Below are 57,905 nucleotides of genomic sequence, written 5' to 3' on the forward strand. Positions count from 1 at the left end.
GGGTTATTGAAAACCAAGCATGTTGTAACACCACTGTGTCAAGGAGAGGAAGAAGTGGGGTTTTATTTACAAAGGGATGCTTTTGTTGTTATTGTAGTGTGCTATGTACATAATATATTTATTATTTTGTCAGGCTGTTCTTTTCAGTAGCTTTCAGAATTTATTCTGTGTCCAACGTAGTAGTATGGTCTTATTGTGTAAGTTTGCTTGTTTTATCAGTTAATTAACTTCACTGTCTTTTGGGGAAAAATCCTTTCTTGATAATACTTTTGACAAATTCGGGGCCCAAGTACGCGGTGTAAGCAGCCCATTGACATACCACATGATGGCTTCAGAAATCCCTTATGCTAATAAAGTGCCTTTGACATGTGTTATGATTGACAGTTACGTGAATAAGTTTTTCAAATGTGTGTGAAAGTCTTATGCCATGACTCTGTGTGTGCTTTTTTCTCAATGCCAGTATTTTTTTAAAAGAGCATTGTCTCAGAATTTTATTACATCAATATTCAAATATCTGACAAAGACTGTTATGGGGCATCAGAACAACAATATGTGGGTGGCATCAAATATAATAATATGTACCATCTATAATGTATGTATACAATGTATAAGTCAACGGTTCAGTTCATGAAACATGTTTGCCATATTTTTCTATTGCAGCCACGAGAAAGAAAAGAAAAAAAATTAATAAATTTTAGAAAAATGTGGCGTCCGGTTTCTTGAACTGGACCATCGAAAGTATAATAAGTTTTGCAAGGTTAATGAACACACAGTTCAATGTGCAAGAGGAGCTCAGTCTTCCCAGGTTTAATTTTGGAAAGTTATACTTTTGAATCAGTTTCTTTTTCTTTGAGTTGTTGCAAAAGATTTAAGTCTGACTCTAGGTTCCAGACTACCATATTCTCTCATTGGTGTAGTCATAATTTATCAGATGAAATATCATTTACCATACCACTTGTGATATTGTAGTAAATTGTTTGACACAGAGCAGCTAGACATTTTGGCTCATTCATACTCGTAGTAGATCCCAAAACTTTTTCTTTTGGTACGCAGAACATTAAAATAAATGTTACGAAGTTGAAATGAATGACCAGAAAGACATGTGAATAGTTGTCACCATCACCAGGGAATGACTTTATGTTTACCTTGTACTTTGAATGAGGGCTCGTAGATGTAGTCTTTAACTTCACATACCTTATTAACCTTTACCGTACGCCGTGTACCAAAAATGGTACAGGACATTTTAAATTTCATTTCATTTTGTTATGGCTAGCTTCACGTCTATGAGCAGCTAAGAATGCCTCAAGTACTGAATTTCCAACATTGAAGCAATGGCCATTAGAAGTTTTGAAATTGATTACCGTTTTCTACCCTACCCCCGATTCGTACGTGGTGCACCAAAAATGACTCACATTGGAAAAAACTGCAGACCCTAAGTCAATACACACTGTCTTGGAAAAAATTTGGAATGCTCTCGATTACGAGTTACGATAACTGTTCCGAAATTGGCACACGGCATATGCACTGCATAGTAAATACCAACGCACGGTAAAGGTTAATAGAACTGTTAACACTGACTATTAAAACCTCAACTACTACTGAACCTGGTTCCCGCACTTATGTAAGCCGTGTGCTTTATGTTGTAGTGACGTGCTCAGGAAGTCTCAAATTTTGTTTGTAAGTATGGGAGGCAAATGAAAGTTTTTAAGCTTGAATAAATAGTTACATGCCCTGAAATGGAAATTTAAGTTCCAGTAAAATTTAGTGTCAGACATTATCATGTTATCATGTTGAAATTTTTAACACAACATATTTCAAAACAATCTCCGGCATGGGGCAAGGAAAATAGCTTAATGGGGAACAAATTAAACACATTTTGCATGTGCTTTGACACTGCACTCAGGCTTTAGTGAACTTTAGTGTAGTTTTTATTGGTTTGGGAACACTTTTCTTGTGGAAATCAGGTCCTTTGAAATAATGATGCAAGGCAAGATCTGTTTGTTTTCAAAATGTAAAAATTATGTTGCAAGTGACAGATCTAAACATCGTAATCAGTAGGGAGTCGGTATTTAGGGTTCTGCTAACAAGTTTCATAAGGGAGTACTTTGGGTGCCCAATTGTTTTTTGTTGTTTCTATCATGTTTACTAAATGGCTGTTATCTTGTCAATTTACTTTCTTTCCTCATCACGCTAAAGTTTTCATGAATTGTTTTTATTTTTAATCTTCATTAGAATGTAGGGTTCTCTAACCATGTGGCATAAACATATAGAGATGGAAGACTTACTAAGAGGATTTCTGAGATTGCTAAAAACTGATGGAAAAGTATGTGAAGAGTCGTACTCGTACCAACACTTTGAGATCTCAGCGCAATGCCAATAATTATACTAACATGTATAATGCGTATTGCTTTTTTTTTTTTTTAGTTAGGTAGAATAGTGGCTTCTTGCAAAGACTACTGTGCTTGATGTATTTTGTGACTTCATAATGAATTAGTTAAAATTAAAGAAAGTGCGTCTTTGAGTGAAACACTGGTATACAGAAGTTAAATACTGTTACACTGTCTTTGCCTTTTGTCTTGGGACGAAATAGACAGGCTTTGGAAATACCATCTGTAACTGTATTTGTTCCTTGAATAGGATACCTACCCACTCAAGAAATTTATATGTATTGATTTTTTTTATTTTTGTGTGTGCTTCCAATATGTCTTTCTAGTTGTTGACAGTGAGCAAGAACACGATGTGTTAACGAGATTCTTCTAGAGACTGTATGAATACAGTGGCTCTGGTTGTGGAGAGCGGTCAGTAGTAGAGAATGTCACAGTGTTGAATGAGTAGAGCAGTTCATCTTCTTCATTGCTCAATAATAATAATAAACATATTTTAATTGCATATATGTTTTTCTGCTTTTATTTTTGTATCCAGAAAGTAATTACTGAAAAGTTTCGCTCTCAGTCAGGAGTTGGTAGTTGATGTTCCCTTTCGTATAATTTTCTCCTTCTACTTTTTTTCTCTGTTACTGCAGTCAAACCCATTCGAGATAATCACCTATACAAACGACCACTACCCACTTCCACCCTTGCGTTTTTTTCTTGTATTGTAAAGACAATGCCCAAGAGGAAAACCTGTCTAAGATGACCACTTTTCTTATTGAAAATGGGTGGTCATTGGACAGTTTCAACTTTATTCTCAAAACGAAATGGAAGAACTGGTAAAATGAACAAAACTGAAACGAAATATGCAGCTGGTATGGACTATCTGTTTGTGCTTCTTTTTGTGTTGTTGGGGGTTTTTTTTTAATCTTATTCTGTTTCTCGATTGTTGTGAGCCTCTGTACTTACTTGACCATCACTGCTTGTTTCTTTTCTTTGATGTTAAACGAATCTTATCGGATTTGGAAAAGGAATGATAAATTCAGTGTATTAATTTTTCTTTGGTCTTGAGTCTTTCAATAGCCAAAGTCCTTATTAAGCAAAAAAAAGTGCTTTGAACGCCTTTGTGCCATACCATCTGCAGCAATTGTACATACATGTATGTCATTACGGGTACATTACATGTATTTAAGTTTTAAACCTCAGAATCTCAATTTAAGCCCATTAAACTTACTTCTACATTTGGTGGCAGGTGCCTTCTCTTCCCTCTCTTACATTGTGTCACAAGCTTTTCTTCTGTCGAGAAAATTATTTCACCATAATAAATGTGTTACTAATACTACTAATAGTAATACGTCTATGAACTCATGAGTGAAAATACTGTAAAGGAGAGGAGCGGCAGTTACGAGTTTTCAATAGTGCCTACTGGCATCATGATACTGGTACTTCGAACTTATCCCATAGTCATTGACCTTTGGGGCAACAATTACGATCTTCCAACCAGCTCCTTCCATCCCTTCCACTTCCAGTTTCCTGCCTCTCTCAGTTCCTGACCTGCCTATTCTGGGATGACGTTCTCTCACCTCTTGCTCTGCAGCAGTCTGCCTGCCTGTCCCTGTTCTGTGCCTTGCACGACTGTTTTGGCAATCTTATGATTGTGTACTGTGCCCATACTTATTAAGTACTCAACTTCGCTGGACTGGCCATATCCCACTGATTTCAGAATCCCAAAGGCAGTATTCAATTCTGCGCTGCTCCCAGGGAAACGTAAAGTTGGCACACCAAAAGAGTGCTACTACAACTACAAAGACACCCTCCTAAAACTGAAAATATGTCACTGAAGAACTTCAACATGAATCCATTGATGTGAGACAGTAGACAGCCTGGCTCCTGAATGATAGACCCAGCTGAGAGCAGCGACCTGAAAGGGCAGCAAATCATATGAGGGTTCACAAATTAGGAATACTGAAGCCTGCACGCATCCGCAAGTAGAAATGAAGTTTTTAAAATCTGAAAATTTGGCTAACTCTTCTTTGACAGAATTGATCTCATTGGCCATAACAAAAGCCACAAGTAATCTCAATCCTTATTTCTTCCATTTCACTTAAATTCACATTATAATAACAATAATTGCATATAGTGCATGTTCACAATCCACGCTCTACAGCATGCTCTATGCACATATCTATTAGTATTACTATTACCCCAGCAGACCCTAGATAGAGAACACTAGAAAAGATTCTCAGCTTCTCGCGCAACATAGTGCAAGCAGCCGATTAAGTGCTCAAACACTAATAAACGGATTAGATCTTTCGCTGTCTATAGCCAGGTACCCATTCCAACTTGGTTGAAGTATGTTTGGTTTTTTTTGGTAAGTATTTTACGGCACTAGCGGTCATATGAGCGCGGGGGACACATTAAACATTTTCAGTTAGTGGGAAACTGAACTTTGCCCGGGTGGCGGCCGAAGCCTACTCTTATCGATTTTAGAACACCAAGGGATCTTTAACGTGCACAACATGCACACTGGACCTCCGAGATTTTTCGCCCTTGTCCGAGAAGACCAAAAGCCCTGCCACTGCCAGGCAAGGTTGAAGCATGGCACCTTCCAAGATTGTTAAAGGGGGAGTAAAAGACTATTACAACACAATCACATGAGTTCGCTTGCCATGTAGGGGAGTCTTGTAATATTGAGAACTTGTCTTTCTGCTTAGTGACTGCATCTCTCCCTCTCTGCACAGGGTGGCCCTGCAGCCATGGTCAAAGCAGGCTGGCTCCTTTACAATCTAAATTGTGTCAGTAGGAGTGTGAAACAATTCATGATTTAGTACACCTAAAAACATACTCTTAATGCAGCTGTCGTTAACAACTTTGAACTTGAACCTTTATTCAAATTCTATTTTCAAGAATCTCATCATCATTTTGTTTAATTAAGCAATGAGAAGAACATCAACACTGTAAAGACTATTTAATGAGTTAAAATTCCTTCATCTTGCCCCAGCATGCTCATTCATTCCTTCCAGATTCTTAGTTTGAATATTGGTTCAGTTTCTTCAATCCTTTTCTGAAATGAAAAAAAACAAAAAAAACCCTCTCCGCAAGAAATTTTCTATTGTATTTACACCATCTTGACAATTTATTAATGTGAATCAACAGGGAAAAACAAGCTGTAGAGAAAAGTACCACTCAAAACTTTCAAGTGGTTTTGATTGTGTACAGTTCTTCACTCTCAGCCCAGTGAACAAAACTTCCTTCCGAATGACTAATGAGAGCAGTGCTTCCGTAAGCTGACAGTCTTTTTTCATTTTGGCACCACATTTTTTTATTTGTTAAATAAAAAGATTGATCATTTACCCTACTTGTGAGAAAAAAACAATTGAAACTGATTAGTTTTTTAATAAATTAGAATTCAAATTCCGTATTGACTATTTAAAAATGATTATGCTGACAAAAAACTTTTTCTTGAAACTGCTCTGAAGAAAAAAAGACATTTTGTCTGCTTAGAACTTGGCGCAGAGTAGGGTGTTATGTTAACAAAAAGAAGATGTAGGCTATATAAATAATTTTAAATATAAGTTTTGCGGCACTTGCAACACCAACAGGTCATGAGGTGTTACAAGGGAGTAACACAAAAAAAAACAGTAAAAGAGATAAGGACGATAGATGTTTGATAGGAAAAAAGGAGCAAACCACCAGCCACCCACTAACCAGGTTCTGCGCTTGTAATCCAACAAAGCTGATGCACTGATGATGTGCATGACTGTGAATGAAACTTACTAGCTAACCCTAATTACAAGTCATCATTGAAACCTTTGTCATTAATTTTTAATCTATTAACTCTTCTCCTACCAGGCCAAAATCCACCACTGGCCCAGGGCTTTTCCCTGACCTATTTTTACGCCCCTACCCCGCCAAAGGAAAATGTCAAAATACCCAATTAAACAAACACAAACCATATCTTATGGCCCATCAAACTGAAGGTTAAAAAATAATCTATCAGATGGCGATACAATACTGAAGATTTATTTAAATTACATTACTTTGGGGTTTCTAAAAGTGATTATGCAATATCGAAGGTGTCATGAAATCAACAATTTCCCAGCTTTGAAAGGTCAAATATCTAAAAAAAAAATGTACAAGAGCATCATTCAAACTTCCCAAGTAGGTAACCTCAAGTAATGCAAAGAAATGCTGAATTATGTATGTGTGTGCGCGTGTTTGAGCTGTGTTCTGACCGTCATTTCTGCATTTTAAAATATTTTTTTAACGGAACACTTCTCGAGTGGAAACATAGGCCTACCCTCTCACATCTAGTATCTAGGCCTATATATACATAAAGTAAAGGCGAGAACTTGGATTTTCTGATTAGGGAAAGAAAATTCAAGAAAACAGGACGTCTCGATCTAGATCTACCCATCCAGAGTTCATCCAGTTTCACACAGCCCGCATCGCGTTCCCACCAACCCCCTCCCATCCCTACCGTAGGCTAACCATCGCCCATCCTCTTGGCTTTGGCGCCCATACTAGGAGGCACACTAGATGTCTAGCAATACAATGTGTTAGGAATCGAGGATGGGCCTTGTGCTTTGCGTGAGATGGAGAGAAAGGACAAAAATTCTTCGCTTTTGGGGTCACTAATTGCATTTATTTGGTTATCGCGACCTCGTTGAAAGCGACTTCGGTCTGTTTGCAACCTCGTTGGAGCTGACGTACATTTACAAAGAGATACAGAGGGAAAAATCGGGGATTAACGATTGCCTCTTTGAAAGTGACCTCGTTGATTTAAATTTTAGTAGAGGCTTTACGGCGCTCGCAACTGCTTAAGGTCATAAGAGCGCCAGAAGTTTAGAGCAGGGTTCCTGCCATGAACTTCCCATCAAATTCAAGGAGTTTTCAAGGAGGTTTCAAGGAGAAATTTTTAAAATTCAAGGAGATTTGGTCAAAAATTAATGACGAAAGCCTATTTTCGATTGGCCTACACTTGTCCGAAAGGAATCATATCATATTCATAGTTTCGATTTTCCTAGAAAAACTGTTCTCATGGTGACTGCTAACCCGACTTCTCAATTTTCGAAAGAGGGGGGGGGGGGCTCTTCCATTCTCCTGGGGCATGTTACATAACAATGACAGTGCATGCTCCATTTATATATTATATATAATATATACACACACACGCATGTAGGTGTACATTATATCCAGTCAACAACATGATGTCAGTGTGGCACTGGGATACTGTGACTTAGGTATATCAGTCTGTTCTTACTTATTTATATTTTCCCATCTTCATATTCGCCTATACAAACTATATAAAAATGAATCTTGCTTTGAGCCTGAGAAAAAGCCTAGAACCAGAATATCCACTGTCAAGAACCAGTTTGGGTGTCAAGGTTTATATAATAAACGTGAAAGACAAATTATTACGCTAACTCAAAGTAGAGTAATAACATGAATGGCTCAAGTAGACCTATTCAGTGTGAGAGGTGTAAGAACTGGGGGAGGGGGGGGGGGGGGGGCAAGATGCAGTGACACTGAAAATCTGCGATTCTTGAACAGAAAGCTAAAATATATGCAATACATACAATTGACTAACACCTACGCAATGAAACGGGAACCCTTTAGTAAAAAGAACACGGCTTGAGTATGATGGATCCCGATTCCACACAAGGACTGCACCAACGCGCGCTTTGCAGAGAGATCTAGATCTAGATCTAGTAGTAATCAAAATTCTGAAAAGTAAAATCAGCTTCCAACTTCAGTTTTTTTTATCATCCGGTGTTGCCTTCAACCCCCCCCCCCCCCCCCCCCCCCCACCCGGGGGGGCGTGCGTCTTTTTAAAAAAATCAATAATCCTCCCATTCCCGAGTCCTATACTTTGCAGCGCTCAAACTTTGCATGAACTTTGGTGACCTCAACCATCGCCAATACTCACGATGTGACGAAAACGCACAGGTTCAATGACCGGTCACGATTGCGAGCCTGGCAAGAAGCTTGTATAACTTTCTTTTTCTTTCTTTTTTTTTTTCCACAAGTGACAGCACAGGACAAACGATTTATTTTCATGGCGACACAGCGTTTGTAATGCAGAGCCTGCATGTTACAAATGTGGCGTTATCAGACTACTACAGGTCCTACCGGCAAATGTCTGGGTGGTGACGAAAGCGAAAGTAGATCTTGATTTTCCCGATCGAGCTTCGGTATCGCACATACTTCCACTTGTTGCCGCCATTACCGCATGTGCGCGTGTAACGTACTCTCAGGCCGGGAAAGGCCGCATGAATATTATATCACAATCGCGACAGCAAAAATGAACTCGAGGACGTTATCGAATTTGGTTTTCAAATATTCGAGAACTTTTATGTATTTCCGCGGGTCTTTCACGGGGCAATTTACAGATTTCTTCATATTCCCATTGCATTCCGGGTCTCGGCGATTTTTTTTCTTCTAATTCCTGGGTAATTCCAGGGACACGTGTTCCTGTCCGATCTGGCAAAATTCAAGGAGTTTTCAAGGAGATTTTTCCTTGAATGCAAATTCAAGCAGTTTTCAAGGACTCCTTGAATTCAAGGAGGCCGCGGGAACCCTGTTAGAGGCGTTACAAGAGAGTAACAAACATAAAAAAGAAGGGGGAGATAAGGACGATAGATGTTTGATAGGAAAGAAGGAGCCTCGAATGCGACACCCACTGTATTATAAAATAGAAGTGAAAATATGAGACATACTGAAGTCAGGGGATCGCTTTTTTTTCTCACATTTAGGTTTCGAAGGGGACAAAAAAAGCGCTGAAACGACTAAAAGTCGTCTCTCAGTGCTATATTTTCTTTCGTATCTGCTAACAGGAAGTTTATTCTATTATTTTGAAAACTTGGATCAGCCAAGAACTTCGTGTCTTTTCATTACTGGATTGGGATAGATAGCGAGCCACTCGAGCCGTATTTTGCCGCTCTCGGTCCAGTGAGGCCAGGTCCACGAAGGGAAAGTGTTATAGCTCTTTTAAAAACTTATAAACAGGAAAAAAATTTTTTTAACCATCACAGCCATTTACATCACCTGTGCACCATAATCAAAGGACAAGAAATATTGCCAACACAGTCATAAACCAAAAAACATAACGATCTGATGGATGGAAAAATATTTTATTTGCTCACGTCGTAGCACAATGTCACCCAACCAAAGTGTTACAGTCAGCCAGGGTCTCACTTTTACCAAACAAGTTCAAATAATTGGTGTTTGCAATGCACAAGCTCATTCATTCAATTCTTTTTTTAAAAACTATTATTATGAGAAGATACCTTGCAATCATTGACAGCCTATGTAGGTTGGGTTGCTTTCCCTCCTCCACACTTCACCAACAGATGATTAAATGATGAAGAAAAAAATAAAACCAAAAACCTGAAAACACTGTACATTTAGTACCTAAAAAGATTCCAAAACCTTTTGTGTGAAATGCTTTGGGTATCTAACAATAGAACTTCAAATCTTAACAAAGCTTTGTCTATCCAAACATTCCCTTAGATCTTTCACTGTAATAAACATCCCGAAATAAAATGGAAGCCGTTTTCCAATCTGTGTCACATACAAATAAAATTTCAAATAAGCGTTATTTGAAGTATAATAAGTATAATAAGGCAAACATAACATGTGCTTAAGAATTTAAAAATAAAGTTGCGTCCCTAAGTTCACATTCTCGCAACCCAGAAATAAGCACTCGCACATGGGTAAACAAATACATATAATGTCATACTTGAAAGAACTCATTTCAATATGAAATCAGCACATTGATTTGCCACTAAGGTACCAGAAAATAACCTTGTTACCTCAATATGCATGAAAAAATCTATTTTTTGTCACTTCACAGGCACATTTTGATTCTCACGAATCATTCCAGGGACCAAGTTTTCAAACCACATTAAAAGATTAATCATACTTTTACACATGTACATAGTGCATGTATCTTTCTAAGTGTTCCCTTTCAAACAGGAAAAAATCCCTTTCAAACAGGAAAAAATCTAACATGTTTTAAGGATGCTCCAGGTGCAACACTACTTTTCGATCCAATCCTTTAAAAAAAATATTATTTTTAGCCATGTGAATGCCACTCTAAATAAATTTTGAGCTGATTTCATGTTGAAAGTGCATAACTTAATCTTTGGAAGTACCAAATAATTAGAAATCTCAGGGTGAAATACCAAACACCACTGACTTCCAGAGAAAGACATAGCGCGTTCAATTCAAAAAGAGGCAACATTTCCCAAACCAATTCCCAGCTTTCACTCCTTTGTACAGTTTTATCACACATTCATTATTTCCCAGATTTAAAAAAAAAAAAAAGAAAAAAAAACCCAACTTCAAACAACATTTCATCAGCGCATGGGATCAAACTTTTCGGTTTCAGCATAAAAATCCAACTTTCACGTTTTCACATGCAACCAACAAGAGAGACCTCTACACTCCATTGCATTTCTTGGCAGGAATGCAAAGAACTTGAAAATGCAGAACAGGGGTAAATCGGTCTAAGCTAGATCTGTTACAGATCAAATCCGGGCACAAGGTCAAAGAACAATCAGCAATCACACACAGCAGCCACACTTTTCTCCATAAATAAATCAATCAGTCTCATTTCAAAGCCACACATCTTTCTTAAACATGCTTTCTACTAATCCATCATTGTCTCAAGTAAAATGTACAACATTTGTTAATGCCAGTCCTTTATACAATGGTACAACTAATTTGAGGAAACAATTATCACCAAGTCCAAGCTTCCATTGGGTACAGTAAGGCTCATACAATAAGACGGCAACCAAACCAGCATAGAACTTCATTAGCAAAAGAAAGAAAACACTCAATTGGCAGAACACCAAGTAAAAACATCAAACCTCATTTCTCATCTATATTTTGCTTATTTCAGGAAGTATCAGCAGAGGACCATGACGGCACTACGGGTTATTTCCACATGCAGAAATAACCATAAGAATTCAGATTGAGCTTCACTTTGCTCCTGCTCAATCACCACTAAGAGGGTAATCAATAAAATGCAGTAGTCAGTAGATTTTTCAAAAACGCCTTTAAATTTCATATTTCATCAATACTTGTCAGTGCTACCAAAAACACTTTCTCAACATACTTCAGGCTGACATGCTAACTATTTCTAACTCTTCTAGGGAATCAGACGATGACATAAAATCACAACATAATTTTGTAGAATCATAACTTGGTTCCACACTAGCCGTACTCTCTACATTTAGAAAAAAAGATATAATAGCAGCTGTTGAAGTTAAATCCTCTGCCTGTCACTTGTTTTTATAAAATTTTATTCACATGGCAGCATGGGTAGTAAAATGTGCTTTTGACTAAAGATTACAACAATCCTAAACCCATACCTGCACATCTGGCTAAAGCAAAAAAAATGTCCTTGAATATTTAAGTCTCTACTGGGCATCCTGCTGAGTCTTTCATTGTGAAGGACTGGTGTCCTGCACCAAGGCAACGTAAGAACTGCGGTCACATCTATTCCTTGATCTTGAGCACCTTCCCAATGGCGATGGTCTTACCTGGAGGACAAAAAAAGAGGGGGGGAAATCATGAGCTAATGTACAAATATCAAAATTCAAGAAACTTCCCAAATTTTTACAATTTTGCATCCTGAAAACACCAACAAACACATTCATAGCACAATAACATTTGCATAAGTGCAGAATTTTTCATCATAAAAGCCCCACCCCAAAAATCTTATTTTAGACAGCATGTGTAGCATAACATTGAAATCAAGCGCCCGTCAAAATAATGAAATTGAAGAAACCGACATTATGCTGTCCTTTTGGCAATTTTTATCTATTTTGTATTGTTTTGGACTCAACCTTTTTTGTATATCTATTTAAAAACATTTCTGCTTGAATTTTACAGAAAAAATGTTAAACAACAGCACAAAAATTATGAATTTGCAGTTTCCAAGGAATCTACAACTTTTGAAGTCGCCTAACTTTAGCGGCCATTTTTCCGCTAATTTTACCTGACACTTGGCGACCCCAACCTCTTTCAATAGTAACCATCTTGACTTCTATTCAAGATCGATGGGGATTTTTTTTCATCAAAAGGCAAGCAAAGGGTCAGGTTATAAGATTGTACCAATAATGCCATATGCCAAAAAATTGACGACGGCCGGATTCCACCATATTGTGACACATAGTCAAAAACGATAATCACATGTAACAGAGAAGTGAAGAGGAGAAAAAATGAAATTACACGGTCTCTACCACAAACAACAAAACTTATGTAAGGAACTGCAAAGGAGATAAAGGTTTTTGAGCCATTGCCAAAACGGGAAAAACACATACATCTCTCATTAATATGCTTAAAATGTGATGCATTAGTATTTATTCCTCAAAAACTTATACACATGTCAAACATAGGATGTAGAACCAGCATTAGCAGTTTCAAACCCCACTTCAGCATTACAATCTTGAGTTGGTAAATTTTGGGCCAAAAATGTTTGTTTTTTAGAGATTCCTGGACTATCATTTTGAGCACACTAATCCAAACTTCCAAGAATATCCCGAATGTAGTATTTTGGGGTGGGTTTTTTTAATGTGTACTCTGATCTTATGCTATTTGTCATCGAGAAAGGTTCATTTGAATAGAAATCCGTTTACTTCTTTGCAAATAAACGAATAATTCGGATTACTTGTTGTCATGTCATCACAGACTAGGCTTTTCAAAAACAGCATTATTATTCAGTAGAATCACAATAGCTGGTTAAATCTTTTCAATTTTCATCAGTTTATTCAATACCTTAAAAGCCATGATGTGTGAAAAGAATATTGGAAGCCTAGATCGACGATTTTGATGGGCTGTTAAGATTCGCCATGATTGTAGTAATTTCGTGACGTACCAGAAATCAGAATTTTGACATGCTTTTGTTTGAACGAATCATCAACAGTGCCCAGATATAATTGTCTTCTAGAGTAACTTCTCCTCACCGTCTTCCCCAGAAAAGCGGAAGCAACGGCAGAAAAAAAACTAAAGTATTCATTGTTATCATCGAACGTGATGCACAAGTAATCTAATGTTGAATGTGACGTACATGACTGTTTTGTGTGTTTTTATGCTGCCCTGTTGAATATTTTGGTGAATTTGCGGTGTTTATATTGGATTCCTCGATAGTCTCATGTTTTGGCAATGGCTTAAAACATGAAATGTGCCATTAAATGACTGAGATGACAGTCAGCAGCAATAGTCTGTTGCATTACAATCAATAACAATGAGGCACTGTAAAATAAGACAACAGTAGAACCTGCCACGACGGCTACCTGTATAATACGGCCACTTTCCAATTCCCCCTTGCGTTTTTTCTGGATAATTTAACTGTAAAACGGTCACCCGTCCAATGCGGCCGCGGCCACCTTATTATATCCACCCAGAGCAAAATTTACCTGCCTCAGGCGGCCAGGCGTGCTCTTGAATCGCCCGATGCTTCGTCATAAATTCTAAATAGGCCTCTGACGCTGTGGACGGGCCATCATAATCCATTCATCTGTCTTTATTGTTAGTCCCTCCAATGAATGTTTACCCAAGTTGACCAATCATCATCAATGCCTTTCACCCCTGGCCACATACAAGCTCCTTCCATTTATATCTGTCCTTGGCCATCCTTTCAAGTTCATTCCAAGTGAGTTTCATCTCTCTCATGTCCCTGTCCACGCTATTTCTACTTCTAAAGTTGACCAATGGGTAACAATAATATTTCAACTGCTGGCGAGGGAAGCATGTGATACGTTATAACCTATAAGCCCTGCCCACAACTCATAAACAAATCATAATTGAAGTGACTTGGAGTACAACTTGACAGCAAGCTCAACCTGAAACAACACACCAACAACCTTAGGAGGAAAGCTATGAAGAGACTTAATCTCATCAAACGACTAGCCAGTACTAACTGGGAACCAGACAAGAACACCTTGAGAGGCCTCTGTTTAGGATATACCAGAGCTGTTTTTGATTATAATCTTGTTCTACAAAACATCTGCAGTAAAACTACAAACAACTCAATGGACATCATCCAAAACCAAGCTCTTCGTCTTATCTCTGGCGGAATGAGATCCTCACCGACTGCGGCCTGTGAAATCCCCACAAATATTGAACCATTAGAAACTCGAAGAAAACGGGCAGCTTTAAAAGTATATGAAAGATCTAAAAGGCTTGAAAATAACCACCCTAATAGAGTCCTTGTTGACAAGTGGAAACCTAATCAAAGACTAAAAAATACAAAATCTGTACTTGACACTGTTCTCAATCTCCAAGAAAAACACCTCCCTGAAAGACGAGAACCTCTGGAAAGAGTTCCTTCAACTCTCCCACCACATCTCACCATAGCAAAGCCAGAAATTAGGAAAACACTTTTGGACAAGAGCAATAAAAACATATACTGTAACACTAAAAATTCTGCCCTTGAAACAATTGATTCCTATCCACCAACATGGACCCACTCATACACTGAGGGATCTGCCTTTAAGGCAACAATCAACGCTGGATATGGGTAAGTGATCAACTTGCCCAGTGGGATAAAAAAAGAAGTCTTTAACTCCAGCGGGTCCTTCTGCTCCAATTTCATTGCCGAACAACAGGCTATCACCAACACAGCAAACTACATCAACTACTTGTTTGACACTAACCCACTTGCTACCACATACATCGTTGTCTTTACAGACAGCCTTTCAACACTAGAGACACTTGAGAGTGGGACTGATGTGAACAAAGATATATTGCACTTGATTTGGAGTCTACATAATTTGATAAGTAGGCACCATGTCAGAGTAGTCCTACAATGGATTCCTGCCCACACTGGGATACCGGGAAATGAAAGAGCTGATGCTCTGGCAAAGAAAGGAGCTAGCCTCCCTCAGCCTGAAATTCCTACGAATTACACCACTTGCTGCCAAATGATCAAGTCAAACCTCAAGGAAGAGTGGATGAATGATTGGGCCACAGGTACGACAGGAAGGAGGATGAATGGCCACATGAATAAACCACTGGTCAAAGATCCAATCAATGAGTTGAGGAGGGGATATCAATCCATAATCTTCCAACTTAGAACACAACATGTACCCCTCAACCAACATCTCAACCGAATTGGAGTAAAGCAGTCTGCTGCCTGCCCACTATGTGACTACCCCTCAGAGACAGAGGAACATCATCTGTTCTTCTGTAGAAAACTAACTGAATTCAGGGGATGTTTTCTTCCCAAGCTACCCCACACATCTAATTGCCTCTACTCCTCAAAACAACAATTAGAACAGACATGCAGCTATTATCGAATGGCATCATGCAGAAGAGTTAACGCTGAGATGCTACTGGATCGCTAACAACAACAACAAGTGACTGATCACCGTTTTGTTTACATAATCTGTAACAAAGTAACATTGGACGTTTACGTGAACTTGCAACAGAAGCATCGCTCGTTCTCCAAGGGGTGGCGACCCAAAAGTTTGTTTTACCATGGCCGTATTACACAGGTTCGACTGTACTTATCAGATTTAGGAAAGGATCATCACTACATTTCCTCAATCAATTCCAGAGTGGTAAACATAACATAATCAGTACCAAAAAGTTGAGTTACCACTATGACCTTCTCTCCGCTTGATCATATTAAATGGACACAGAAAGAAACAAATTTGTTATTTCCTGAAGTCCATGGTACTTATTCTAAAATAGACCTGACAAAAAAAATGCTGAAGAGTAGTAAAAAGCACTAATGTGGGCTACACCTGTCGAATTAAAATAATTCAGAAACAAAACTGGCAAAGCATACATTTGTATGGCAAATATAGAGCCAAAATGGAACGGCATTCCAAGTCAGCAACGAGATTGCCAAATATACTGTGAGCTGGTTTGTTGAGAATTCTAATAAAAGAAAGAATTCTGTTAAAGAAAGCCAGCTGTCATGTTGGAAATAAATTTCATGCATTAAACCTATTTCAACAACAAATGAGTCTTTGTGCCAAAACCCACATATAGTGTGAATAAAGAACAAAAAGTTTGATGTTCTTGTAGACCTACAACACAACACGATGCCAAAAACTGAGCTAATCGGGAGGACTGACAAGAGGAAGGAATAGAATGTCATAATCATTAATGTCTGCTTCAGACTTGACACCTGAAGAAGAAAAAGAAGACCTGTACCTTCAGCCTAATTACAGCCTTAAAAATACTAACCTTCATCTCTCAGTGTGAACCTTCCCATTTGAGGGAAATCCTTGAATGTCTCAAGGCAGATCAGCCCACCATTCACTTCGAGTCTTGCAATGCCAGCTTGGTCAGGTTTGATGAATCTTGGTCTCACTTGAGATTTCTCCCCAGTCTTCTTGTCTATTAAACAAATCAAGGCCTGTGGGAGGACAAGCACAAGAATAAATAAAGACTCCGTACCATGTACATCCAAGGAAAATATACATTTTTCTGACTTGACATACATCATAAACACTTCTACAACATAAGAGCTTGGCCTCAGAAAATGCAATTGGGGAGACAAAGAGCCCTTCATCTTATCCAACCATCAGAAATAGAAAGACAAAACTTATGCAAGGGACTGACAGCTTGATTTACTCATTTCAAGAAGAACATAAAAAGAGTGCATAGAATGTAGTAACACTTTAAAATGGTTGCAATACGATTACTGTAGGTCTTTTTGCTTTGAGAATATTAATAAATCTAAGAATATGGTATCGCTACAAAATGGCTCAATGATACAAATACTCTAGGTCTTCCTGTCTTAAGAATTCACAAATCTAATCATTCCTATATCAAGCTCTGTTGAAGAACCTAGAACATCATAATGCTTAGATAATCTTTTTAAAGGTTATTCATCCATACCTTTATTGTGACTTCCTCCACGCATGAATGAATGTGTAACACACAACTGTAACCAGCAGAAATGATGGATTTGTACTCTAATATGACAATCTGGAAAAAGAAAGATGTAATGATTTTTGTTTGAGTAAAGAGCACATCGACACAATAATGGTCATTTAGAGCTGGGAAATGGTAAGACAGACAGACAGCAACAAGAGAGGGGAAAGTAAAGAAGTAGGACTTACCAGTGGTGCCCTCCAACCACCCAAGTTATGTTGATTTTCACATTTCAGTAAAACTTTATTATATTGCCAAGTTTCTCTTATCACAGGGACAACAACAAAATTATTTTTTTAAAGATGAAGAACCAGACATTCCCCATTAGAAACTCAACCAGTTTGTTACCAGAATGAAAACAGTAAGGAGCATAAAGAAATCTGTTCAACAAGAAATCACCAATATCAAAACCCACCTTATTACACCCAGTGGGAATGGAAGGTGGAGGTCTTTCTGTTGTTAACTTTATAAAAAAATACCCAACTGTAATACAGGTACATAGGAGTCAACCTCAACTGATTAAATGAGGACCATAATTACTGCACCTTGTTTTACAGGGTGAGCAAGTCTTTGAAGTTAATATTTCGCGACAGTGACAATATTCATTGCTTTTCTTCCTCACCTGAGCATCAAAGATCCTTCCTGTATTGCATACATCCTCAGGAGAGCACAACACAAATCCTGGGGAAACATCCTGGTGGCGAAATGGAAAAGGACAGTGGTGAAAATCTAGTCTGTAAAACAATACTCATCTTCAAAAATTAGTCAGCACAACTGTACAAGTCTCAACCACACCTGCTCTTTGACTCAAATACCTTTGTGTACCTTGGATGTTTTTCACAAGTTGAGCAGAGACATAATATGGGAAACAAGTAATTTGCGTCAGAATACAGCTTTCCCCATCTAAATTAGTAGGACAGGGATAACGTTGTTCATCACAGGCAAAATAAAGCAAAAATATGTAGAGTAAAAGAATACAGTTCAATATTTGTAATCTGAATAAGTGTAGTGTCACAGTGATATCAGGCGTTCATCAAAATAACGAAATGGAAGAAACTGACTTTAACCCCTACCTTTTAAATTGCATATGTATATCAACTTTTATTCAAGATAGGTTGGGGTGGGTTTTTTTTAATCAAAAGCAAGACAAAAGAAAGAGCTTTAAAATGATACCAACAGCTTTATCTGCCCAATAATTTACGACCGCCTGATTTTACTGTGTCATGAGATAAAAATAAAGCCATGCTTAGAATCCTGACACTACTCAGAGACTAAGCAGAATTTAATTGTGGTCACCCACGTGCGGAGGTCAGAAAGAAACAACATAGGTTGAGAAAGTATTTACAGCAACCCTAAAACGGTACACTAAAAACGACAAATCTCATTCTCAAGACACTAAAACTTTAATTAACTCTTTGCCTCAGACTTCAATCTTCCCCATTGTAAATTCAAGTTGTCGGACAGGGATAACTAAAATCATCACTGGCAAGGTAATAAAAATTTTAAGTAGCGAAAGGTTCAGAGCACAGACAGATCACTTTGTTGTTTTTTTTTAGCAAGCATCATTTTACGACACTTGCATCCCAATCAGGTCAAGTAAGTGAAGATTAGAGGTATTACAAGAGAGTAACAAACCAAACAAAAAATGGAGAAGAGATAAGGACAATAGATGTTCGCTTGAAAAGAATTAACAAACCCCACCAGAGCACCCATCAACCACCCTCAATCACTTACTTCAAACTTAACTTCTATGCTGCTTGAATCATAAGTGCAATAGGTTAACAAATCATTTTTCCAGGAATCTCAAAACAGTTTATGTAGAGAAGCCAAAAGCTTGGAGGCTTAGACAAAACAGCGAAACATAACTCATTAAACCATGTTTATTTTTACCAAGCCAACCACCCACTGTACTCAATTTTTTTCGATAACTTCAGAAATCTATGAAATAATTAGACATGGGAAAGAAAATTGGAACAGTATAGAACATGCTTAAAATCTTTAAGTCAAACCAAATTGTTCATCTATCCTGTATTTATCTTTTTAGTTATCTTTTCAAAATTCTCAATGATTTTCAGTTCTCCAAAAGATAAGCAGAAAGCATTGACTCTCAGGTCAAGATACCGCTCTCCTAATTTACATAAACCACTTCGTCATTATGCCAGCTTCTTTGGTTTTAAGTAAGAAGACTATTGATCTGTATTTAAATATTATCTGCTTTTATTTCAGTGGTAATTTTGAAAATCTGCAAACTAGGTCTCAAAAATAATTTGAAAAACGATTCAACACAAAGAATCTCATCCCGATATAGTACAGCTTCGGTGAGTTTTTTAAAACTCTTAATAGGTCTTTTCTTTAAAAATCTAACACAAATGTTCCATGGTTTAGGAAGGCTATAAATCTTATATCTATATATCTAAAGACTAATTGCCTACATGTGGATGATTGTGTTCTATAGCTGAAAAAACTACGGAGCGTAGAACCAGAGACGCCAACCACAGAAAACCAAAATGAGTAGAAAAAATTTACTAGCCAGCTCGAAAAAGGGAGCACACATGCGTACAATAAAGATGTATCCGGTCAACAACATGTTAGTGTTCAATGTCGTACTGGGGTCTTGTTTGACGTAAGTATTTCAGTCTGTTATAATATTTTCCTCTCATTATTATTATAAAAAAATTAATCCTGTTTTGAGTGTTCGGAAGGGTCAAGAACAAGAACTTCGACTATCAAGAACCAGGCAGGGTGTCATGATTCATATTATGAACTGACAGACTCAAATTATTGCTCAAACTCAGAGAAGAGCAGTGAATAACTTGAATGGCTAAAGTAAACCCGTGCACTGTGAGAGTTGCAACAACTGTGGGAGGGCAAGATGTAGTGACACTGAAAATCTGTCCGTCTTGAACAGAAAGCTACAACATATACTGTAGGTATAATTTACTATCACCCATCCAATGACACGCACGAAAAAAAATGGGACGACGCTTGTATCTTTTCTTTTTTCCTACAAGCGACAGCACAGAGACGAGTTTGAGAAATTTTATTTGCACGGCAACACAGCGTTTACACTGCACAACCTGCATGTCACAAATAAGTTGTGTTATCAGTCTACCGCTGGCAAACTTCTCGGTGGTAACGAAAGCGAAAGTAGATCTTGATTTTCCCGATCAAGCCTCGGTGTCATATACACTTCCGTCTGCCGCCATAGCTGCCTGTTCGCGTGAAAGTGAAACTTACTCTCGGAGGAGGAAACGCTAAATGAATATAATATCACAATCGCAACAGGCAAAAATGAACTTACCGACCTTATCGGACTTGGTTTTCAAATATTCCAGTTCCGCGATACTGAGACTATTTTGACAAAAGATGGGACTTGAGATAATTAGGTTTACTCGCCCAAGCTGAATCTCGTATTTTTCGCATTCCAGGATGCGTATTTTTTCATGAAAAGTCGTATTCGCGTATTTTCGGCAAAAAATCATACTAAAATACGTAAAATCGTACTGGTTGGCATCTCTGTAGAACCATGAAAAAATTACTGAAGGTAGTTCAAAGACCAAGCTAAGTTTCTATCAATTCAGCAAGTGCTTGCATTCGCCTAAAAAAATAAGGAGAAAAAGAAAACACTATCAGCCGTTTACGATTTTCCCGTTCGTCATTTCAATGCAGTGTTCAAGACATATATTTCGTTTTCCATGATATAAAAATTGCACTTCCGCCAGAAATAAATAAATCTTCTTTGGGCGCCTACGACATAACTCACTTATGGCTTCAACATAAACAAAGCTTGACGGAAGACATTCTGTATGGCAATGGAAATACAATAAATCAAGAAGAAGCAGACAACATTGCTTAAATGCAGCTTGAAGACTATTTTTTACAAATGGGAGGGCAAAGTCTCGATTCATATGGACTTCCGACTGCACGATTAATGCTGCAGAGAGAGTAGAGCAAGACTACCGCAGAGAAATCACCTACGATGTAGAAGAACAAAGACAAAGGGCATCAAGAAACCACGCACTGTTAACATCAGACCAGGAGTATGTATTTGACACTTTCATGACAGCTGTCCAGAACAAAGCAAAGGGAATATTTTTTCTTGATGCCCCAGGCGGGTGCGGGAAAACATTCCTTCTAGAAACCATACTGGCAACAATTCGAACTGAAGAAAGAATTGCAATTGCAACAGTCAGCAGTGGATTAGCTGCAATACTCATTACAGGGGGTAAAACTGTACACAGTACCTTTAGATGTAGCCAGGTGTGACACACTAATGTGTTCTATCCTTAGCAAGGCTCATCAATGACAGCAGAGCCATAGTAATTGACAAAGCACCTATGCTGAACAAGGCTGTCTGTGAAGCTCTGGACAGGACGGTTCAAGATATTAACTCCAGAACTGTTGTCTGTAGCCATGTCTCGAACTGGAGATAAAGATGCTGTTCACATCTTGGCACCCAACAGTCAAACCAAGAATGTTGTATATATCCAGAAGTTTTGGACAATATACATCAGTACTAGGTGAGACTCACTTTTGAAAATTCTTTTTTTTTTCAGGTATAGAATAGAACCATCCTGCTTTATTCAAATAACTTTTCAAATTACTGCAGTATTGACATTTTTATTTACATCGCAACATTAATTTTCGCCTAGAACACATTATTTGCCCGTTCATAGAACAGGTACGCAGGCTAGTTTCTATATAATTTACCCAGTTTGGTGCTTCCATATAGAGAATAGACTTGATTCTGGTGAATTACCAAAACAAAATTAGAAAAATTTTTTAAAACTATTTCCAATATAAAAGCTTAAGCTCTTTGCCTCAGATTACCATCTTCCCCATTGTGATGTCAATTTGTCGGACAGGGATAACTTATTTCATCATTGGCAAGAAACACAAAACCAAACAAGCTCAGACGAAAAGTTAAAGCACCATACAGATTTATTATCAAAAACAATATTTATTTTAGTGCTAAAGTATCACTAAATGTTTAGATTAATCTTATCCGTACGCCTGGGGTCATTTTGAACCCCAGGGGTTGTATTCTTCACATTTTATAATACTTCTAGTGCGAAGATCTCTTTGAAACTTTCAGTATTTCCCAAAAAATCATTTTGATAGACTGCTATGCAAGCGTACGGATCAGATTAACATATAAATTTCATCTTTGGAAAAAGGGGGCATAGAGTTCCCCCACGTTACGACGTTTCAACATGGCGTACAGGTAGGGTTAAATACATATATGCTAGATACGACATTATACATGAAAAAAAATTTCAGGACCCACAGTTGCGCTTAAACACTCAAAATATGTAACTAATAGGTGGCTGTGTTGATCTTTAAAATTACAAAAAAGACCTATTTTAAGCCTCTCTGGATAGTCATATCAAGCTACGTATTGGTACTCCTTTTTCAAAAGCTCTATAAAATTTTAAGTCCAATCTTCATAAACATGTACAATCTTCTCTCTCGCCCCTAAAAAATATCCCCCATCCAAAAATTTTTTTCTTATTTTCTACTGCCTAAAACTATGCAAAACAAACAGAATCACAACTCTGCCTCAGATAACTATTTTCCCCATTCATTTTGTCGGACAGGGATAACTATGTTCATCACAGGCAACATATTACTTTTTCCACTGCAATGTACCTTACATAATATTTCTGTGAAACACTAAAGTTATGTCACAAAACTCTACTGGGAAAGAGGTTTACAAGCTGCTGGGTACCAGATGAAAAGTTCTCAATTTAAAAATTCCCTTACCTCCTCTTCAACACCACTGATTTTCAACTTGACATTCTCTCCTGGCATAGCGTCTTCACTGTCCTCTTCGTCTGACACAATGGTCATCACTTTGATGTATGCCTGTAAAAAACAGTTATACAAGTATGTGATGAAACTGACTTTGCAATCTCTCAATGCCCTACTCATAAAGTACAATGTTAGCAATACTGGAACTCAGTACAAACAAAAGCAGCCCTTTGTACTAAAATGTTAATTGTAAAGAAACAACAATATGTCCCTAGCCATTGTTTTCAGTGAAGAAATTATGTGCCAAGTATAAATGAGACTACAACAGACTTTCCTTGGTCAAAGATGATGTCAACAAGAACGGCAAAACATTTTTTTTAATAATTAAAAAAAAACCACCCTCAGGCTACATGTACCAGTCTTCAGCATAAAAACAAAATGATGTACCAGTGGGACTGACAGCAAGCATTAAAGAATGAAGCTGCTAATTATCACTGCATCTCGATGTTGCACACATCAATGGCACACTGAACTAACAAGTACAGGTGGGTAAGTGTGTGCAGTCACAAATTATGTAACAATGACTTGAATCCTACACAGCACAAGCAAGCTTGGCATGCCATCGAGTACACAGGAACATTACTTAAAATTAATTTTTGTTTGCATAGAATAAATATAATTAACTTATCAAGAAAATGCAATCAACTGTACTCATAAGAGACAGAAACCTAACATGCCAACAGGAAAAGAGAATCTTTTAAAATGTCAAGCCATAAACAGATCATGGGAGAGCAGAATCACTCTACAATAATATATTGTCAAGAGGAAAGATCAAAATACAACAGGAAAAAAATGTATTGCATAAACCAGAAAAGCAGTCTACAATATGCCCACCCCTCAGAAAACAAAGATGTCCATACATGGGCGAAATCCTTGAGATGTTAATCTTCATCAGCCCCAATGTAATGAAAAATCTCAATGTACCAGTGGGACTGACAACTAGCATTACAGAATGCAGCTGCTAATTATCACTGGAGAATTTTGTAGCACACATCAATGGCACACTGGACTAAAAGAAAGTACAGGTGGGTAAGTGTGTGCAGCTACATTTTTTTAAAATCATTCATAATTCTCTTTTTTTAAGTAAGTGTTTTACCGTATTTGCAACACAAGGTCATATTAATGCTTAAGATAAAAGTGTTACAAGAGTGCAACAAATCCTAAAAAGACGAGATAAAAGGACAATAAATTTTTAATAGGAAAGAAGGAGCAAACTACACCAAAGCATCCCCCAAACCACCCACCATTCTCAATTTTAAGTGTTTAAGATTGATATTATGGAACACTGATCAGCCCTCTGCAACTTCAGTAAATGACTGGGACACAAACATACACAACATTTTGTAAGAATGCCATCACTTAATTCACTGACAAGAAAGGGGGGGAACCAACAAAATCATGACCACTATAAATAAAGAGAATGTTTCTCAAAAATGTCAATTTTTACAATATTCATTTATATCTGTGACATACCTGAATAAAAAAGGGAAGGTCATTAAATACTCTCAGTATGAAATGAAATTAAAGTTTTTCCTCTGGTTCCTACAAACACAGGACGTAAAAACAAAATGAATTAAATCCTTACACCCTTTTTCAACCCTTAAAATAATGTTAAAAAGTATGAATTGAAAATAAAGGGAATAAAACCAACATTTACAAAGAAACAAAAAGTATGAGATGGGACACAAGTTCTGTATCTTCATGATATAATTAATTAATGTACCAGTGGGACTGACAACTGACAATATTGAATGAAGCTGCTAATTATCACTGGAGACTAGTGTAGCACACATCAATAGCACACTGGACTGATAAGAAGTTCAGGTGGGTAAGTGTGTGCAGCCCATTTTTTTAAAGTTATTCATAATTCTCTTTTTATTAGTAAGTGGTTTACCGTATTTGCAACACAAGGTCATATAAGTGCTTAAGATTAAAGTGTTACAAGAGTGCAACAAATCCTAAAAAGACGAGATAAAAGGACAATAGATGTTAAGTAGGAAAGAAGGAGCAAACTACACCAAAGCATCCCCCAAACCACCCACCATTCTTAATTTTAAGTGTTTAAGATTGATATTATGGAACACCGATCAGCCCTCTGCAACTTCAGTCAGTAAATGACTGGGACACAAACATACACAACATTTTGTAAGAATGCCATCACTTAATTCACTGACAAGAAAGGGGGGGAAAACCAACAAAATCATGACCCCTATAAATAAAGAGTGTTTCTCAAACAAGTCAATTTTTACAATATTCATTTATATCTGTCACATACCGGTATAAAAAAGGGTTTGTCATTAAATACTCTCAGTATGAAATGAATTACCAGAGGTAAAAACGAAATGAATTAAATCCCAACACCCCTTTTCAACTCTTAAAATAATGTTAAAAAGTATGAATAGAAAATGAAGGGAATAAAACCAGCTTTAACAAGGAAACAAAAAGTGTGATATGGGACACAAGTTACGTATATTCACTATATAATTATTGTACCAGTGGGACTGACAACTGACATTATGGAATGAAGCTGCTAATTATCACTGGAGACTAGTGTAGCACACATCAATAGCACACTGGACTGATAAGAAGTTCAGGTGGGTAAGAGTGTGCGGAAATGGGGCCATTATCTAAGACCCTGAATCCTGTCTTTTTCATGGGGTAGTGGGGGAAGAAGATTAAAAAATAACGAACCACAATTTTTCCAGCTTCACTATGTACTTAAAAACAAAAGCAAAGCTGTAAAATTATTGATAAATTGATAGTATAAAAACTTAATTTCTCACCTTGTTTGGCATCATGAGAAGTTTTTGATTTGTAGTGACAATACCAGATTCAATTTTCCCAAGCACTATCGTGCCCATATCCTGTGAGAATAAAAATGGGACACGAAAAAATAAGGACCATATCATTTGAATAAAGATAATTTAAGGCGGAAAACACATTGGACCTTGCATTTGGTATTAATATAAGTTAAGAAAAAAAAATACAGGTATGATACAAGTTTCATTTGTGGCACTCAAGGATGAGGCTCATTCTAATACTAGATAAACAATCAGACACCCAATGTATGGTGACAAAATTTGTGCCTTATCCCAGACATTTAGAGATCAATTCAATTGTACTGCCTCTTCATCAAAATGATTTCTGAACTGGAACAAACTACCCTACAAATAAAAAGGACTGAGAATGTGGGGTATACTAGTTTTGCGTTGTGGCTTAATCTACCCTGTAAAAGAAATTAAACAGAAAACCATATTTGGGTCACGCCGCAGTGGAATCAAGCGCTCAACAATTTTTGGCCATATGCAGACCTGCCACTTTATGAAATCTAAAATTCAGGATTTTAGAGTAAAAAATCAGGATCTGGTGAAAAAAATCAGGATCAACGGCAAATCAGTCATAAGGGGCACAGGGGGTTCCCTTTTATGAGGCAAGTATGCAAGACAAAACTTTTGCAGGATTAAGTTCACGTTTCGGAAAAAACTGAAAGACAGCATATATGTACTCGAGTCGGAGTTGGATAGAGTAAGGGAGCGCATGTTGCAGAAAAGCTGAAACTCTCGTAGTCTTGAAAATAGCTGACACATAACTCTAATCATCCACGCAAAAAGTCCACGTTTTCATACAGTAACAACGTTCGACTTCCATCGCATATACATTCAAGGCACCCCACCTCACCCCCCAAAAAAGGTCGCACCACGGTTGTTAATTTTAAAAAAAAAATTTCTCCCCTCAAATAGTACCTGTATCACGGCACGCACTTTAAGCCCAAGTGTAACCAAAAAATAACAACGCCCCTCCCGGTTTTCCCACTCTGGTTAAGTCCCGAGAAACACCGACCAAAGCGACCAGTGTGAATGAACTTTGCTGACCCCAACAACCGACGGTCTCCGACACACGCGCTACTCACACGAACGACTTCATGTCACGTGATGCGAATGAGCGCTTGAAAGTTCCACTGACAGGTCTTGATGATGGGCCCAACTAACCAGAAAGACGAAGCTTGCTTTTAAAGCAACGGCAGAACAACGAATAGATTATTCTTAGGCCCATGTCATAATTGTTACAGTGATCAGGACACCATCGGAGAACTCTTGGTTATAAAATCGAAAGTAGATCTTGAACGTATCCAAGTCGAAATTCAAAATCGATACTACGTCGATTTTAGTTGAAATAACGTGCGCGAGTCATCTACTACATTTAGCATAGATGCTTTAGAAAATAGTGTTTCTGCCGATAAAAAGTCCAATCAGTGCTTCCAAGCAAAAAAGATTGCAGAACATTTTACATTTTTTTCTAAGTCGGACGCAACAACAAAATATCAGTATACTGGCTATCGAAATCGGGAAAATCTGGATGCTTGAGATTCAGGGGAAAAAAATCAGGATATCCCGATTAAATCGGGATGAGTGGCAGGTCTGGCATATATAGTTATTGGTATCATCTTAAAGGTTATTATTTGCCTTGCCTTCGATGACAAAAATATCCATTGATCTTGAAAAGAAGTCAAGATATTTGTGATTGAAGGAGGTGGGGGTCGCCTGGTTCCAGAGTAAAATTAACGAGAAAACGTCCGCCAAAGTTGGGTGACTGCCATAGCCTAAGAGTCCTCGGAAACTGCAAATTTACATTTTTGTGCCTTTAATCAACGTTTTTCCATAAAATCCACATATAAAAGTGTTTTTGAATGGACGTACAAGTTGTTAAGCCAAAAAAAAAGTTTGAAGAAAAAAAAAACATCCAAACTGGCCAAAAAATGCAATTTTCCCAGATTTCATTATATTGACGAGCGCCTGATTTCACCATGATGCCTCACATATACATTTCATACTAAGAAAAGTGGGCCAGGAGTCCAGGTGACCTAAATGCAAACACTTAAAAAAACAAACAAATGATAATTGAGAGTGGGAAGGGCAATAGTAAATATTCTCATAAATAAAAGTTTAAAAATTAATAAGCACCAGCCCTAGCCACTTGAACACACAGCTCACGAGATACAAAATATACTGAAGCATAACTCACCTTGTATCTATCCACAACCGGCAACCGCACTGCTGCATCACTAGCTCTGCTGATGGGTGGCATTACATCGAGGTATTCTAATAATGAAGGACCACTGAAAAATAGAAAATCAATTGAAACAATGAGACCATATGTTGAGGCCATGCTATAAAATGAAAATCCCATTTAATTTTCATCCCCTCCTAATCTTGTGACTATAAGAACATAAATCCTTCCAATTACAAAAAGAAAGAAAACAACACTTTTACAATTATCATATTTGTGTCACAACATGGTGGAATCAGGCACTCGTCAATTTTTGGACATGTGGAGTTATTGGTATCACCTGAAAGCTTTTTCATTTGGCTTGCTATGAAAAAAACACCAATCTATTTTGAATAAAAGTCAAAATATTTGTGATTGAATGAAGTGAGGGTAGCATGTTTTTAGAGGTACATTTTTTTAGAAAATGGCCAAAGTTTTGTAACTTCTACAGCTTGAATGTCCTTGAAAAGTGAAAATCTACATATTTTGTGCCATTAATCAGACCTGCCACTCTATGAAACCTCAAAATCAGGATCTCAGGGATAAAAAATCGGGATTTGGTGAAAAAAATCGGGATCAACAGCAAATCACAAAGGTGACTGTCAAAGCTGACTTAAATTTTTTCCAGAGGTGTCCATAAATTCCTTGGCCTATATGCCCTCTGTGTGTCTATGTTTGTTTGTTTGCGTGTGTGCGTGCGTGCTTGTGTGTGTGTGCGCGTGCGTGTGTGGGTGCGTGTGTATTTTTTGTAAATCCTGAAGCATCGCGTCAAGCACTCTTAGTCCAAGAGTCTATACCCCCCCCCCCCCCATTAATAAGTCCCGAAATATATTAACTTAAGTTGACCCCGTCAACGGACGGTCCCCGACACGCAGAGCACACACGGCGATGACAGGTCACGTGACGCGAATGCGCGATTTTAACAGTTTTACTAATGGGTCCGATTAACTGCATGTTCACACAAAACACTCAGATGAGCGACAGTCGTTCTACTTCTAGAATAACGACGGCGGCCGACCGACCAAATGTACCAACAAATCTTTTATCCCTCATGGGTTCAGACAAAAGCAGCGACAACGGCCGTATGTTTGTCTTGTCAGCGCAGTTATATGTTAGTTGTGTAAGGATTAGAAAGACTGTCACTTGTCTGAGTGTTTGATGTGAACGCTCAGTTACCCAACCTCGAACAAGGCTTGTTTTGAAAGCAACAGCAGAACTACGAACATTATCGATTATTAAATATCCCAAATTGTAACAGTTACCAGGCTATCATAGGAGAATTCTGAGCGCGGGTAAAGATCACACACAACTTGGGGCGAGTCAACTACTAAATGCGGCATCGATATTTCGAGAAATAGAGCTTCGAGTTCCTACTGACAAAAAGTGCAACGGGTGCTTCCCGCGATAAAGGAGCAGGCAGTGTTTTTAGAAAAATCCGGCACAACAGCAGACTGGGACAAAAAATCTAGATACACGTGATCAAAATCGAGATGCTTGAGATTCGGGGCAAAAAAATCGGGATATCCCGACTAAATCGGGATGAGTAGCAGGTCTGCATTAATCGACAAATTTTAGTAAAATTCAAGAGTAAATGTTTTTATATGGAAATAAAAAGTACTGAGCCAAAAAACAAAAATTTGATTAAAAATTGCCAAACTGGAGGGAAAATGCCCGTTTCTTCGATTTCATTATTTTGACGAGCGCCTGATTTCACCCTGATGCCTCCCATTTATGTTTCACAGATTTTGATTTCCCTGCTTGTAAAAGCCATTTATTGATTTGTATTTAAATTGATACGTTGATATCAAAAGAACAGACAAATATATATAGAGAGAGAAGATATAATCCGAGATTGATAAGTCTATTGTGATAGAACACCTATCAATACAGTCTGTGTAATAACTTTGAAACAAATGAAATCTGGACCTACGTGAACCATGGACAAACTGAGTCATCAGGGACCATTGTGAGGAAAGCTCCCGTAAGACCTGAGCAAGGCATGAAGTAGACATCAGTTTTGGGGTTGAAGCCACATTTTTTCAAGTAAGGGAGGAGTTTTTCTTTGCACTCATTGTACCTGGGAAAATAAGAAAAGATGTGCAAGAAATATAATTTCCACCCATGTAGAGTAAATATTGATTGCAGGAAACCAGTTGCTGCAAAACAGCCGTCAAATAAGCCAAGATGTGATAAAATAAGAATGTAAGATAAGGAGCAACACCACATGACAATTTTATTAGACAACAAATTTTCACAGCACTGCACGAACACATAAAATCTCAATATAAAGATCTTATAGTCCTTACTGAGCAATGCTATTTACGAAATACTTTAAAATTCAAGATACATTCTGCAAACATAACTCATGACAATAAATGAATAAATGGTTAAGTCATTTTTAAACTTCTGATTTATCACCCTTCATAAAATCAAGACTGTTGTTGTGCAAATAAGCTTCTCTATCAATCAAAAGAATTTATTTTTAACAGTATCAGTAACCCCCAATCATGATAAAATAAAAAGCAAAAAATACCAATATGACACATCTTACCTTGCTTCTTCCCACTCCACTGTAGGATCATCCATTTTATTTATAAGCACCACTAAATGTTTCACTCCAGCTGTCTTCACCAACATGGCATGTTCTCGTGTCTGTCCTCCCCTTTCAAACCCTGTCTCAAATTCACCTCTTCTTGCTGATATGACCTGAAAATCATATCAAAACTGTTTAAGATCTGTCAGGAAACAGAAAGTACGCAAGACAAAAGGAAGGTGCATGACAATATTATTATGACCTATTTAATCTATTTAGCTGTATAAAAAAGGACAAAAATGTGAAATACAACATCAGCTCCACTGTACAGAAATGCCTACTTCTTAAATGAATGGCTACTAGCACCACACTATGCCCCAACTGTAAGAAGTTGACCACGACTATTAAAATCCAAACATTACGATGAAATATGCGTATGACTGCTAGTATTATAATGAGCTGTAAAATACAAACCATCTAATCAGACCGTGTTTCACATGTTGTTTCCTGTATGTAAGAGCCATTTATTGCTTTTAATCTGAATTGTTATGCTGATATCACATGTATCAATAAATAAGTATACAAGTTTTTCCATTTCAATCACTTGGATTGGAAATGTGTGCACCAAAGTGTCACAGTTCTATTATTTCATGAAACAGATATAACATTTACCCCTCTGAATAAATACTACCCTTTCCAGACTGTTTTAAAAACAGCCCCCAGCCTCCCCAACCACCCCCCCCCCCCCCCCCCCGGAAACCCTTTTGGGCCACAAATAGTCAACATATTTTTACACTTATTCTTGCAAGAATCAATATTTTAAAAAATTTCATACATGGAGGTTTTCCCTTATTTGATAAAGAGTCACATTCAAGTGACATGCATCGACCAACCATCACAAATTCCTTTTTTAATAATCACTAATTACTTTTTCAGTGCACAATTCACAAAAGTACCAGAATAGCAAGATCTGCTTGTGACGCTCCACAGATCATGTTGGGGACAAAGCTCTTGTGACCAGGGGCATCTAACACGGAGTAATGTTTTTTTTCTGACTCGAAAAACGCTCTTCCAACTTCGACTGTTTTGCCCTTTTCCCTCTCCTCCAAGTTGGTGTCGAGAGCCCATGACAAATACCTGAAGGAGAGCAGAAACAACAGATAATGAATTAAAAATACAAAGATAACACCCACCATAAAATGATACTGAATACATACTGAAAACAGAACATGCTTTAGTACAGTGTGGTGATTTAAAACAATTATTTCTACGCGCTTGTATGACCTTGTGCAGTTGCAAACGCCGAAAAACTCTTACCAACACAAAAACAAACCAGAAAATAGGGCTGTACCCCGGTAGCAAACCCGCTCGTGCTCGCAAGCCCCTAGTTCAAGTCACAAGCCTCAAATCACTAGGTCAAATCATCAAATCAAATCACCAGCATGATAAGTTGAGTCTAGCGCAAACTGTAACCTCCCTGGTCTCGTCTAAACTTCAAGTCCAAAGCAACTAGCAATCCGTAAAGCCACTCGTGTCAGACCCCTTCATCATCCCCACGTTGCTTGCAATCCGTGTACCCACTTACGTCAGAAAAAAAGAGAGGGGGAGAGTACGAGATCCGGCCCAGTGTCACTGCGCCGCGTGGCGCTGTAGTCTGCTCGATTATTCAAAGGCTTGCAAAGCAGCAGACAGCCGTCAAGTCTCATATCCCGTCCGCAGCCACAAGTCCCACGATTCACGTAGTACTACTTTGTAGTGAATTGTCCCAGGACCAGCTCGAAACCTGACCTGCTGACTTGTGCTGTCTCGCTGTAGCAGCGAGCGGCAGGCAGCAGGACCGCTCGTTGTGTTCAAGCAGCAGTACCGCTCGCTGTGTGAACTTTGAACCTTGGAGGAAGGGAGAGGCTTGGCTTGTTTTGGTGCAAGACGTAGAGAGCTGAAGTTATTTTTAACTTCTCGCCGTTAATCAGCTAAGCGAGAGGATAAGTGAGAGGGAGTGTGGTGTTGTAGTAACAGAGACCTAGGTTTCTGGTAGCAATAAGAATGAGTAAACTTAGATTACCCTAGAATGGAAAACTTCAGGGGTCGTTGTGATTGGCTTTTGTATCGTATGTATGTAACCTATTTTGTAGATGTGTTACACTCACAGTGACATAATACAGAACAATTTGGAGACGGGCTAGGCCTACTTCAACCCAATGTCAGGGCCAACCTGGGCTGAGAGGGAACAACGCCCCAGCAGAAAGACGGAGGTTCTCAGTAAAAATTTATCCCCAGACGGGAATCGAACTGAGGCCTTTTGCGTGCGACGATGAAGGGCTTGGCTCATGCACATTAAAAATAAACAGGCCTTAACATCGTAAGAATAGCCGATCCAATACTAATTTTTAAGTGCATTGTATAGAGCTTTTTGTTATTTACAAACGAACTATGAAAAAAAAAAACGATCTTGCACTTCTGGTGCAAGCCTCTCAATGCAAATAACCAGAGAATCTTCAGTAATATATATAGAGCCCACAGGCACGAAGGCTCGCGACGTCACGACACAGTACAACAGGACTGTCGAGTCACAACTCACCGGAAGTCCCCCCACCCCCGGTAGCAAGCGGGAGGCAAAGCAAAGCACAAGCCTGCTCGCAAGCCGTCCGCTGCTTTGCAAGCCTTCGACTAACCGAGCAGAATCCAGCCCTACCAGAAAAGACCCATTCATTTCCTTGTCGCGAAATTTGCTTATATTTGACTTCCTGCTGTTCAGTGTGACCTCTGGAGACATGTTTGGCATGCATAGTCAAACTTTAAGACAAAACGTTGAGTCATCTTTCTCAATACATATCAGTGTGGTAGTTATGTCCATCAGACATTCAGATTTTGACTCTGATTTGTCAAGGAAAGGGTCCTAACACGAAGAGCCATTTTGCATCATTATGGAGGAAGACATCCACCTTCCAAACTAATAATCTTTTGAATGCACCATTTTCAGGTAATGAAATTCTGTGGATTTTTAGTGAGTGTTTTACAGCGCTCACAACTGCAATGGTCATATGAGCGCATGGTCATATGAGCGCATGGGCATGGACGCCAGTGTTTGAACAGACTGATTCCTGCAAACTGACTCTCTGAATTCTTACGTTCCTGCAAACTTATCACGCCCCTACCGCCTCCTAAAACCATCCCTTTCAAATAAGAAAGTTTCAACTCACTGACTACTGGCCCCTTTCTCCAGTCACTAGCACTGAATACTGTCATTTTTGGGGGCATTTCAAAACACCACAACTCTCAGAATTACCGCATTGTAATTAAAATTAATTATTTTTTTACAGTAAAGTTAAATTTAAGCTCAATCTAATACAAAATTTTTTAATTGTCCAAATCTAATACTTTAATTTTTATGATTTTAAAAAAATTGTCATGAATTTGATTTTTAAATAAATTTCCAGAATGAATTTCACAACAATAAAAATAAATATTCAAAGTGTTGTATTGATTTGTATGCATGTGTGAGTGTTAGGTGAAAATATAAAAGCGTTAATTCAGACCCAAACAACGAATTACATGAGACAGATGAAGGAACACGGAGTTGTGATTTCGTTGCGCGAACAACAACACCAGTACTAGAGATCTAGTGCTAGATCTGGCATTAAACTACGACTCGGGCCGTGTTCGAGTACATATCCAGGATCCTAGCTATCAGACACATCATATTCTGAGTCACTAGAACTAGCAAAACGAACAGAAGTATTGAAAACAGCGAAATTATACAATTCTTGTTCATGCGTCTTCTCTGACCATTACTTTGCGACGCGACTGTCAAATTACTATAAGCTGTATAGAAAAGAACATAGCGTGAGTTCGGTAAGTTAAACCCCAGTTGAGGTTACTGTCCTTCGCCTTCAATAACTTAAAAAGTTACCACGCTACTTCCGCCAAACTCGGCACGAAACGAAACAAGTGGCAAAACTAGCACTGGAGTCCGTTCCCATGCATGTGCCGGGAGAACAAGACACAGAACAAAATCGCAAAGTCCACCCCATCGGGGGTGCGGTCGCAACCGATCGATGCCGGCGAGATTCCGGCAATCTGGCATCCACGTGCGCCGGACACACTAAACATTTTCAGTAGGTAGGAAATTCTGAATTTTGCCCGGGTGGCGGCCGAAACCTTCTCTTATCAATTTTAGACCACCAAGGGATCTTTCAGGTGAGCAACTTGAACATGGGACCTCCGAGATGTTTCGCCCTTGTCTGAGAAGGCTAGGTGTAGATCTTTCCTAGCACAAGATCAGGGTGTGGCTAAAAGACAGCAGTAAGAAGGAGCCAAGGAGTAGCAGTGGTGTCAGTGGCCTAGTGATTAGGCTTCCGCACTCGTAACCGTGAGGTTGCGGGGTCGGGGCTTCGAGCCGCGGGCCCGACGTTGTCCTTGGGAAAGGCACTTTACACGAATTTTCCGCACTTCTCCACGGTGGAAATGGGTACCCGGCCATAGACGGCGAAAGATGTTGTCGGTATGTTAGTGGCTTAGCGCCTATAAAAGGCTGCTAGCACTGTATGCTTCCCGCGAAGTTGAGTTTGTTTCAGAATGCTCTCAGGTCTGCTAGGGTAATAGTATAGATTGTGAAGCGCACAGAGCTTGCTGTTAAGCTGGGATCTGCGCTATACAAATTCTATCTATTATTAAGACTGCAGAAAGAGACCAGAGCCCAGAGGAGGGGGCAAAGAAGGGAAGAGGGTGAGGGCAGAAAGTGGAGCCGAAAGCAGACAACAGAACATTGCTAGAGAGCCGGAAAGGAGGTGAACGGAGACAATTTTAGAGAAGAACATTTTTCCCATCGCTAAAGGGATTCAAACCAGGGACCTTTGAATGAGAGGCGAACACCTTAACCTCTAGGCCACGAGAGCCCCCGGTCAATATGCCACGAAAAGGGAGGCTATGTTCTGTGTGCACCCCTGAAAATATGGCCTGTGTTGAAGACAATGTAAGGGAGGAAGCATGCATGCATTATTTAGGAATAAAATTTTTAATAGTATCACAACTTCTGCGTCACCATGCATTACATCTGAGAAATTTCACACTGACCATAATAAATATAAAAAACTACTGAAAAAGCAGAATATTAGAAACAGAGAGAAAAAAAGGGAGATTGGCAAGACTAAAAACATGAATTTGTAATGTAAACACATACCCTAAAACAAGTTTTCTTACCATGTCTCTCTGTTTTTTTCCTTGGCTTCCCTCTCATATTTTTCCAGTGTTCTTTTGTCTACCATTCCTGTTAAATACCTGAGGAGAGATAAACAAGTGCTTACAGAACGTGCCAAATAACTAGATTAACAAGGACTAAAATAAATTATCCGAAGACACATGGAAAGCATCTCATTTACTGAGACATCGAGGTCAAATTCATAAGGTTATCTCTGCCAAGAATAGTACATGAACTCAACAACCAGTTATTAAATCTAGTTTTCTTGGCCTCGATGTAGCGCAACTTACCCTACTTAAGGATTCCAATTCCATCCACGACAAAGCAAAATAACAAAAACATCCATTCATTAACTAAAACTAACTACTAGCCACCCCCAATTCCTTTGACATTGTTATTTTAATAACAAGTATTACATATGCAATTTAAATAACAAAATTCCCTTTCACTTAATATAGCGGCTCCAATGCAGACTAGATCCTTATGAAGTATACTGTTGGGATACCACTCTATATTATTAATATAAAGCATTCTGAAAATTAACACACCGATGCTATTTTTATTATGGGCCTAATTAACCCTTAGAGCGCTGACTTCTTTCCCCTTATATTTTCCCTCTGTGCTGAATTTATTTTGGAAAAACGCCAGATTTGCACATACGCTTTTTTTTTTGCTAATAACTTCTGTATTTGTCAAAATTTCAAATGAAGGTAAGAATAAAAGTTTTAGAAAATTGAAAGTTCTTTATGAATATGTGAAGCAAAAAGTATTTTGGGAAGTTATTGTAGTAGTGGTGTTGGAAATGACTGAATAAATAAAAACTGCCGGTTCATTAGATCTCTAGATCTAGACCAGAGTCTAGATGCTTCGTAAGCCTACGTTATATTTCACAAAGTGTTAGCTCTAGGATCAAAACCCCAGAAATCATCTTTCGATTCAAGGAAAATACGCAAAACATCTTCATCTGAATCTGATGCGACACTATTTTCATGTTTGTCGCCGGTCGTAAATTTTCCAACTTCACTGTCCACTGTCACTCGACTTCAACGTGAAACAAAAAACTCCTCGCGCCTCGATCGAACCCCGTGACAAGAAAAATGGCAGGCGAAATCAATTCTGCATAGCCTTCCAGCCAGCAGTATAAAAATTAGTACTTTGTTCTTTTTGTACATAGCGTTATACTATGCCAATGTCTATCGCGATCGTCCGCGATCAGCACTTTACGGAAGTTCGGGCCGTCGCGACCGGTCGAGATCAGCACTCTAAGGGTTAAAAGATAATGGACCAAAATAAGAGGCAACAACACTAAAACTTACAACAAATGCCCTCCAATCGTTGACTTGCCAGCATCTGCAGATTTCAAAGAATTATTAGAAAAAATGTCTCCCTCAGGGCAAGTAAACACACGTAATTAACAGCTAAATATTTTTTTATTTTATTAAAGAGATACAATCTGTTATTTCAGATGTACAATCTCTGAAGATACTAGGAAGACGACTGAAAGTCATAGTGATCACTTTAAACCAAAGATAGTGTGTAATGTGCACACACAAAAAAAATCCATAAAACATAGGGCTTTAAATAAAATAAATAGTTTGGGGTTTTTTCCCCAGCTCCAACCCTCTATAGGTAGAACCAAAAACAACATGGTTTTAACATTAATTGCTTTCATATAAAAATACACTCAAACAGTCACAAGTGAATGTAAAGCAAACCAGCCCAGCCAGATGCCTGAGCAAAGATTCTACACCGATCCTTGTCAAAGAAGCTCAGGAAAGCCACCAGACTCCAAAAAAAAGTTTCCAGAGTAACAGGGCTGCCAACCCATCTCCAAGGTTTTCAGTAATGACCATGAAGAAAATAATTTCCCATAACAATTAGTAATAATAGTGCTCTCATTTTCAAATTACTATATTACAATGAACAAAAATGTCTTAATTACTGTAAAATAGGGCTTATCGAAAATTAAATAAATGTGAAGGCCAAAGTTTTGCTTTAAACTCACCTTCTGAATCACAAAATGGAAGATGACTGACGTAATGGATTTAGGGTTACATTTCAGGCTCTGGTGACAGTAATTTGTTTTTATCAAGGATTTCTTGCCAAATCTATTTCCATCCTCAACTCCAGAACAACCTATTTACAGTCCTTAAATTCACAACAAGTAACATACTTCAATCCACACAATACTTCTTTACATACCCAGTGAAGTGTGCTGACAAAATGAGTTACTTCTCGGATTTAAGCCTTATGGAAATAGATACATCATGCTTATAGGTGAAGCTTTTACATTTTATAAGTATGAAATAATAAAAGGCATATTATACTTAAAGAATGTGGCATCAATATAAATTCTACAAATTTGACCCTCATGTCAATTTTTCTTAAATATATCCATTTATGGGTTGCGAGAAGTAATTCATTTTGTCAGCACGCCTCAAATTTTATTGTGGGCAAGGCTAACTCGCGTGAAGTGGGCCAGCTGATCCCTTTTTCAGAGCTTCCAGCAGCTGATGTCATTTTTCGAGGATTTTCGGGTCCAGGGCAGAGCCCAGGCAGGGGTTGAAGGGGGACAGCGCCCCCTTTATGTTTGATAATTTTTTGATTCAGGGCATCCTAAGTATGCCATTTCTGGCTATTCATGTATAAATTTAACAAGAAAATATGTGAGAAAAAAAACACCTTGCATACATAATTTTCTGCTTGTCAAGTGTTAATCCATATAAATCCAAAAGCTATGCTTCCTCCCTTGTACAGATATTGTACATCCATAACAGTAGTATGACAGCTAGATTAGATCTATAAAACTTGACAGGTAATGTTTAACTTTTCTCTGCTTGTGTTGGTTTGCACCATAATAATAATGGGAAGAATCCTTATAATAATATAACAGCAAGATCTAGATCTAGATAACTTGACAGCTTATATTCAACTTAAATCCACAACAATACTTAGATCTACAAATAAACAAGTCTGGTAAAAAAAATCAAGCTCTCTCCAGAGTTGTTCTTTTCTTGGCAGGCCCAAAAACTATTGAACCACAATCGTCATTTATTCCTCTAGTTTACAGTGCTGGTGCTCTTCTTGTGCTTTAGAAAGTGAAAGTAAAAGACTCTGTCTACACTTTCAAATAAAATAGCATTTCCGGTATGGGTTGGCTATTGTTGACTATTAGTAATTACAGACTTTTATTTCGCATTTTGTAAAATAAATATTTTTACGGAAATTTTTCCATTTGCAGAATTCTGTTAATTTGCGGAAATCCACAAAATTACGGAAGACTGGAAGCACTGCTTTTTTAAGGGAGCAGGGGGGCTGATTTACAGATTGGCAGTTTTCCGACTATTGGCAGACGATTTATAGGTCTGCACTAAGACTTGTAAAATAAAAAAAGAGCCAAAAATCTGCTGACAGTAAAAATCGTAATAAATCGTCTTACAATCGGAATTTCGTAGTGAGGCTAAAAAATCGTAATGAATACTAAAAAATCGGCATGGTTGGCAGCCCTGGAGTAAGAAAATCAGACTTTTTTTTTTTTAAATGTGCCCTATGAACCAAATCTTTTTTTTTTTTTTTTTTTTTTATAGTAGAGGGTTTTACGGCGCTCGCAACTGCATAAGGTCGTATGAGCACCAAGGGGTGGGTGTCAACAGAGAAGTCTTTACAGGGAATCAGACTTACTCTGCTCACCTCTCTAGCTTCAACAGCACAAAGTCTGCTTCGACTGTCAAGGCACCCTGGAAATAGCGGGTCACAAGAGTGTGACAAACATACAAAAGAAGAGGAGGAAAATAACAATAGTAAGGATTAGGAAAGAAAAAGCAGTAGTTCCCTGTTGTACATCAGGTACAGTTATGAGCGTGACATGATGAATCAGCCCATTTACAATTCTACTGTGCTTGAACGAGAAATGTCCCCCCTTTGGGAATGGCCTAAAGACACTACAGTCAGTGGCACAGCCCCGGGCGTAGAACCAAATCTAAATAACAATCTCTTGAGCTCTGGCAGGAGTAGCAACAGGAGGAAGAAACAACACGGTACCAAAAGTATTATTTTACTCAGTTTAAAAACTGAACTTACGTAGAAAGGATGAGCATTACTTCAGTGAAAACATCTATAAATTAAAAGCTCTAAGAATCCTATGTGTCATCTGAGACTGAAAAGCTTCATCGTGTGATAAGGCTGTCAATGATCAGTGACAACATTTATCTTGCACACAAAACTTCACTCAGAGGTAATATCACACCAAAGGTGGGTAAGCGCGTGCGAAAAAAAAAACCTCAATAGCTCCAAAATAAATCATGACTTAACTTTTGACAATAGGTTGCAAAAGGTTGCAAACTCTGGTCAGCAATACATAAAGATTTTCATACCAATACCATATCAAAACAACTATCAAAAAAGAAGACGAACTTATCAAAACTTTAACCACAAGCTCAGTGGCATCAAAGAGGTCCTCCAAAAGATTAACCTAACTGAAGCTACCAACCTAGCCCTTGACTGAAAATTGCATCTCTCCTCCACATCTAAAGATGCAAGAGGAAGAATAAAGAAAAGTTAAGTAGCCACAGTGTCAACCCACTTCCGTTCGAATATAAATCCAAGAAATTCTCAAAAATGAAGCAGCAAGTGTACTCACCAACGTGCCCAATGAAGACCACATTTAAATGTTCTTTTCTGACTTTTGGTTGACCTGGAACTTTTGGTTTCTTTACAGGCATCACAGCCTCAGGATCATCCTCGTCTTCTTCTTCGTCTTCAATATCCTCTTCTTCATCTTCCCCCTCATCCCAGTTGGCTGAAAAGTAAGAAGACTTTCGTTTTAAAAAAACCAATCTCCAGTTCAGTTATGATAACCTCTACAAAGGGAAGGATCTGGCCATCATCCAAGAGGGGGGGGGGGGGGGGGTGTTCCCAAGCCAAGGAGACAGGTAAAGTAGCAGCACTACTGAAAATTTATACCACCAAGAAACAAAATCTACACACCTATAAGTAAATGATCTTGAAGATCTTGTTTACAACATAACTAATTGTATGCCCTAAGGCATCTCAAAAGAAATTTCAGTTTGCAAAACTAATGAACTTAGAAGGCACTTAAGCCCATGCAAAGGTTCAAACAATTTCCAATTACCTTATACAAAAATACAGCAAGAAAATCTGTCTTTAACACAAAGCTCTACATAGGCGCTTTTCTTACACACCTTTTAATTGTTCTACCACAGCAATTCCATCCCATTCAGTATTTCCAGATCATCTTCAAAGCAAACCAGACATATAAAGTCCATTCAATGACCCAATCATTATCAAAATAAGTCCGAACAGGTAGCGGGTACCATCGCTTTCTCATATGCTGCGCTCCTCTTCAACAATCTGTGACTTCTGATGAAAGACAAACTAAAATAACTTTTAAGACAACAGTAATATCTTTACACATGAAACAAAGTCACTTATATGTAGACCCGATCATTTCAAATAGCATCCAACTTACTCCAATCTGTAATGAATAAGGTCTTTTAATACACCCAACTAATTGTTCACTCAGACCCAACTTTTTAAACTTACCTATATCCCCATTGCCTTCCTCGACAGGAGATACATCTGAAAAAGACATTTTCACAAAGGTCACAGACAGCTAATACAATTATAAAAATTGATACTTTCAAAATTAACCATTATACATGACCCACACAAATCACTTCAAGTACATTAATTATCACTTACTTAAACACTATTAGTCTTACTGATTTCGCATTAAAATGTGACACAATTAGGCACACAACATCTCTTTACATCAAACGTACCAAATTTACGTTGATTATACTTGCATCACTAAAACTAAAATGCACTTGCTCCCACAATCACCTTTCCACTTCCCTGCAAAGCTTCGTCTTAGTAAGAGTTTACCAGCACTGGCAACACAAATAGGTCATATATGTGACAAAGATTATAGGTGTAACAAGAAAGAAACAACAAAGAAGAAAAATGACGATCTGATAGATATTTGATAGGAAAAAAGGAGCAAACCTCATCACTTGCAAACCACCCACATGCAAAGCTTAACTCACTTCAGACGGTTCACACAACAGTTGCGTGACCCCTGCCGCGACGCTCGCGACGGCTCCCACAAGCCCTGCGTGACCAACTTTGGAAGTTTTTTTTTTCGCTCTACAAATCACGCACGGATCGCGAGGCCTGCCCCGTACCCTTGTTTGGCCAAGCCTGAGCTACTTAGACTTCGTTTCGTATCTCTGGGGCCAGTAGTTTTTAAGTTATTGAAGGTGAAGGACAGTGACCCCAACTGGGGTTGAACAGACCAGAACTCGCGCTTTGTTTTTTTCTATACAGCTGATAGTAATCCGACAGTCGCGCCGTAGTAACGGTCGAAGAAGTCGCATGAACAAGAATCACATAATTTCGCTGTTTTCTATACTTCTGTACGTTTTACTAGTTCTAGTGTCTCAGAATATGATGTGTCTAATAGTTAGGATCCTGGATATGTACCCGAACACGGCCAGAGTCGTAGTTCTAGGGCTAGATCTAGCACTAGATCTAGTACTGGTGTTTTTCGCGCAACGAAATCACAACGTCGTGCCGTACATCTGTCTCATGTAATTCAGTGTATGGGTCTGAATCAATGCACAGACCAGCTTTTATATTTTCACCAAACACTCGCACATGGATACAAATCAAACCAGAACACTTTGAACTTTTATTTTTGTTGTTGTAGTGAATTTCATTCTACCTGTCACGTCTCTGGAAATTTTTCGGAAAATCAAATTCATGCCAATTTTTAAAAAATCATACAAATTGAAGTATTAGACAAACAACTTTAGTTTTTTGTATTAGATTAAGCTTGACTGTTACTTTACTGTGTCAAAAAATATTACAATAGGGTAATTCTGAGAGTTGTTGTGATTTATTGAAATACCCCCAAAAACACCAGTCTTCAACGCTTGTGACTGGTGAAAGGGCCCAATCGCAAGTGAGTTAAAAGAAAAATTTTAAGAGGTAAATAATGCGTACAACAAACAAAAGAAAATAAAACCATGAGGTGTGGATAAAAAAGAAAATGTGTGTCAACTGATACTATCAGCTTTAATCTAAAGATGAGGCTGAGAATAATCAGCGACCATTTTCATTTTGCACACATTACTTCACACAGAGGTCATTTCATTCAAACCAGAGGTGGGTAAGAGTGTGCGAGAAAAACTTCAAGTACACAGAAATAATAGCTGGATCTGGCTCTCTCTAAATCTTGAACAATAATTACCTATCCCATCTGTTTCCATTGCTTCTTTTTCGAGTTCCTGAGGAGGCGTTTCTTCTGGATTTGGCTGTGGTGTGAAACCTGGTACATTAAAAACAAAACAAAAAAAGTAGAAGTTTCTATCTACACAGGCTGCAAAACAAAACAAATGACAAATTCTTCCTTCTGAAAAAAAAAGTCTCAATGAAGAGCAAATGTACTATCAAAATTTCCTTTCCACTTTATTTTTTAAACAAGGATTCGAGTTTAAGTACAACTTGTTAACAAGAAAAAAAATAAAACTAAAGCGAGATCAATAACAAATAAAATAAGCATTAAGGATTTCAATTCTCAAACTTAACCATGCTTCAAGACAATCACAACATCGGTAATACCATAAATACACTACACAACACAGCAAAGCTAAGTACTAAAACTATTTTAAATATATCAAAAAAGTTTCCACTCCGGAATTCAGAACTTAAGCAAAAAAACTTCCTAACCGATATGGTGTATACTATTGCTTTCAGTTCAAAGCACATCGATCACATATTAAAAAAATGCAGCAAAGCTAGGCATAGAAGGTACTACTATGTTTCCTCCATATCATGAAATCATTCTATTTTTAACCTAACTGCCTGATTTCACCACAAGCAGAAACATTTCCATTACACAATATTTAACCCTTATTTTTGGGTTGCTGTAAAGACACTTACCCAAACAAACAGCCACCCAGTATTGATAAAATCCAAAACCATTGTGATGTAATTTTGAGCCTTTCATAACAAGGACCATCTGCTTCCCTTTAGCACATCTAACTTAACTCAAACCAGAAGAATCATGTCTGCCATATCAGGCAAAGCTGCAATGCAACAGCCGGAACAGAAAAGTTCTTTATGATGACTACCATTGACAAATTATTAGTGACATCAATGCTTCATAGGCTTAACCTGATATAAAAACTAAAATCTATGCCGACTTTTGTTTCAAATTCTAATAAACTAAGTAAACTATGAAAACTTTTACCTTTTTCACGTTACATCCCCAGTAATTTTACAGGACTAGGGTTCCAAGTCCAACACAAAATCAACTTTTAACACCTCTATTCTGTTTGTTGACACAAATCGTCTACTAAAACAATCACAAATAAAACATTCATTTCTTTGGCTGGAACAAATTTTCACCAAAGGCAAACAAAGTGACAGACAGCCAAGTTTGGAGATAAAAACCCACTGGAAAGTGATGTAGCATGCATATGTACAATAGAAAAAAACAAACAACACAAGTCTGCATAACAACAAGGGGTGAAGAGAAAACCAGATTTCTTATCAAATTTCAGCACTAGGTTACACCTCCTTGTCAGGTTGAATATCCAGCATATCCTTAATTCTCAAGCCCATCTATCTTCCATGAAACCTCGTTAAAAATGTGTTAGCTCTTTAAAAGATCGTCATACTCTAATCAGAAATTATGGCTTTCAACACAAATAAAAATGGCACCTCGCCTGAAGAATATGAAAAGTAACTTAACTGTTAGGGGCACTTTGGGTAACAACCACACCAAGACACTGAAAAATCTGTGTTCACTTTTGACTTTAGTAATAATAAAAAATAGCTATTTAATTGTTTTCAGATTAATCAGTACTGAATATGGCACATCCTGGTGAGAATAGCCACTTCCTAAAAAATCTGATCGGACTCTCAAGTCCGAATATACATGATCTACAGGTAGCCTTCTCCCAAAACAGTACACAACACCTCCGAAGCCATCAGACAGTGTAGCAATGCCAAAGACAATTAGATTTTTTGCTTTAACCCTTTTTTATTTGGTACCTCTAAGAAAGAGTCTTCAATTCTAAGAGTTATACTTCTTGAATTTTAAGAATCGGTTCATAAATAAAAGTTATGGAGTTGTAAAGGTCGGCAAAATATGGATGACCCACATAAAGGAAACGGAGAGTTTACGTACACGGTAACCAGGCACATAGTCCCAGTATCTACAGTGGAAACCATATATAACAGGCCCGGTAATAACAGGGATCCGGTAATAACAGGGATTTTTAAAATCCCCGTTTTTTCCTACTCGTCTCTATTAAAAGTTATCAGCAATAACAGGGCCTCATCGGAGCCCAACCGCTTATAGCAGGGACAAAGGCTTGTTAACAATGAGTAAAAAGTGTGTGTGTGTGTGTGTGTGTGTGTGTGAGTGTGAGAGAGAGAGAGAGAGAGAGAGAGAGAGAGAGAGAGAGAGAGAGAGAGAGAGAGAGAGAGAGAGAGAGAGAGAGAGAGAGAGAGAGAGAGAGAGAGAGAGACACAGTGATGGAGCAAGCCCACGCAAGCCATGCCACAGCTAGCACACGCAACTTGTGAAGCGAGAGAGGGCTGCGGCGTGCTGCAGACCTTGATCTGGCCAGAAACCTAGCAACACGGACGCGTAATGTGTCACCAACGATGTCAATCGCAAGAGAAAATGCCTTTCAATTGACAAAAAAATACGAAATAATCCAGGCTGTTGACAAAAAGCAAGTTCCACTGGCAGAGATTTGTTGTCAGTTCGACATTCCACAAGGGTTGATTCACACCGTTATTAAGCATAGAGAGAAGATAGTGGCAGCATACTGCAATGGGAAGTTTGCTCTGGATGGAAAGAAGATGAGACTACCCGATGCTGATGCCGTGGACCAAGCTCTACTGATGTGGTTTAGGAGGCCAGGAGAAAGTTTGCACCAAAACCCCTGTTAGTGGGTACTTGTGGCAAGGGAAACGACCCATGAATAAGTACAGCTGGATTAGTCCAAAAATGCTTACTTTCCTTGCATTTCTGATTTAACAGGGATCGGATATAACAGGACATTTTCTCTACTCCCACCATCCCTGTTATATCAGGTTTCCACTGTACGTACACGGTAACCGGGCACCTAGTCTCAGTTTCAGTATCTACGTACACAGTAACCGGGCACCTAGTCTCACCTAGTTTCAGTATCTACGTACACGGTAACCGGGCACCTAGTCTCACTTAGTTTCAGTATCTACATAGACGGTAACCGGGAACATAGTCTCAGTATCTACACAGGGTAACCGAAATGAAAATAAATCCATATGTCCTGTGCTGTCACTCGCTGGAAAAAAAGAAGAAAGTCATACAAGTATCTTGTCGGGCTCGCCATCGTGACCAGTCAGTGAACCTGTGCGCGTGCATAACATTGTGAGTACCGGTTGGGGTCACCAAAGTTCAATCAAAGTCTATGAGCTGCTAACTATAGGGGGATTATTGAATTTTTTAAAGGTACACAGCCATGTTTAATCGCATGGCATGTATCTAGACCTAGGCCATAGATTCTAGTCTAGATCTAGATCTAGAATAACCGAAGTCTACTCTGAGCCTAGAGAGGGCGCTGAAACTTTCAGAAATAACAAAAGATTTCCCCTACCAGGTCTGAATACTTCGTGACTGTTCCCGGTTACCGGGTCTGTATACACTCCCTTTCTGCTGAGAGGTTGCCAAGTTTCATTCACATTGGTCCAAAAATAGCACAGAATGAGTTCGAGAAAGTTAGTCACTTGCGTTCCGACCCGGTCCCAAAATTTCGCCGCGCTTGGAAGCCTGCTAGGCTAGACAGTGCCTGCTGTAGTCTACTCTCGAACGAATCTTTATCCTTAAATTTTATATAAATTTCTGTCGGTCAGTACTGTCGTTGTAAGTGTATCAAAATATGGCATGGTCAGCTTGTGGTAGAATCTCGGACCGGTAGATCTATTCATTAAAATTTTGTCAAGGGGGAGACCTCCCTGAACCCCCCCCCCCCCACATTATCGCGCAATAATGTACGAGTGGTCCGGTATTCTTCAATCTTCCCCAGCTTGTCAGTCCGGTGGCTACAATATTGTATTCTAAAAAAAAAGTGTACTGTAACATATTGCGGGTCTTTCACAAGCAAAAAATCTGACAAACAGGATTCTTTCAGGCTTTCAGGGTAGATCTAATGAATCTAATCTAGATCTAGATCTAGATTAGATCTAGAATCTCTTTGACTGATCTTATTTCTAGATCTAGATCTAGATCTTTCTAGATCTACAAAATCAGCAACAAAAAAGGAAATCCCAAATTTCACATGGCAAAGATTTCAAAAGGAAGACTTAGAGAAATTAGATAGCAAAAATGTCTGCCTCTCGCCATTGCCATTGTGACTTGTCAATAATTACTGATGCGCATTGTACGCTCTAGAGGGTTGGTACATTGGGTTTAAACATCTAGGCTGGATCGGGATAGCATAATATTCAACATAAACGAGGCTTCACCCTGTGACTGGACTTCGCCATCTGTTGAGGAGGTTGTATGCTGAGGAGTTGTATGGTCAAATGTTGGGACGAATGGTTGGGCGAAAACGTTTTGACCTGGTGTGAAAACAGGGGCGTTGACATTCAGACTTGAAAGTCCCGACGACAAATCTGAGGTTGGGTCGCTGGAACCATTTGGATTGTCGTCCCATGAATCTGGCACATTGTCTTGTCCATTCTGGGACGCCATATTTAGAAATATCACAATGAAAATCTGTCTTCACACAGTCACTTTCCTATTTCCTCCACACCGCGTGTAATTCACGATGTGACGTCACAAGTTCACATGCGCAACTGAAATATCGACAGTCGAAAATGTTACGAGAACATTGTATCCACTTTGTTTTCCAATACAATGAAAGATCAAATTAATGAATTGTAGAAATTAACGTAAATGTGGGTCAAAAGTATTAAAATAATCAGATACATGAAAAAGTATCTACTTGCTGCCACCCTTAAAGGCCCGTTACATAAATATTTCGCTTTTTTCATGATTTCAGAAACCTATAACTTTTGCTTCAGCAACTTGAAAAAAAAAACGAATGAATCCATCAAGCCCTTTATTGACAAAAAATAATTGCATTATCAAATACTTTTTATTTTCGTGCAGTTTCTAAAGTAAGCCAAAACAAAATGGGTCTACACATAAAATGTTTCTTGGTAAAAGGTCGATACTGATAAACAACGTAAGAAATTTTTATGTAAAAAAAAAAGAGAGAGAGACATTGTGGCAATAAACGAATAGAAACTCCTGGTAGGGCCTAGTGCCATGCCGATTTAAATACTCTCTGCGAGTACTCAGGATAAAAATATGACCACATTGTGGGGAATTTATCGGAGATCGCGGGTGGATGCAATTCAGTAGGCCTACTCCACTTTGGAAAATAAAAAGTACATGCGTCGTATTTGGGGCTCAAGCAAGGAGTTTAGAACTTTTAATCTCCTTGGGCTCAAGTCAAAGTTGACTTTCCCAATTACATACTTTTCTTATCTGTGGGGTATGATATAGGCCTACTATGGTGCACAATCCAACATCTTGATAATTGCTGTTTTTACGTGATTCCAACAGATTACAATTAAACTTTTTTGTTTGTCCTTTTGCACCGTGTAACACGCTTTGTAATAAAAATTTTAAAAACAACAACAATAACAAAAAGCCTTCGCGATAAGCGTAGACCTGTACGTTTTGTAGGGCTATGCTTTAATTTATTTGTTTGTGAGCGCTTGTGTACGTACACTCAGTGCTCCATTCCTACAATTGTTTTTTTAAGTTTTATTTTTTGCGTTCTCTCTCTCTCTCTCTCTCTCTCTCTCTCTCTCTCTCTCTCTCTCTCTCCCTCTCTCTCACTCTGCTCTCACTCTGCTCTGTGTGTGTGTGTGTGTGTGCTTTTCTCCGTTTGTCTGTTCCTCGGACTTAGACCACGAGGAAATTGGTCTTTTAGATGTAACCTAGGCGATCATAAATCAGGCAGCGCAGACCAAGAACTACACACCTTGCTTGTGGGCTGACACACCAGCCGCTCAGGCTTCGGCCCACAGCAAGCAGTGACCTTCGTAAAGATAATAATGATTACAACGGCCACGGCTAGGCGGTCTCTTTCTCCCCCCCCCCTCTCTCTCTCTCTCTCTCTCTCTCTCTCTCTCTCTCTCTCTCTCTCTCTCTCTCTCCCTCTCAATCTCTCCCTCCTCTCTCTCCCTCTCAATATCTCCCTCCTCTCTCTCTCCCTCTCTCCCTCTCAATCTCTCCCCCCCCCTCTCTCTCTCTCTCTCCCCTCTCTCTCTCTTTCTCTCTCTCTCTCTCTCTCTCTCTCTCTCTCTCTCTCTCTCTCTCTCTCTCTCTCTCTCTCTCAATGGTTTAGCTTCCCTGTGTTTGTGTTCAAACTAACGGACATGTAAAAAATTATTGTAGACAGACAAAAGCGATGGAAAGACAGAAAGTTGACTTGAGTTGAGTTAGAGTTTTACGGAAATGGAGGGCACACACTGATATGTTTTGACACCTTTTCATAGGATAAAATGTTTGGTAAGCTAGCAGTCCATGCCCGACATTCTGTTTCATCCGAAGGAAATCCATACAAGGTCACTTTTTCTGCACCTTTCTGACTGTCATAGCCAGTTTTGCATCCACCAACTGAGCATTTTCTTCCCATTGTCGTTCTTATTCCTTCAGTTTATTTTGAAGGTGTCAGTCACAGTCCAACAGAGTCATAACCACACATGATGAAAGCAAGAAATAGGCCTAGAAGAGAAACATGTAAGCACTGTGAAAGAACAGCAGATATTAATATACAAAGCAGGCCGGGAAAAACACAAAGGAGCTCCCCCATAATTATGATCCGTATACTTTTCCCTACCTAACAAGGGTGGGCCCCTAGACGCTCAGAGTCTAGATAGATTTATATCTACATGGTCCTTTTAGTCTTTTGTTTGTGTTACAATCTAATCTAAATCTAAAAGCAGATCTAGGGATAGGATGGAGAGTTCGTTTTTAGTGGTTGTTTGCATAGAGAGGCTCTAAGTCAGTGAAGAGTGTGCGGATCAGGATGGGGGGGCCTCCACTGTGTAGACATGGATTTTAGAATGGATTTAGACAGATATGAATTAAACTTGCACGGTCAAAACTTCATTGTAGGTTTAATCTAAACACGTACACTGATGGAAGAGATATTTGATATTCACACAATCCAGATGATTTGAAAAAAAAACTGCATTAGGCCTCAACTAAAAGAATCCAGGCATTCACTGAGTACGATGGCGATGAAGAATCTGAAAATGAACAGTAGGCCTATAACAGTGCAGCCAAACAGCACTTCAAATTTGCGATCTCAAAATTGTTGGTCAATCTTAATTAATTAATTAATTAGTCACCACTTCTGTTCCTCAACACACACAATGATGTAGAAAATATTCACATAATCCAGATGACTTGAAAAGCAAACTGCATTAGGCAGAAATAATCCAGTGTCAAAGCATGAGAAAACAACAATTCAAACTGACCGCCGCACCCTGCGTAGGCTTATCACTACTAATGATCTACACGGTTGTGGGCTTACTACACGGGTGTGTCAGCCCACAAGGAATCTAGGTCAGTAGCGCGCAGGTGGCCTGATTTTATGATCGCCTAGGATGTAACCCAATAGAATGATCAAACAAAAATGAGAATAGACATGATCTGCTTTCCTCTTGAAAAAAAAGATGGTAATCTGAAGATATAATCTCAAATTGTATGGATTGAATTATCTAATTTAACGTATTCACACAAGGTATCTGATCCTATACAATCAGCGGATTCCAAGAGTGTTCTTTTAGAAATTTTGATTTATAACAATATTACTGCATTTATTATTTTAATATTATTTCATTATTTTACTCAAATCAATTCTATTGTTAGTATTATTGTTCTTGATATTGATGTTAAGACTGCGTTTCTTCTTCTTCTTCTTCTTCTTCTTCTTCTTCTTCTTCTTCTTCTTCTTCTTTTTCTTCTTCTTCTTCTTTTTCTTCTTCTTCTTCTTCTTCTCATTATCAATATTTGTATTGTGATAATCATTAGCATTATTTATTTAGCTTTATTTATTTATTTATTTATTATTTAATTTATGTTTGTTTGTTTTTTCCTTAATTATCATTAATACTGCCCTTAATCCACAATCGTGTTATCGATAAAAATGGACGGTAACATAAATGATGACACTTATAAGGGGAGGGGGGGGTTGATGAGAAATGGTATGGGGGGTGCAATTACAGCGAATTATAGGCGATTTCCAGGTTGATAACCATAGATATGGGGTACATAGAAGCGGAACCTATAAATTGGCAAAAAAAAGATTATTAATCCGCAGACGGGAAAAAGAGGCTAAATCAGCACCTGGACATGGATGTCTGGTGCCTCTATAAATAAATCCTTGATGGTCATGGTCAAGGTCTGTCCCTCACTCTGTATCTATTTTTTCAGAGAAAATCTTGTCCTGCAAATCGCTAAGTATTCTTAAGTAAAAACTTTCGCTCTGTTTTATTTTTAGTAACCGTGAATTAACGGTAGAGTAATGCTAATTCCATACATTTTTGTTAACAGATAAATTAATGACGTAGTCAGTAGCCATTGATGGCTCTGAATGCTATATATTCCATTTTTATCTACTGTTATATAATATGCACGCCGTTAAACTCGATTTTGGCCTGAGTTTGCGAAGTTGGAAATTTAGTTCTCCCACCCATCTACCATCCTAAAATCGACCCCCCCCCTCCTTTTCCAACACTATTATTATTATTATTATTATTATCATTATTATTATTATCATTATTATCGTACCATCCTTTGCCTTCCATTCTATATCACCACGTGTATATTGAATTGTTTTTGTTTGTAAGGGTACCGTACGTGCGGTTTAAATTCTTAGCTCTCGAGACCTAAAGGAGCCCATTTTTGTTGTTTATAATGTAATGGATATCTGTTGCGAGGGACAACTTTTGTGTGTGATTTGGGGGGGGGGGGGGTTCTTTTGCTGAAGAAAAGATTAATTGGAACACCGCATCGTCCTCACGCCCCCCCCCCCCCCCCCTTCCCAGGTGGAAATCCCCGCCGAATGGAGGGGGAATCCAAGGCGGTAACTGCAAGGCGCATTTATACCAAAAGCAGTGACGTTACCCCATTGAGGTGCGTGGGCGGATTGCTTCATTTTGTGGAGTCATTAAGATCACAGAATTTTGCGGTGGAAAAGTTTTTATTGACAAGTGATTTGCAGCAGAAAGTGACCAAGCGGGGCGCTGCCGACGGTCAGGCAATGGACGTTTAGATCTCAAAGAATTTTACGATGGAAACGATTAGGATACGATAGACAAGTAAGATCGCGACAGCAGGGACCAGACGTTGAAAGCCAGACGCTAAGCCAGCGCATTTAGAAAGTTGAAAGCAGCTGACAAGACGAGAATATTTTCTAGAAATCGTTGTGGGGGAGGGGGGTGTGGAAGACTGTCAATTTTTAATTAGATTTATAAACCAGTGGTTCGGCAGTCGACTGTCAACGAACCGAGAAACATCGAAGTAAACCTTGGACTAAACCGGCATTTAAAAGAAATGTCTGCGATCGCATTGGAGGATCGGTTCAGCCGATTCGGTTTCTGAGGGCTTCAGAGCGCACTAGCTCCGACCAACTGGCAGAACCGATCTCTTGACACGGTTTTGTCGGCTTTGTCGGTTTTGCCCCGAACCGAACCGATGATGCCAAAGGGCACTCATATATATATAGACAGAGACACAGAGAGAGAGGGAAAGAGAGGGAATCTAACAGAGAGAGAGAGAGAGGGGGTGGGAGAGGGAGAGAGAGAAAGAGAGAGAGACAGAAACAGAGAGAGAGAGAGGGGGGAGAGACCAGAGACAGTGTCTAAGAGAGAGAGAGAGAGAACAAAATAATGACGTGTTCGTTAAAACACTTTTTTGAGCGAGCCGTGCGGAGCACGTGCGTGCGTGTGTATTTGCGTGTTGTTGTTGTTGGGTTGTTGTTGTTTTTTTTTTGGGGGGGGGGGGGGGGCAGCGAGTGATCTTTTTCCTTTCCGGTAATAGCTTTGTTTTAACACCCCCAAAACTTTGTTTTAACACCCTCAAAACAAATTAAAACAAATAAACAAAAGAAGAACAAAGGAAACCCATCAAAAACCCAAATTTTGATCCCTGAATCCAACTATTAGTTATTAGTCTAAACTAAAAAACGCTCACCTAAAGCCGGAACTGTTAACGTACTGTAGGCTAATTAAAAGCTTCTAAACGTCAGGGTTGGCCAGTGTTGTTTAAGTAGTTGCAGAAGTAGGCGTGAACTAAAAAAAAAAATTAATTTTTGGTAAGTGTTTTACGGCGCTCGCAAAAGCATAAAATGGGCGCGTGGGACACACCACATTTTCAGTTAGTAGAAAATTTTGAATTTTTTTCCAGAAACCTACTCTTATCGATTTAGACCACTAGGGATCTTTAACGTGCGCAAACTTGCACACGGGACCTCCGAGATTTTTTGCCCTTGTCTGAGAAGGCTAGGTTATGATCTTACCTACTACATTTTGTATAAGATCAGGGGTGTGGCTGAAAGACAGCAGTAAGAATTTAAGGAGTGAAGGAGAAGTCAGTAGAAAGGCTACACAAGAGTCAGGGTCCCAGAAGAGGGGTCACAGGGGGTGTGGGGCAGAAGTGGAGACGAAAGCAGACGACAGAACATTGCCTAAGAGCAGGAAAGGAGGTGAAAGGAGACACTTTTTAGAGAAGAAAATGTGTCCGTCGCTACCTGGATTCGAACCTGGGACCTTTGAATGAGAGGCGAACACCAACCTCAAGCTAGGTCACGAGAGCCCCCTAGGCGTGAATTCATTTGCAGTAAATTTCCAATAGTCTTCACCAACAAATTATTCGTACTCGCGAGCACCAATTAATTTTTTCAAACCCCAAAATTGTCTAGTTAAACTAATGAAAGATTGAAACTGAGCAACCAGATTGCAGGACAGGCTAATGTGCTTTTAATAGTCTTGTGGAGTATTAATTGTATCCACAGAATTCTGCACTAAGTTTAGAATTCTGTGATTGTATCAGAACTGTAGACTGTGGGCCTAGGCCATAGATGTACACTATAGGCACTATAGTTTAAATTAAAAGGAAGGTAACTCTATGGCCTAGGCTAAACTGGTGGAGGTCTCCAAAGTAGGCTGCTTTCATCATGTATTTGCCCTGGCAGAGAGGACCGAAGCAGCCCGCTTCCAAAGAGTTGTGAATTGTATATAGTGTGGAATGGCTTCTAAAATTCATGTTCACAATATTTACCGGTACAACAAAATTAAATGCAAGTTTGTTTTGTGGCGTACTGCGTAAGCCTACCATAAAATCAAAGAAAGTCATGTTGTTGCCAGTTGTTGGTGTAGCCTAATTAGTTGGCCGTTTCCGACGTGAAATGGACAGTACAAAAATCTGGATAGTCTCAAGAATTGATGCCAAATTAGCTTATAATTACTTGACTTTAGTATGTTGTAATTAAGCCTGTAATAGCTGCAGTTAAATCCTTTTTAATTTTCAGTATACGAAAAAAAAACCTCAAAAAAATTTCAACAAAGCCCACTTCACTCGAACTACAAACAGAAAAAAAGGTCAAAGTCCAGTCGCCTTATCATCGCAACGGAAATCTGGTAGCTTGTCTGGCAGATCATTGTTCATTCGTTCAAAATGGCTGCTGAGGCGAAAGCATTGCTTGATGAGCTGATGGGGAGGTCTCGAAATCTCGACCCCGCTGACAACCCAGAAGATCTTAGTTGGGATAGTGCAGATGTATGATTATATAATTTAGACTATTTCTTTAACTATGGATGATGTTGGCTTGAAGAGCATGAGTACTAGATCTAGATCTAGATCTAGCTCTCTAAATCTAGAGATTAGGGCCTATATTATTAGATTCTATTTAGATCTAGGAACTCAACTGGCTTTACTGTGATGATAGAATCTACTGATAGATTTCTAGATCTAATCTAGATTTCTAGATCTAGATAGTCTCTCTTTGAGAGAAAGCTCGGGGAGGGGGTGGGGAGGAAGTTTTGTCTGTTGTTGAGTATAATTTTGAATCCAACGTTTGGGTTACAACGTTGAACGATCGGGTACTAATCTAGATTCTAGTTCTAGATCTAGAATCTAGATCTAGGGCCACCTCTATTCTCACCCGGAGTGAGAATAGTGCAGGCGAGTCTTGTGGCTATTGTCACCCGGTGTGCGTTCACCAAATTTTGCGTTCACCCTAAACCACAGAATTCTACACTGTGATAACAGAAAAATTGTAGAATAGACCTGCATGTTTGCCGACAATCGTCTGAAATCCGACAATCGCGACCCGACCCGCGAACCGGCCGATGCTATCACTAGGCCCGCCTGTATCAGTCAATGTGCGTAGTGCGAGGCTTGGCCGACTGCCAGTGACCCATTTTTCTCCCGTCGACTTCGTCGGCACTTTCGTTTTCGTGCCGACCGCCGACGCGCGCACCGCCGACTGCCGACGTCGGCGTTTCCGACATAATTGTCGGAACCTAAGTAGAAATGCGAATACGAAAAAGGACGACAACTTAAATTATCTACTTTCAGTTTCGTGCTCGAGCGGCCATTTTGAATTTCGTTTGTTGACTAATTCAATTGTTCAGATCGTGTGGATTCATTCAAGTCCGACTCTCTTGCCTTGTTCTAAAAGAATCTAGATCTAGATTTATATAGATCATTATAGACCTCAATGGAGGATTCATATTCCAATTTTATTGTGTCAAACCCTATCATAGGTTGTGCTGTAATCTTTATATTGGTAAAAATAAGCATTTCATCAGGTGCGTGAATTGTTTATTTATTTAGTAAAGATCTAGAATCTAGATCTAGATCTAGAATCTAGACTCAGCTGAGTCCCTCTGTTCGGAATCGGATGCGGATTTCTAGTTCAAGGCCTATTCCTATTCACTTGTTCTACAAGATCTAGACCTAGATTTATTTAGATTACTATATATATATGAAGGATTCATATTATATATTCCAATTCTATTGTGTTATTGTATCAAACCCTATAGCAATGTAGATGTAAGCCATATATAGATCTAGAATCTAGATCTAGATCTATATGCTCCTTGTTTGTTTTGGAGTGTGGTTTTTTAAATTAAAATTTTTTTTTTCATTTAGGACTTGTTTGGCCTTTTTACATGAGGCCCGTTGCAGGTTCTTTTTGGGGGTAGGGTTAGGGTTAGGTCTCTTCTTTATTGTGTTTGTTGGGGTGGTGGCTCGTTACTCGGATGTTCTTCCTTATGACACCCACAAAGGCCTTTGGGGGGGGGGGGGGGTTGCGCAAAATTTTCAGACAATCTGGTTGAGGCTCACATGCAGGTCTAGTAGAATTCTGTGCCGTGAACAAACGTTCCATTACAACTGTAGCCTACTAAAAGCGTACAATTTTGTCTGTGGGCAGTGGAGAGAGAGAGAGAGGAGTAGCGCGAGAATTTCCGGGCAAAACAAAATGGCGACCCGCGTAGTTCGGCTCGATTCGAAAAGTTAAATAGCCGTAGCATCTTTGTAGACAACCAAATTAATTTACTTTTGTGTTTTAACATCATTTTTTAACTTTGTTTTGGTCAATTTGATCGTCCACACCGATAGACAGTATTCAGAAAGAGACAGAGAGAGAGAGAAGAGGGGAGGAGTTGATCTTGCGAGAACTTCTGGGCGGGTGAGAATAGCCACTTTCTAGATCTAGATCTACTTAACTCTTGTCCTGCGTCTGTGCTGAGATGTGAATCTTATCAGCAACCGATTACGTCGGACATTCCGGGCAGGCTGCAGGGGTCACTCAGTGTGTACTGTTGGTGTACAGAGCGCGTGCCGGGAAACGTGTGTTTTTGCCTTAAATATCGTGGGACTGTGTTAATCGTTGATGAAAATAATACTCTATCTTTCAGAGCTTTCTATTTAGGGATTCGTTCTATTTATTAGCAATGCCAATCGGGCTTTCCCGTGCGGCTAAAATTTGGTCCCCGTTTACGGGCGATTTTGCGGACCCGGCCGAAGCGTAGGTGACTAACTTTGTTAACCTCGGTTTGCTCTATTTCCAAACCAATCCGAATGAAACTCGGCAACCAATTAGAAAATAAGGCAAAATAATGATATGTGGACGTTGAAGTTCGTACACATAAATTAACCTATACTTTTGGTGTCGGGAACACTTTTGTATCGTGTACACCGAAAACTATATGGAGTTTGAATTTCAACGCCGAGATGGTAATAGATCTATCAGGGTGTCCAGCAATGTCGTAAAAAAGCCGTAAATTCGGTGCCCTGGTCGTAAATGGTAGTAAATTTGCTTTGAAGGTAGTAAAAATTTGGTAAACGGTCGTAAATTAGCCTGCATACTGAGAGATGAAGCCAGCAAGACTTTTCAGTGAACCCTAGCCGCGTTACATGACTCTGTTTTTGCCGGTCGCGATTGTGATATAATTATTCGTTCACCTTTTCCCCGTCTGAGAGTACGTTTCACGCAAAAAGCCGGCTATGGCGGCAGGTGGAAGTGTATGTGACACCGAGGCTCGATCGGGAAAATCAAATCTACTTTCGCTTTCGTTACCACCCTCAAATTTGGCATAGATAATATGAACTGACAACGCAACATTTGTAATATGCAGGTTGTACAGTATACCCGCTTTGTCGCCGTGCAAATAAAATCAATAATTACTCGGACTCTTCACCGTGCTGTCACTTGTAGGGGTGGGGGTGAAAAGAAAATACAAGCTTTGTCCGATTTTTAGATTGTCGGGTTCGCCAGCGTGACAGGTCAGTGAACCTTCGCGCGAGGCACTACAAGGTACGGCATCGGTGAGCACCGGCGTTTGTTGGGGTCGCCAAAGTTCATTAAAAAGTCGAGCTTTGCGAAGTATAGGACTACGGTGTAGGGCAGGGATTATTGATTTTTTTAAAAAGAGACAC

The 57,905-nt window shown here is 38.9% G+C and overlaps 2 protein-coding genes and 2 non-coding genes across 5 annotated transcripts in view; 1 reads left to right on the plus strand and 3 right to left on the minus strand.

The window, feature by feature from the left end:
* Nucleotides 1-9,483: 9,483 nt before the first annotated feature.
* Nucleotides 9,484-47,736, minus strand: LOC101857874 (eukaryotic peptide chain release factor GTP-binding subunit ERF3A). 2 transcript variants are annotated; one of them, XM_005098092.3, is made up of 16 exons: nt 47,399-47,736; nt 43,125-43,202; nt 41,417-41,452; nt 40,494-40,652; nt 37,171-37,204; nt 35,857-35,934; nt 31,614-31,794; nt 30,676-30,830; nt 30,055-30,201; nt 28,101-28,194; nt 25,862-25,942; nt 23,031-23,132; nt 17,890-17,961; nt 17,232-17,321; nt 16,575-16,746; nt 9,484-11,917 (listed from the first exon to the last, which is right to left on the minus strand). In XM_005098092.3, the coding sequence occupies exons 1-16, from the start codon at nt 47,625-47,627 to the stop codon at nt 11,874-11,876; spliced, it is 1,752 nt and encodes a 583-aa protein (XP_005098149.1). In that variant the 5' UTR covers nt 47,628-47,736; the 3' UTR covers nt 9,484-11,873. The 2 variants fall into 2 exon arrangements, with proteins under 2 accessions (XP_005098149.1, XP_005098150.1); XM_005098093.3 differs by having other exon boundaries at nt 47,495-47,731.
* On the minus strand, nt 18,681-18,758 carry LOC118477672. The gene has a single exon (XR_004858538.1). It is a non-coding gene; the product is annotated as a small nucleolar RNA R38 (small nucleolar RNA).
* On the minus strand, nt 22,082-22,159 carry LOC118477671. The gene has a single exon (XR_004858537.1). It is a non-coding gene; the product is annotated as a small nucleolar RNA R38 (small nucleolar RNA).
* A 6,899-nt stretch (nt 47,737-54,635) lies between the features above and the next one.
* LOC101859635 (luc7-like protein 3) overlaps nt 54,636-57,905 on the plus strand; it is a 30,924-nt gene continuing 27,654 nt past the window's right edge. Inside the window, exon 1 of the mRNA XM_013082388.1 lies at nt 54,636-54,737. Coding sequence (XP_012937842.1) covers nt 54,636-54,737 — 102 coding nt within the window. The remainder of the gene's footprint in view (nt 54,738-57,905) is intronic.

The sequence above is a fragment of the Aplysia californica genome, unplaced genomic scaffold (genome assembly GCF_000002075.1).
Source record: "Aplysia californica isolate F4 #8 unplaced genomic scaffold, AplCal3.0 scaffold00172, whole genome shotgun sequence".
Taxonomy (NCBI): domain Eukaryota; kingdom Metazoa; phylum Mollusca; class Gastropoda; order Aplysiida; family Aplysiidae; genus Aplysia; species Aplysia californica.

Coding starts and splice junctions, on each gene's coding strand:
- LOC101857874 (XM_005098092.3), bottom strand. CDS start 47,627: ATGGCGTCCCAGAATGGACAAGACAATGTGCCAGATTCATGGGACGAC. Junction 41,453..43,124: donor AATGGAAACAGATGGGATAG/GTAATTATTGTT, acceptor TGTCTTTTTCAG/ATGTATCTCCTGTCGAGGAA. Junction 31,795..35,856: donor GAAAAAAACAGAGAGACATG/GTAAGAAAACTT, acceptor GCTCTCCTTCAG/GTATTTGTCATGGGCTCTCG.